Source organism: Nuphar pumila, chromosome 15, assembly GCF_984573655.1.
Source record: "Nuphar pumila chromosome 15, dmNupPumi1.hap1.1, whole genome shotgun sequence".
NCBI lineage: Eukaryota > Viridiplantae > Streptophyta > Magnoliopsida > Nymphaeales > Nymphaeaceae > Nuphar > Nuphar pumila.
The window spans coordinates 43,529,243-43,601,331 of NC_143263.1; the positions used below are offsets into that span (position 1 = coordinate 43,529,243).

The 72,089-nt window shown below is 38.1% G+C and overlaps 1 protein-coding gene across 1 annotated transcript; it reads right to left on the bottom strand.

Moving 5' to 3' along the window:
* Window positions 1-22,718: 22,718 nt before the first annotated feature.
* On the bottom strand, window positions 22,719-42,283 carry LOC149815266 (protein transport protein SEC31 homolog B-like). The gene is made up of 22 exons (XM_089988823.1): window positions 41,632-42,283; window positions 41,113-41,167; window positions 40,915-41,037; window positions 40,148-40,244; window positions 40,004-40,040; window positions 39,769-39,874; window positions 39,620-39,677; window positions 37,533-37,630; window positions 37,243-37,362; window positions 35,336-35,402; window positions 34,154-34,272; window positions 33,784-33,911; window positions 33,119-33,671; window positions 32,634-32,726; window positions 27,944-28,129; window positions 27,652-27,862; window positions 26,373-26,488; window positions 26,071-26,271; window positions 25,421-25,543; window positions 25,000-25,288; window positions 24,120-24,358; window positions 22,719-23,114 (listed from the first exon to the last, which is right to left on the bottom strand). Exons 1-22 carry the CDS (start codon window positions 41,946-41,948, stop codon window positions 23,025-23,027), a joined length of 3,426 nt encoding a protein of 1,141 aa, XP_089844949.1. The 5' UTR covers window positions 41,949-42,283; the 3' UTR covers window positions 22,719-23,024.
* Window positions 42,284-72,089: the final 29,806 nt, after the last annotated feature.

The following is a 72,089-nucleotide window of genomic DNA, read 5'->3' on the forward strand; positions in this document are numbered from 1 at the left end:
TGAGGATATCACATAAATGGAATGAATGCAAGGTAGCAACGACTAAAGGAGGATGCCACATATTACCAATATTAAGTATGACAGGGTGCAGGGGAGGTGAATAGTGCGGGTGTGTGCATAGTGGGTGATGTGATTACAGGTCTAGTGAAACACAAGAAGGGATACATGATGGGTTGAAGCTTATGCTATAAAGGAAGACAGTTGGTATGAACTGTGAAAGGTGAGAGTGAGAAACCATATACAATATGTAATATTGTGTATATACAATGGAGTGAGTGTGGCAGCAAAATAACACGAAGATGATGGTATGGGCCCAACAAACCTGAAACTGCACGTCACCGAACTACATCACTGTCCGAATTTGAGGAATTGGCTTGGACTGCATCTTCTATGTAGAATCTGAGACTGCTGTAAATTCCATTGTTGATTTGACTATTGGCATTGACAAAATGATGATATCAACAAATGATTTGGCCACGGAAATATCAACCCTACAACTGTTGATGGTAACCTTTTATTGAAGCATAAAACAGAAAATTTTTGGGTCTGTAACATGGTTTTTAAAAAAAATCATCCTTAGAATGACCCCTTCTTCCACTGTTTTTTTTTTTTTTTGGAAGGACCATCCATTATCTTCATAATATAAAGATCAGTAACAAAATACTTGGGGCTTCTTGATGTCTTCCAAGGTTAACTTCCACTGTGAAACCTCAAACAATTGTAATAACAAACTTGATTATAGCAGACTAAAAAAAAACACATAAGGCAACATCTGATTCATTGTCAAGTTGGAAAACATAATAGAAGAAAAGCAGCCAACATACTAGAGAGAGAGAAAGAGGCCCAGCACCAGTATCATCTCACAAATGGAAATGCCTTAGTTTACATCTGTCGTCAGCTTTTCCAGGTCTAGAACTGAAAGATCATGAAAATAGAGCAAATCTTACCCTGTATAATAATCAAGTGGCACATAGATGTCCTTCAGAGGGCCAAACTGGCAAAAAGATCTGTGAAGATCCTCTGGTCTTGCATTATCAGGCAACTTGCCAGCATTGAATCCCACATTGCGCGGCTTGATAAGCAAGTCAAGAGAAATTTCTCCGGCAGATATTTGATGATGTTCCAACTTTACGCAACATCCTATTGAATGTCATCCTAGACTCTCGAGTTGAATCACTTCAGGTCTAAGGTATATTTATCAATGGTCTTTACTTGGACCCCCAAACATATTGATCAAGCACCAAGGACAAATGTGCTTAACCAGTAACAACATCGCAATCTCCAATATCTTGTCACACAGCATGGAATTCCAAATAAAATGACTCAGAGATTGTCTTTACACTTGGAGAACAACAGCTAATGACCCCACCCGAATGTCCCTCTTTGTTGTGTGGTGACGTGCAATACCACAGTTACAGCAACTTTGCATAATCGTGAGATTACCGAGATTTTACCAAAATAATAAGAGAAAAAGGCAGACATTCGATTGGCATCATAAAACCAATATGGAGGTTCTAAGTGAATCGGATTAAGTGAGTATCAAGTCATACCATAGAGATCTTCAGAATAGCTGATGAGGGCATTTTGCAGCAAAACAAAGAAAGAGGGTTAATAAAAAAAAAAAAACCTCGCCTCAAAGACGATCTGGTATATATGTTATGATTAATGCTATGGTGGTCATCAGAAAAATACGGAATGAAAGACAACATCGCAAGATCTGAATGGGATGATCAGGTTGATGATGCAAAGCACCTGCTCCTGCTGCTACAATATACAGGTATTGAGAGATATATCCAGGGAACAGAAGCCATTCCCAAAATGGGGCCATTGAAATGAACAGTAAATGGAAAATCCATGAGACAATAAAGAGGACTGCTGAACGAAATGTGAAAAATTGCAAAAAGGAAAAAAAAAGGGGATACGGGATTATAATAAACGATATAGAAGAGAAAAAAAAAAGATAAATGCTAATATTAGACAATGGAGAGTGAAACAACATTAGAACAACAGGAAAAAGGTAATGAACTCAACACCAAATCCTAAAAAAAAAAATTTAATTATGCAGAGAGGAAAATTACAGGAGAAAGGGGATGGGTGTTCGGTAAATGAAATTAAAAGAAGAATAAAAATAAGAAGTAAGACATTATGACAGAAATCAAAATATATACCAGAGATCAAAATTAGGAAAAAAAATCGGATTATAGACAGAGAATTGAAAATTCGAGAGGAGATCGAAACTGAAAAGAAAGGATAAACCCAAGATCATGATCCAGATGAAATACAAAATAACCTAAGTAACAAAAATGAAAGAAAAGGAAAAAAAAATAAAAAAATGTTGGAATACATTCGTTCCATTTGCTGTAGCTATAGGGGGGGGTGAGGTGAAATACCGATAGAAGTGCGAATTTAGTAAAAACGAAATGATAAAAATAAATTTGTAATAAACACAAATAATAAACAAAAAAAAAGGACAAAGAACAACTAGTAATGACACTATCAACCACAGAAGAAAAGGGAAAAAGTAAAAATAAGGAAGAAACAATAACAAAGGGAATAAAAAATGTAAAGGGGAAATGCCGAACAAGTAGATGTTCAAATTGCCTAAGCTAAAAAAAATGTTGGAATTATGCATATTCCATGGCTGTAGCAAATAATAGATCGGTCTGCTAAGAAAGAGCAGGTCGATCCTATCATGAATGCCTCAGAAGAGAGAAAGATATAAAGATCAATACAGAGTTATGCTATAAGCAAAATTTTACAGGAAACAAAAGAAGTAAGATGATGACAAAGGGAAAATTGAAGTCCAAACACCTAGATAAATCGGCAAGGCATCGTTGGTCATTATATAAGAAAAGATCAAAATATCCACTACAGAATTTAAACAGAAATAAATACCAAAAATTACAACTCAGGTGAAGAAATACAGATACTGAAGATGAAAATGAGGGAAAATGAACTCTAAAACATGCATTAAAATTGTATGAAGATGAGGGGATGCCAAGGATAAACGGAGGATCCTTACCTTGTTTGCGATTGTGAGACTTCGAAGCTTGAAGAAGAGGATTCTAAGTTTCTTCAGTGGCTTAGAAGGGAGGCACTAGAGGAAGAGGGAAGATGCTGTATGCAGAAGGAGGCGATGGTGGGGTGAAGACGGATCCTTTGAAGAGGCATATGTGACCCCTTCTTAAAGAAGAAGAGGCTGAATCCGGAGGGGTCGAGCTGTTGGAGATCAAGGGTTGATGGGGGGTTCGGTGCAGATGGACGAAGGAGAGAGAGATGATGAGCGGATGGAAGCCATGGAGGCTTCGAGAAGGGGGAGAAGGAGAAGGAGAGGCGAGAGAAAAGCCTCAGTTCGAGAAACCCTAACTTGGTTAAAAGGGAATTTTCTCAAAATTTCCAAAAAAGATCTTTTGAAACAAATTTTTCTAAAAAACGGGTCTTTAAAGTTATTTTCTTCATTATTCTGATTTTTTTATTCTTTTCTCGGCCCTTTTCCTGATTTTTTTGTTTATTTTTTCGAGAGTAAAATTCTAACACCTGAGCAGTACGAGAGATAAAATTATTTTTTTGTATTTTTCTGAGAAAATATTTACAAAAGTATTTTTCTGAGAATTTCCGACCATTTCGGGGAAATTTCTTCAGAAGAATGGGTTTGGACCCAGGTTTTGAGAGAATGTTCGAGTTTTGACACTCGAATCGAGAAATTCAATGTGATAGATCCAAACGGATGTCGAATGGACTATCCGAGCTATTTAAAGGCTATTTTTGGTATTTTCTATAATTTTGATTTAAAATTTGAACAAGGAGATTCGGATTTGGATCTGGACAATGGATTCAGATCCAAAATCAATTTAAACATATGAAATGAATTTAATTTCAATAAAACTTGAGAAATAAACTGGAGTTTAGATTTTTTAAAAAATGACTTATTTGCTAAAAAATGAATTTAGGGGCAAGAAGGGAATATTTAAAAGATTTTGAAAAATTTGGGGTGTTCACAATATCGCACAATGAATTACAAATCGATACGGAAGAAATTGAGCATAATAGCAAATAAATCGATATTAACTAACAAAACAATATCTCACAAATCGATAGTATGTTACTAATACAGTAGTTTGAGATACAATGCATATAATGAGTGAATGTAGGATATCTGATGGGGTAGAGGTCATTCCTAGCATTTGTAAACAAGCATTCTTGTCAACAGGTCCCAGCGTCTTACAAATATCGATAAGTTTCCAACTATCGTAAGAACAAGATCTACCTGCAATAACAAAACAATGCCTTAATGGCACACATGACGACATGCGTTCTTCATCGATAGCATGATGAGATGGAAAGCTACTCACGCCGCCTTAATGACACTAGTTTGAATGTTTGTGCATCATTGCTTTCTTCCATAATGCCTAACGACAACAAAAATGAAGAGAAGACACGAGAATGTTTTGTAACACAAGGCAGGCACGAGAAGGCGACAATGTGTTGTAAAACAGGATAAAAAACAAGGCGAAAACCTCGACTGGAGACGAAGGCAAAGTTTGTGTTGACAATGGGAGCTACTGTTACAGCAGATGGCGCAAGAGTTTAATGAATAGGGAACGTCTCCACTTTAAATAGTCAACATCAAACTTTCTGGATGGAAGACTTTTTTGTCCTTTTCTCGAACCGTAGTTTCCCAACTTTTGAATGGAGGATATTTTTGTCATTTTCTCGAACCGTCATTTCAGGGCAAGAATAGCAAGAAAGGGTGATTAAGTCTTTGCAACAGCACCAGAGTCCGATGTAAAGTTATGTCAACATACACGGGAATACGAGCCCCATGTGCGTAAATACGTGGTGCTCATTCGCCCCCCCCCCCCCCCCCCCCGAACACAAACGTGGGATTCAGTGAATCGTTGGGGGAGAGCATACACCACCCTCTCCCGTACATGCTTACGTTTGCTTTTTCTGTAGTGTAAACCTATGGCGCATCCCTTGCCCCATGGACTTTCCTTGCTTAGGCATGAAAAAGGAACATAATGTCCTTGTCCCTTCATATATGCAAGGGACTGGCGCCGGTGAGAATGTAATCCTGACCACCTGTCTAGTGGCCAAGGCCCCTCCTACTACGCCAAACCCCTTGGGGCTTTCCTTGGCCTACATAATCAACCTCATCTAAGTCCCATCTGGACCAACATAAAGACCCTCGCCTGGATTAAAGCCTTCATTTTTGTGCTTAGGCTTCAGACTTTCTTCGACACTCTCTAGGAAGGTCTAAACCAATGTCACAATATCCCAGCCCAGGAACTTTCTCAGCAAGGGAAACTCTTGCAATAAATAAAAAAAAATTCCTTTTAGGAAAATATCAGCATGTATAAAATTTTAAAAGCATAGAAAAAATATAATGCATAAAACAAATGATACGGATATCAGCCCGGGGCATGGGCATTATGTCCCTAACTCATGCTGAATCAAGGCAACTTCCTGGGGGCAAGGGGTGTGCCACTGGTTTCAGAGCAGGTTATATGTTCCCCCCCCCCCCCCCCGAACAGGGCTGGTACTGAGATCTCATGTTCGGGGGTTCCAAATAGCGCCACGTATAAGATCCAGACCGGCATGGATCCTGATGTCTGTCCGCATCATACTGCATCGTAATTTGGTGCCGCAATAAAGACTTAAGTACCCTTTACCGCCATTCGCTTCATCTTCCTCGAACGGACATAAATGTCCTTCTTCTAGAAAATTGAATCGTCGGTTCGTGAAAAGGACAAAATTGCCCTCCATCGTTATCGCGCCAAAACGTTCCGTAGAGTTTGCGTATGCAGCAAGCGTTATGTTGTAGGATTCAAATAGTTCAAAACAATCCATTCTCGCTCTAAGCACTCTACCGGAGATTCTTTGCTTTCATCTGGAGTCGTCGGAGCATCCTTTCCCTTTGTTCTAAAGCATCGGTTTCTGTCTTACGCGCAACCGCAACATAATAACCACCTTCTGTTGCGTATTAGTTGTTACCACTGCTTACTCTATAGTTGCTTTCGTGTAAGGTTTCTTTCTTCAATCTGAAGATTGATTCTTATACAACGATTTGTTTTTTATGAACTCAAATATTCCGATGATTTCTAATCATGATGATCGTGTAATGTGTTGTGCAGGTTAGCAATGTTTGCGCCTCATCAGATTAGAGATACCCCGTCATTCTATGGGTTGTCTATTAGAGAAGTGATCCGCCAGTCCCATCTATCTAAGGTTTTTGAAAGATACCAAAATATACTTAAGATTGAGAACGATGAAAACAGGGAAAAAGCCTTGGAATCGTATTATGCGGAGGATTATCCATCAGATATCGAGGCTGCAGATCAAAGGAAGAACTCTGAATTACGAAAAATGCAGAACAAGAATGACGAATTGAAGGCAAAGGCAAGAAATATTGATGAGAATATAAATAGAAGGAAGAGGATTAACGCACGGAAGAGGGAAAAGAGGAAGAAGAATGTGGAGGAGTTTCAAAGTTATGTTAGCTATTTAGTGGATGAAACTGCGGCACAATGTAAGAGGAGAGACTTGGAGCGCAGTGCAATGTTTAACAAGGCATGGCTACTGAAGAAGGAGGAGGAGAGGCGAAGGCAAATGAATAAGGGGGAGGAAGAGAAGGAACAGAATATTCCTCAGTGTAAGAAAGAAAAGGAAAGGCGAATGAGGGAGAAGGAGTTTGAGGAAGCTAAGGAAATGCAAAGGCGGGAGAAGGAGAATGAGGAAAAGAAGGAAAGGCAACGGAAGGAGAAGGAGGAGGAAGAAGAAAAGGAAAGAGAAAGGAAGAAGCAGGAGGAAGAATTCCAGGAAAGAAGGAAACAAGAACTGGAAGAGAAAGAAAGGCGGCGGAAGGAGAAGGAGGAGGAAGAAAAGGAAAGGGAAAGGAAGAAGCAGGAGGAGGAAGTGCAGGAAAGGTTAAGGAAGAAGCAGGAGGAAGAGGCGAAAAGGGAGAGAGAAAGGAAGCAGAAGGATGAGGAGAAAAAGCAGAGAGAAAGGAAGGAGAAGGAGGAGGAGGCGAAAAAGGAGAGAGAAAGGATGCAGGAGGAGAAAAGGGAGAGAGAAAGGAAGCAGAGGAAGGAAGAGGAGAAAGGAAGGAGAAGAAGGAGGAGGAGAATAGGGAGAGAGAAAGGAAGCAGAAGAAGGAGGAGGAGAAAAGGGAGAGAGAAAGGAAGCAGAGGAAGGAAGAAGAGAAAAGGGATAGAGAAAGGAAGGAGAAGAAGGAGGAGGAGAATAGGGAGAGAGAAAGGAAGCAGAAGAAGGAGGATGAGAAAAGGAAGGATAGAGAAAGGATGGAGAAGGAGGGCGAGAAAAGAAAGACGAGAGAAAGGCATGCGATGGTGGAGCCGGTAAAGATGGAGATTGAAAGACAATTGGAGGCAGTGGACCCACCAGAAAGTCCCAGGTTGGATGGAGAACAGGAGAAAATAGCGACCAAGGTAAATATATATGTTCTGTCTGTGAAGATTTAATAACATGTTTAGCGATTTTGGTATAGCGATTACTGTGTTAAGTATTAATATGTATAGCGATTACTGTGATAGTCTGTCTGCAACCAATATTATTTATAGCGGTTAGTATAATAGTATTTATAAGTACAAATGGAACTAAATTACAATTGGTAGGAATAATATGTTATTTTGTGTTACAGGGAGTTCACAGGAGAAGTAGAGCACTAGGTGAAAAGCTCGGAGGTCGGTGTCAATGGCCTGTAGTTCTATCGTGGTATGATCAGCTGAGTGCATATCAGAATGACCGATTACGAAATATGCACTTCGGTGGCCTTTTGGACCAGCAATATTTTGAAACTTGCTGGAATACCATGACCCACCTGGTAAATAAATGGAATGATAAGATGAATACATTCCAGTTTATTTCTTTTGAGATCACCATGACTCTAGAAGATGTGGCGAGGATCAGTGGCCTTAAGTGCGATGGCAGTGTTGTCCTGTTACGGCATTCAAACTATAACGCAAGGGAGAAATGCACGGCCATGTTAGGAATGTCGATGGACGAATGGAGTCAATGTATTTCTGGTGGAATAAATTCCACATCAATGAAAGTCTCATTTTTTCGTAATAAATGGGAAGGCCACTCCGCTACTTGTGCATCTGAAATAGCTGAAGAGTTGCGCGGCTTCCTTCTATATTCTTTTGGTCTTACATTATTTTCCGATTGTTCTGGTTCGAGAATAAGTTCCATGTGGCTGCAGTACCTGGCCGACTTAGACGAAGTCGACAACTATGCCTGGGGTGCCGCTATGCTCGCACACTTGTACAGTCAACTCCATCGTGCGAGTAACAGTACGAAAACAGTTGGTGGATTTTGGCAATTTGTTCAGGTATTTGTTGATTACATACTTAGTAATTATAGAAAAATCTCATTGCAGGTTGTGGTGTTACTAATAATATTATTTTTGTTAGGCCTGGGCGTTGGAACATATTATCCCATTGCGTCCACGTTGTGGCCCTCCGATTTGTGGTTTCCCAAAGATCGGTCGCTGGGCTAGAATAAATGTCGCAGTTTATAATGCTAAGTCTATTTTAGATGGGCTGCAACTAAACGAGGTAAACGTTCTAAAATTGTTTACAATCGCGTCAGCATTTACCATTGAGTATTATAAATCGTTGTAATGTTCAGCATTCTTAAGTATCCATCGCTACAGGATTGTCTTCCGTAGTACATATCGTTGTTGCCATATCATGCGTAAATAAATTTTAATGTATTTGTCATTCGTTATTAAAAAGAATTACCAATGTACAGGTTTTGTGGAGACCTTATGGAGATGGGGAGGACGATGATGAAGACGTTGTTGCGTAGGCTGCTAGATTGTCTGACCGTGATTTGTGGCTATTCTGCAATTTTGAAGCCGAGTTGCAGCAAGGTAGTCGAGTTCTCCTACAATCTGGCTTGGGGCAGTCTATCCCAAATAAGCCTTTGGAAGTGAGAAGGAAGATGAATAGTGGTGGGGGCAGGAACGTGAATTGGCCCGATCGCTACAGGGACGAATTATTAAATTGGAACTCAGGTGGTTTCTCTGCCGTATCGTATGATCATGAAGGACGACAATTTGATCCCTTCTATTTCGAAAGGTATTGGGAACCAATGCGGCGAAATCTGAAGATTGAAAAAATTGTGAACCCATGCCTTCCAACTGCCCCTTCTCATGTTGCAGCCCAGCCTCTACAACCAAAACGTCGTCTCTCTCTGGTTACTACGACTAGTCCCTCAGTAACAAGGCGCAAGAAAGAGCGAACACTTGCTCCAAAAGAGAACATTGTCTCTGCCGCAAGGTTCGAAGTTCTGGAGAGGGAGAATAAGAAATTAAGGACAGAAGTAAGCACTATGGGGATTCAATTGAACTCAGTGGTAGAGATGATGACCAGTTTTCTTAATAAAGGTCTCGCAACGAAGATGCCACGCAGGATAGACAGTCCACAAATAAAAAGTGAGAGACAAGTCTATGATATTTCATCTGATTTGTCAAGTGCCTCAGAATAAATCCTAGATTTTCATTTTATCACGTTAGGTTTTTGTTGTAATTGTATAATGAATTGTAGTAATGTGACATTCTTTTATTGTTTAATTCTTTATTATTACATCTTTTCGTATGTGGATCTCGGTAATAAATGAACTTGAATCGAAAATAGATGTTTGTTCAGAAATCGTGACATTGCCTAACCTCTCGAGCATCGCTAAGATACAGCGATTTCTGTTTAGAAATCGTTGTATTTGTCTCCGCCTCGAAAAAATATCGCAAAAAGGATTGGCGATGTAAGCTGTGAACAATAATTTAACGAGTTCTGACGGCGTAAATGATAACAGTCAATAGCGATAAGAAAAGGTTGATGCTCCAAAATCTGTACGATAAGGTTCTCGGCCAGCAATTGTTCATCTGGCAGGGACTCCTTCAATTCAAACCACGATAATGAACGTTTGTTGTTAAAAAACAACTGAGGAAAGTATGTTGCATGAATATATCGATGTATCCATATACGATAATCAATAGAATAATCGTGAAAGATTATTCATACCTGAAAAACGGGTTTGTTTGGGTCGTGTCAATCTCCCACTGAAAGATTGATATAATGCGACCGACAAACGACGACTTTTTAATTATTTAAAAGTGAATCATTTAATTTGCGGGGTGTTTCCGAAAAAGTCAGGCATGTGAAACGACGTATTTTTAAATATTTAAAACGCAAAGCGCGGCTTCTGGAAAGATGTATTTTTAAATACTTCGAACGCAATCATTTAATTTGGCGGCGGTTATCGAAAAAGGACGGCATGCGAAATGACGTATTTTTCTTTATTTAAAACGCAATCATTTAATTAGCGGGCTGTTTTCGAAAAAGGGTGGCACGTTAAAGGACTTTACCTTTGTATTTGACTGAGGACGGTGTTTCCGTATCTGCGTTGCAAAGGTGCCATATCTCCGTCCAAGCATGGCGCCGAAGAAGGAGACAATCGGAGCAGTACGACTAGCCATGGCGGCCAAGAAGAGGACGATGGGAGCAATATGACCCAGCACGACGCCAAAGACGATGGGAGCACTACGACCGGGCACGGGGGCAACGGAGAGGACGATGGGAGCAAAACGACTAGGCACGGCGACAAAGGAGTGGACGATGGGAGAAAAACGACTAGGCACGGAGCAAACGAAGAGGACGATGGGAGCAAAACGACCAGGCACGACACCAACGGAGAGGACGATGAGAGCAAAACGGCCACGCACAGCGCCGAAGAAGAAGACAACCACATCCACAGAACCAGCATTAGCGCTTAAGACGTATATTTTTTGAAACGTCTGAGCGGTTTAGTCAACATTTGTCTTTTCATGTCGTATTTGGACTAGTGTTGTTTACTGTAGACAATAATTTCAATGTGAATCCTGATACCACGGTCATGGTGTACTCAGTTCAACATCCACCGGCAAGGGTGGGCGGCAACGCCCTGACGAGTTCGTAGATGACATCGAGCAGATGCAAGATGAATTTGCAGTTGGGAACACGATCAGTAATTTTGTAAGTATTTAAGCACTATCAATTTGCAGTTGGGAACACTATCAGTAATTTTGTAGTAATGTTGGGAACACTATTGTTCCGATTTATATGTTTTGAAGTTCGTAAATTTGTGCAACCAGACAATGTGTGATTTTGTCAATTACATCCAGAGCAACCCAACGAGCAATACAGTACGCATCATCAGCCCTTATTTCATGGTATGGCTGTTCCGTTGTTGTTTTGTTTGTTTTTATGACATACTCACATTTCTTGGTGGTTAAATCTTACTATTTCGTGCAACAGATGTACGTCCGGCGAAAGCCATACAGCATTGGATTCAAAGATGCACTACCTTGTTGGAACAACGATGATGAGTGCCTAGACATTTCAAAATTTGGAAAGGTAAGTGAACAAACCTCTTCTCCAAGGTTTAGTCATAACATCCCCATCACGATATGTCTTTGGAATGAGAAATTATTTTTTCGATTCGCAGATTTTACTTCCTACACTCTGGCAAAATCCTGACCATTGGGTCCTATACGAGATGAATTTTCTGGAAAAACAACTATGGTGCTACAACTCATTGGACTGCCACAGTGACGTAGAACGCGACGCTATGCATTTGGTAAGATTGTGGCCATAGGTGAATCATAGCTATTCGAGGTGGACCGGAGTGTAATATATTATCCCTTTATCACAGGCGGGATTCCTTAACGAGGTTATGGGTGTCGACATTGCCGAGTGGATGTTGCTCTGTGCTGACGATGCTCCTTTACAAAGTAATGGGGTCGATTGTGGCATATTCGTAATGAAGCATATTGAAGCAATATACAATGGAATAGAAGTTGCTTTCCACGCTGTATGAGCTTTATATTCGATGTTATTGTTTATTCCTGTTATATATTTGTTTCACATTACATGTTTTGTTGTATGATCATATGTCGGAAATACGCGACGAAATATGCGAACAATTGATTAAATTTAAAAAGAACGGCAGACAAAATATGTGAAGTGAAACCTATCAATTGCTCTGTCTGTACAACCTAACGAGCTCCGCCATCACCGTTCTCGCCCTCCTCCTCGACAGCAACCCAGTCGGTGCAGTCGCGCTGAGGATGGCCAACAGAAGCTCCACCACGTCGTCTTCCTCTCCCTAGCGAGGAGGTCTTAGCGGAGCCGCCGTTCTGGTGACGGGTGTTCATCTGGTTCCGGTGACGGGTGTTCTACAAAAAGTAAATCGTAATCAGAAATAGTTTTGTGTCGTATACGCATAACCAATGCTGGTAGAAGTTGTTCTTCAGTAATGAAAAATACTGTACGGCGAAAGATATTTCTAAAAATCGCATTCAGTAAACTTATCAATAAGAAAGGTTTGTTCTCAGAAATCGCTGTATTGTTGAACCTACGGTAATGTACGCCTAAGGCGATTTCTTGGGACGCGTGTGGACGTAATTGTGGATTTATTTGAGATCGAAAAATTCGGTCCAATCGCATTGATTAATATTGGGAATAGCCCCCGCATTGTTCAATTTCATTAATTTCGGTGACGGGTGTTCTACGAAAAGTACATCGTAATCAGAAATAGTTTTGTGTCGTATACGCATAACCAATGCTGGTAGAAGTTGTTCTTCAGTAATGAAAAATATTGTACGACGAAAGATATTTCTAAAAATCGTATTCAGTGAACTTATCAATAAGAAAGGATTGTTCTCAGAAATCGCTGTATTGTTGAACCTATGGTAATGTACGCCTAAGGTGATTTCTTGGGACACGTGTGGACGTACTTGTGGATTTATTTGAGATCGAAAAATTCGGTCCAATCGCATTGATTAATATTGAGAATAGACCCCACATTGTTCAATTTCATTAATGCGGAGTGCATTTTTACTGAAGATTTGCTTTTGGTTTAATGAAACTGACGTATATACTTGAAAACTGATGGAGGGTGATAGGATGTTTCATTAATATTTGAATGACACAACACACACTTCCACTTTGCTACGCGAATAAGGAACCGACAAATCGATAATTCCTGCATATAGGCGGCTTCGACGCAGTTGTCGTATCCATTTATACTTTTTTCATATGTCTGCAAGATCATAATTGAAGGAAATGTCATTTAAAATTCAAGAAATTTTCAAATTCTTTCACAAGTTTTCATGGTGGTATCAGTGTAGTTGACGGTAGACCACTAAGCGTATCGCTTTGTACTATTCATAAAATACGAAAGCTAGATTAATGGCTCTTATTCACCACTTGTGTCATATGTCAGCAATAAAGCGATGTTTAAGCATACAACATTTCATAGCGATGTTGAATATTATCATTTCGAACATTAGAAGTCTTTGTTCATTAAAATACATCGCAGTCTCACTCAGCGACTGTCAACCACGCGGGTTGAGGGCACATCTTTTATCAATTACAACCGTTTTAGATGCTCGCGAGGCCTCCGTCAGTTTCTCCTCCGCAATTAGATAGGACATCAATTTTTTGCAGAGTTCTTCGCGGAATCCGGGTATATCAACCTGCAAAAACAGATTGTAAAGTAGAAGCAATAAACATGCACTTAATCTCCAATAACAGAGGCGAAGAAATGGCATACAGCGTCGAAACAAGGTTTTGCACCATTGTATATTGCTTCAATGTACTTCATTACAAATACCCCGCAATCAACGCCATTATCTTGTAAAGGAGCATGGTATGCCGTGCGATAGATCCACTCGCTAGCATCGACTCCCAAAATGGCTTTAAGGAAACCGATCTGAGAATAATGCGATCGACAGTAAATTCATGACCCCAGTACACGACTTGTTCCTCACATAGATATTGAAACTTACGAGATGAGAAATGTCTAGCCGTAAACCACTGTCAACTTCCAACGAATTGTAACACCATAGTTGTTTTCGTGTAAATCCATCACGTATAAGACCCAATGCTTTTTAGATTGCCAGAGTGTAGGAATCAATATCTGCAAATACATCGAAAAAATGATGTTAGCACTTGTTTTGCTGTAATATTGCACTCTAGGTTTGTTTGCTTACCTTTTCACTTGACAAAAGGCTCTGCAGTGATTATCGTTAACCCAATAAGGTATGCCATCTTGAAATCCACTAGAGTATGACAAACGGCGTAAGATAGTCTGCAAACCGAAACATTGCTAACACAGACGATAACATATGAATCAATTGGACTAAATCAATAACGAAAAGCAACATAAAATAAAACTGATATACCATGAAATACGGGCTTACGACGCTTACAGTCTGGCTTGGTGCGCTGCTTTTAATATAACTGACGAAATCGGATATAGTCTGTTTGCAGCAAATATGTTGTTGTTAATGCACGTACACATGGCTTACGTATATAGACAACTGCTACTAGTTTCATACTAACAAAATTACTGATCATGTTGTATTGTGCGAATTCACTGTGCATTCGGTTGATGTCCTCCAGGAGTGATTGACTAAGTTTTCACCCAACTTCGACGGTAGATGTTCGACTGAAATGAATGCGGACATTGCAAGGAACGATATTGAAATTACATTATACAGTACACAAAAAACAAATCGCAAAAAACGGCATGAAACAGACGGATTTTGCTGAACATGTAGACGATGTGTAGACAATATACCCATGATTCGCCATTGTTGGTCGTGTAGCTGTCTTCGTCTGCGTCACCGACCACAACTTTGTATGTTGGAGGACGGATCTCCAGGTTTATGAAGGAACCGTCGGTTTGATTGTTGTTGTTTCACGAAGTAGAAGGCAAACACAACTTCCAGTACTCGTGCGACTATTTATTACCTAAAAGATGTACTGCTCAACCAACATGATCAATGAATATTGTACGACAAATCAAACATTTATTGTTATCCGTTGTAACTGAGTAATTTGACTTCATATTCGCTGCATAGCGAGTTGTGGTTATCGCGGGAAAGCGATTTGTGCAGCAATACTCGGCCTTTGTAAAACGTGTTAGTCAACGCCGATTTGCGGTGTTAAACGATACTAGTATAAATTGATAATGAATGTTTGTTGATAATAACCCCACAGATCTAAAAAAAACCCACGGGTTGAACTACATAGCGATTATGAGAAATTGTGGAGTACCATTCACACTTGCACTTCCACTGTTAAAGCGAACAAAGTTCCCCCTGTACCAGATGAAGAGGTTGACTTACCTCTTAAGAAATGAAGTGAGGAAGAGAAAAGACACATTCAGTAGCCTTTTATTTATAATATATGGATACAACTTTTCACATGATAACAATAATGATTTCAAAAGGCAATTGGAGGTGTCACAGGAATCTCGTGTGGGCTATTAATTTAGTTGTCATGCCTCTTTGCATGCCCCGATCTCCACAATGTCGGATTTGTTTTTGAGTTTATAGTCATTTGTCACTAACGACTTGCGGTCCGTGGTTGGATTTGCTTTAATCGATAGATAGCAATTTTTTGCTTCTGCAGGAAGTCGATTGATGACATCACTGTATGGCGATTTGTGGTTATCGTTGAATAGTGATCTGTGGCATCGCAGCATAGTGATTTGAGGGTATTGTTCGACTGTCGATCTAAGCGGGATGACAAAGGTTGTTCAAGTAACCTTTTTTGGGGCATTGAGCAAGGTTGCGCTTCATTTTATGATCTAAGTAGGCTTTCAACCGCGCAGGTGATAGCATACTTAGATCAAAAAATGAAGTGCAACCTTGCTCATTGCCCGAAAAAAGCTTACTTGAACAACCTTTGTCAAGCCGCTTTGATCGACAGTCGAACAATACCCTCAAATCACTATGTTGCGATGCCACAGATCGCTATTCAACAATAACCACAAATCGCCATACAGTGATGTCATCAATCGACTTCCTACAGAAGCAAAAAATCGCTATCTATCGATTAAAGCAAATTCAACCACGGACCGCAAGTCGTCAGTGACAAATGACTATAAACTCAAAAACAATCCGGCATTGTGGAGATCGGGGCATGCAAAGAGGCATGACAACTAAATTAATAGCCCACACGAGATTCCTGTGTCTCATACCTATCTGTCGAATGCATCAGAGTCTGTCATGAAACAAAAAATATTAGACACTGAATTAAGTTTCACAAGAAATGCATACCTCTTCGCAACATTGATTACATACCAAAAGACTTGTAAAACTGTAGCGATCGTTGCCGAAAATCTGGTCGGGAGGAATGTAGGTTTGAACGTTTGGTGATACTTCTGCATGGTATTGCTTCATGATGGATATTACGCGAGTTAGCTATTTGACAAGCTTCACGCAATGGGAAGCAATATAATGTTTTACATACCTGTTCATTCCAAGGGCCTTGTTGTTTTTTATTACAGTTAAGTTGTTTCTTAGTCCTGTTCTTGCCAACCAATTCTAGTGCACCCTTTGCCCTCCGACGACTGCGATCAGAGGCAGGTTTTCTTTTGATACCCTTCGCTTCATGAATATGTCCATCATAATCAACAACGTTCACTACGGACTTGTTGAAGATAATGTTTACGCTTCGGTACAACTTCTCAGGAGTGTCAAGCGAAACATGATTTTGACCTACGCTTTTCGATCCCATTATCTTCGTCTGGTATTCATTCGCTGCAATGGACTTAATGTGAATTAACTTCACGTTTTCAAGTAACTCCGTTGCAGCTTTTCTCACACATGCATAGCCTTCTTCACTTCTCGATGCCAAATCAGCAACATGCATGAATGACCTACACAGTTGTTGGTAACGGGAGGCTATGTGGCACTTCTCATCAACACCAGGTTTACTCGCATTGTCCATAACGAGCATTTCAATCTTCGCGCGTCTGGTCCATCTTCGCATTACGTAAGACTCAGGTATTTCTTGTATCTTCTCTTGATTGAGTGCCTTTAATGCACGACAGCATAGAATGCCTTTGAATTCATACATTTTGCACGAACATTCTACCCTTCTGTTGTCAACATTGTACGTGACATGTGCTTCTTGCCTTTCCTGATGCTTTTCGCCCTGACAAAAAATATGGTATTTGTGCATATTCTTGGTTTGCACGAGTCCTTCTATTTTGCAATTCATGACATGCAACACCTCTTTCTTGATCCATTCAAATACAGTTAGTGTATACAGAGTTGCAGGTCGCATCAATATTTTCATGCCAAAAGTTTGAGGTCGTGTATTGAAGCATTTCACGTCTTGTTCAAGCTCATTTTGTCTTAGACCGTCTACAAATAATTCATATTGTTCCATGAAATGAAACATTGTTAAACATGAATACAGAGTTTTCTTCAGGGTGGCATGCATAGATTCGGCTCTTTGTGTGCTTCTTATCATACCTGCACAAAAGTATTGTCTTTCATATGCCAATGCCCACTTCTCTTTTTCTGCATATAAATTTTGTAACCACAGATAGTCAGTAAGGTCGTATGTCTTAATCATTTTGTCCCAATCTGACTTAAAAGTGACCTTGTCTACACTATGAAGTACACACCTTGTAAACGTTTTGTCAAACCTTGTATTCTGATTAAATATGTGTCCTATGTTCTTTGCTGCATTTTGAAAGATATGCCACAAACATAGGCGATGATGTGCATCTGGCCACACATGAAGCACTGCAGCCGCAATTGCGTGATCACCATCTGTAAGTACAGTTTCAGGATGCTTCCCGTTCATTGCCTGTGTAAATACTCTGAACAACCACTCAAAGCTTTCATTGGTCTGGTCATACACAAAAGCATCGCCTAATATACAACTCTGGGAGTGATGGTTCACTCCCACAAACTGCGCAAATGGCCACTGTTCAGTATCAATCTTTATTGTAGTATCAAACACAAGCACATCATTGAAGCATTCATAATCTACTCTAGACTTTGAATCTGCCCAAAACATATTCACAGCATATCCATCTCCGTCCACTTGAATTGCACTAAAGAAACCATGTTCATTGCTTGATTTATTTTGTAGGTAGCGAACCAAACAACATATTTCTCCGTTCTTCATGTTATCTGTCATCTTCCTTCTCAAGTGGTTTCTTAGATCCAAAGGTGTGAATGGCATATTTTTGCGACCACCATCTATGCGGGTAAACAAATTATATGTCTTCCTTGGTGCAATGCCGGCGCTATCGGCTATTTCAGCCAATGCAGCATGCGCTACAGTTACTTTACGATGTGACCTTAGCATAGCAGTCATAAATGATGCAGATAAATCATGATTATTATCACTGATTAAAGTACGCACGACAAATTTCCCATTCAGATGTCTTCTCAAAACCAATCTCGCCTGACATCCACATCTTGATTCTGGCATGCTCCTTGTTGGATTTCCCATTGATTTCTTCCAACCTTGCTTGGAACAGACATATGTCTTTCTAACCAAGACACCCTGTGCATTTTTTGACTAAGAAAACCTTCTCACACTGAAGCCAACTTTTAAGGCATAATCATTGTAAAATTTATATGCATCTTCCTCGTTATTAAACTGCATTCCTTCTACAGAAACATAGTCACGTGTAATTCCATGTACATTCTCAGTTCCTACGGTTTTATTAAGTGTACTGACATCAAAATCTACCTCATTATTGAATTGCATTTCTTCTCCTGGAACATTCAAGTCAAGTGTACTTCCGTGTACATTCCCGGGGCCTACACTTTTATTATGTGCATTGTCATGGTAGTCTACCTCATTATTGAATTGCATTTCTTCTCCTGGAGCATTCAAGTCAAGTGTACTTCCGTGTACATTTTCGGGGCCTACACTTTTATTATGTGCACTGTCATGGTAGTCTACCTCATTATTGAATTTCATTTCTTCTCCTGGAACATTCAAGTCAAGTATACTTCCGTGTACATTCCCAGGGCCTACACTTTTATTATGTGCACTGTCATGGTAGTCTACCTCATCATTGAATTGCATTTCTTCCACTGGAACATTCAAGTCAAGAGTGGGTCTAATGCCTGCACCCTTCTTTTCATGTGCATTGTTAGTGCAGTTGTTCAATTCTTCAGTTGCGTCATAAGTATAGATATTCAATTCTCCAGATCTTTCGATTGATTCAGCTACATAGTCTTTATTACAACCTGATGATAAGCTCAACAATGTTTTAAGCAATATATCAATTTGTGTTTGCAGCAAAATAGCAAACAAATCGATATTAACTAACAAAACGTGAGTCTGTTACTAATACAGTGGTTTGAGATACAATGCATACGATGAATGAATGTAGGATACCTGATGGGGTAGAGGCCCTTCCTAGCATCTGCAAACAAGCATTCTTGTCAATAGGTCCCAGCATCTTACAAATATCGATAAGTTTCCAACCTTCGTAAGAACAAGATCTACCTGCAATAACCAAACAATGCCTTAATGGCACACAAGACGACATGCCTTCTTCATCGATCACATGATGAGATGAAAAGCTACTCACGCTGCCTTAATGGCACTGGTTGGAATGTTTGTGCATCATTGCTTTCTTTGATAATGCCTAACAACAACGACAAATAAAAGAAGACAGTGGAATGTTTTGTAAGCAATATATCAATTTGCGTTAGCAAGCGGCATAGGTTTACTGCGATTTAATCAGGATGCATATAACAATGGATACCACTAGGGTTAAGCAAGTCAAAGCAACGATTTAATGCATGAAAGTATCAAAGCAAGTGCAGTTTGATGTTTGCTTATACTGAGCATCGACTTATCGCTTACCATGCCAATAAAATACACATGTTGTACATGTGTGTTGACGATAACGCTCTCATAATATCCACGAGGCTCTAAAGCGAGTTCAATAGAAGTCAATGAGAGAGCAGCGATATGCATGCGAAAATCGCCCCGCCATGGGTGTAACGATGTGTTTCTGCATCCACATGTTTTCAAAGTCTGTGTACAAATATCTTACAAATACATATTACATGAAATATAATATATAACAAAACGATATGTATGTATAGCGATTTGTAAGATATTGAAAATCGATAAGGCAGTTCAGCATAATAACTTATAACTCGACGATACAAAACCATACTATCTAAAAGGTCGATAAATATATCGCACAATAAATTACAAATCGATAAGGAAGAACTTGAGCATAATAGCAAACAAATCGATATTAACTAACAAAAATGTATCTTACAAAAATGGGTGTCTGTTACTAATACAGCGGTTTGAGATACAATGCATACGATGAATGAATGTAGGATACCTGATGGGGTAGAGGCCCTTCCTAGCATCTGCAAACAAGCATTCTTGTCAATAGGTCCCAGCGTCTTACAAATATCGTATGTATAGCGATTTGTAAGATATTGAAAATCGATACGGCAGTTCAGCATAATAACTTACAACTCAACGATACAAAATCATACTATCTAAAAGGTCGATAAATATATCGCACAATAAATTACAAATCGATAAGGAAGAACTTGAGCATAATAGCAAACAAATCGATATTAACTAACAAAAATGTATCTCACAAAAATGTGAGTCTGTTACTAATACAGCGGTTTGAGATACAATGCATACGATGAATGAATGTAGGATACCTGATGGGGTAAAGGCCCTTCCTAGCATCTGCAAACAAGCATTCTTGTCAATAGGTCCCAGCGTCTTACAAATATCAATAAGTTTCTAACCTTCGTAAGAACAATTTCTACCTGCAATAACCAAACAATGCCTTAATGGCACACAAGACGACATACCTTCTTCATCGATCGCATGATGAGATGAAAAGTTACTCACGCTGCCTTAATGGCACTGAAAGGAATGTTTGTGAATCATTGCTTTCTACCATGATGCCTAACGACAGCAAAAATGAAGAGAAGACACTGGAATGTTTTGTAACGCAAGGCAGGCACGAGAAGGCGACAGTGTGTTGTACAACAGGATAAAAAACAAGGCGGAAAGCTCGACTGGAGACGAAGGCAAAGTTTTGGTTGATAATGGGAGCAACTGTTACAGCAGATGGCGCAGGAGTTTAATGAATAGGGAACGTCTCCACTTTAAATGGTTAACATCAAACTTTCTGGATAGAGGATTGTTTTGTCTTTTTATCGACCCATCGTTTCACAACTTTTGAATGGAGGATATTTTTGTCATTTCCTCGAACTGTCATTTCAGGGCAAGAAAAGCAAGGGTGATTAAGTCTTTGCAACAGCACCAGAGTCTGATGCAAAGTTATGTCAACATACACGGGAATACGAGCCCCATGTGCATGAATACGTGGCGCTCATCCGATCCCCCGAACACAGACGTGGGATTCAGTGAATCATCGGGGGCGAACATACACCACCCTCTCCACTGGTTTACACTGTTGAGAAAGCGACCGTAAGTACGGCAGGTTTAGCCAGCGTGGTTAAGTCTCTGATCCTGAGGATAGTTTCTTCGTTCCTCATGGAAAAATAAATAAATGAAAATATGAAGTGTCAATATGGCAATGAGAACATAGCGTTCTAAAAAGAGGCGAAACTTGTAAAATTATCACGATCCACTGGCAATTGTAGTTGTGAAATTTTCAACTTTATAATCTTAAGATGTTCAGATTATTACCAATATTTGGATCCATGATGGGATAGATCATGTGAGATCCAAAATTTAAGCAGTAAATCCAAATCCAAGTTTGGATCCAAATCATATCCAAATGTGCTGAATAGTAATACTCGTTCCAGTAAAAAAATTAAAAATTAAAAACAATTTCTTTACATGCAAACAATGAAATGTGTTGGTTATAATCTGAATCAAATCCAACCTAAAATACTGATACAGAGATTAAATTCAAATATGAAAAATCTAATTCAGAAAATCCATGTCCCACCAAAATGTACATGTGCACATGGATCCTTTTTAAGGATCTGAATAGAAAACAATATGTCCATAAAGGACAGAAAACCACCCTCGAGATCAGAGACCTACTCACGCTGGCTAAGCCTGATGTATTTACGGTTACTTTCTCGATGGTGTAAACCCATGGCGCATCCCTTTCTCTCAGGGAATCGCCCCTCCCAGCTTCGGCTGAGCAAGAGATAAAGCAAGGACTTGCCCCTTGACTTTTTATCCCTTGCCCTGCCCTCATTAATGCAAGGGGTTTGGCACTTACGGGGATGGAACCCTGACCACCCGGCTAGTGGCCAAGACCCCTCCAACTGCACCAAACCCCTTGGGGCTGAATAGGAAATAATATGTCAAATCCGGATCAAATACCCCTAATCTAAACTAACCATTCTAAAGGCATCTACAGCAAACAGTGAAAGGTTATTTTTTGTAAATAGGCCTGTGTGGCAGGCCATTCTTGATTGGCATTTTGATTTTGGTGGGTGAGGATCCTAGACGCCTCTGCTCTATTTGCTTCAATCAGGATTACTAACCAAATCTTACAGGTATGAACTGTGTTCTGATTAAATTGGAGTCACAAATTAGTGATAATTCATACAAATCCAAATGTATGTTTGATGAATATCGAGTTACCTAGCATGTGCGAAAAAATCTAGACATCTTTTGCAACCCACAGCAATAAATGCACATAGAAAGTTGCAATTCTGCACAGTGAAAACTCAATTTTGGACTAACCTCGCATTTGGAAATTGGAACCAACCAAACGGCAGTCATAGTCGGTACACAATTGTCATAGCCAACTTTGTGAATTTGTAAGCAACCAAACGATGGAATGTAAAAATGCCCCCACTCGTTACATAAAATCTAAAATCTACCTCTACAACGATTTACATCCCAAGCTGCCAAGAGGAAGAGTAGAATAATTGAATAAAAAAGGAAGAGACAGAATTTCAGGAACCAAAAACTGTTATGTATAACTGACAACCATGCCCTAACTTGTACAGCCACTAACTCAGAATAAGCTTCGAATGGCATTATCCTATATAATTCATCTGAACAAAAAGGGGAAAAAAAAATTTGCTAGGTAAACAAATGTTTGCATGGACAAGTTATGAAAATGGATAGAGACCACGACCACAAATGCCATCGCTATGCCACTGGCATGGGCAACACAGTAAGGCCTAGAGATGCCCAAGTTGCTGGATTTCATCTTACGTTTTGCTTCATCTTTATCATTCGCTTGAGCGAAGAAAGCCAAAAATTGCATTCGTCCCAATCACTCGTTGTCAGGAGAACCTGTAAGAAACAAAAAATAAATTGTCACTAAGAATGGGCATTCTAGCAACACTGCACATGAAAGAAGTAGATTGCCGACCAATTGTAAGTATGAAGGGTGGGGAGGGCACAGCCAATATCACAAAACGAAGAAGCAAGGATTCAGTGCGACAAATGTTGGGGTCAAATGAGATGTGTCTCAGGTTTGAATCCTATGGAGGTTATCCCCCAGCTTGCTTATCAAAAAAAAGGTAAAGACGCATTCTATATGGCAAAAAGGCTACTTTAAATCGCTTAATAACCAGCAACAGGATAAGATTCAGGCATTAACATGATAATCATACTCTTCAACAACTACTTGTCCTTTTGATACCACAGGTTCAGGAACATCTTCTTTCCTTCATAGAGAGCAAGGTCCACGGTGATGGAGCAGTTAAAAAAACAGGTGATCAAGTACACTAGTGATGAAAAAAATCTCTTAACTGCCAAGTAACTGTAATTTTCCTTCTCTCTAACAAAACAGCAAAAGTTGTGGTGAAGTTTTCAAAGGAATGAAACAGGAGCAAGGCAGCCCAAGTCTCCGAGGACAAGAATCAGATTCTTTTTCCCCCTTGGGGCCAAAACAAGAAAAGAAAATGACCACCAAAACAAACTCAAGCACTTCTTTATTTGGATAATGAAAATCCAAAGCCTACAATTTAGGTACACAAGTACTTCAAAAAACAATAACCAAAAGCTATACTATAGAAGTTAGCCTAAACATGTGAAGAAGTCCCACCATACACCTTTTGAAAGGAAGCACAAGCCTTGCAGAAGAAGAAGAAGACTCACATTGAAACTGTTAATTAGCATAGTTCAAAACCCATTTCAAAATCATGTTGGTGACTAAATAAATGAATGTTACCTCTGGAAGACAGAAAATGGAAGCAAATACCTATGTTCTTGACAATTTAGAAGGAAACAAAACACAAATTTTGCATTTGAACAATCATATAAGCTGGACTTATTTACATAGCAAAAATATACCTGAATATGTAAAGCACTAGAAAAGTCCCCCTTGTCTAGGGCTTCACACAGCTGAACAAGCTTAGAGGCAGCATTAGGTGAAATATCTGCAGAGTTCAGTTTAGCGAATAGAGATCCAATTCTCCTGGAATTATCATCAATCTCACGTTTTCTAGATCCAACAGCATTTGGAGCCCCCAGAACTCTGGATGTATCTTCATACAATTTTCTCAATGTCTCAATGACTGGTCTTAATTGAGCTGCAATGAGAAAGCAGATAAAATCATGGCAGGGAAATCTCATGCATCAAGCAAAAAAGAACACAAGATTTTGTTGAAATTATGAACATCAATCACTAATAGATTCACAAAGGTAGGTACTAGCAAGATAAGTCATACATCAAGCAGGAGAGCACAAGTTTATGATTTTGTTGGAAGTTATGGGTGTTATTACTGACAAACTTAAATTCAAAATGTAGGTATTAGCAAGATGAATTTGTCTCCAAACGGATGCACACACACACACACACACACACACACACACACACACACACACACACACACACACACACACACACACACACACACGAACATGCATGCAAACAGACATTCGCATTCAAGTGCACGCACAATGGAAAAGAAATGGAAATGTGAACTACGCGAGGCTATCTTCAGGTGACAGACTAATTTTTTTATTGGTCTAGACTTCTACAGTACCAGACGAGCTAGTCTCTTAAGTGGTTTGCAATTCTGTTATTTGCATGAGCCACTTGGGCTAAAGCAAGCACAAACACATTTGAGAAGCAAGATGGAGGTAGTGGTGCATGTGTGCTTAACACTACTACGGTGTCACTTCCATTTATATCATCATACTACATCATAAATAAAGATGATAAGATTACCGGATACTTTTGAAGTATCAACCGTCTCCACAGTAGGTGGTGTGCCTTGTCCTAAAGCTGGAGGCATAGAAGTTGATTGAGCCTCTGAGGCTTGGGTTGGGCTTGATGGCTGGGAAGGTCTTTGAACAAACCCAGGATTCGTCACCGGCATAAAACCCCTGGGTGCAGCAGCTGGCGTGATAATTTGACTAGGCATCATATTTGGCAAGAAAGCAGTTGGTAGCGATGCATTTGCAACATGGGGGATAGAAGTTGGCATCCCAGGTTGGAAGGAGGGAGTTGGATTGCCCTGGATCAAAAGAGGTGTCAATAAAAGAATGACCATCCTAACAGTCCAATGAATTCTTCTCATGAGTTGGAGAAAGATAAATAATCAAATCTTGAATGGAAATTTGTATTGGAATAAAATGGAAATACCCACAGGATAAAGATGGGAAGCCAATGTAGACTGTTGATACTGCTCTAAGTTTTTCAGTGCAGGTGGTGGAGCAGGAGAGAATGGCTTCACTGGGGGTGCCGCTGTCACAGTTGGAGTAAACTGCATCTGATCAAGGCAATGAAAAGCAAAAAGATGGAGAGATTAACAAATCACAGAGAAAGAGAGAGACATCGAAGTTTATGAAAACCATCAATTTTTCTTTCCAGTGAAAAAAAAAAACAAAATCATAGAAAACACCATGAGCTACAAATCCAGCAAAGCAAATTCCCACAAAATAAAGGTGCTTTGCATATAGAAAAACAAGGAATGCTGTTCAAAAAAGAACTGATAAACCACAAGAATCTTCATATAAATGTATTTAGCCACATAAACATTTGCCATGCTATATGTGGCTACAGCTACAGGATGTGAACTGCAGCCAGTTCATGCAGTTACCAATCAAAAATGGTATGTGCCCATCATTTAGCATGAATGAAAATGAACATCTACATGATGCAGAACATACCCACTACTAAGTGCTGAACCCCAATTCCTCCCCCACCCCTGACCCCAAAAAAAGGGAACACATAATCATTGGTAAAAGAAGAGGGGGGAAAGGACGAAAGAAATCCAAGAAATGTCATAAGACAGACCTGTGGAATTGGTTGCGGGATAAAAGCCTGGGAAGGCGTTGCTGCCGTCTGAAAGGGCTGATGATTCATGTAATCTTGTAACTGCTGCCTTGGCTGAACCTGCTGATAATTTGCTGCATATGAGGTGGCATAAGACTGCTGATAAGCTTCCCCATAAGGACTAATAGGTAATCCAAGTGGTTGCTGTGGCTGTGCATTCTCCTACATGTGAGAAAGACATCCAGCAACAAAGTGCCATGTTAAAAGTGTCTTTTCATAGGACTTCAAGATATTCTCGAAATACCACCAGATTCAAGTACTACCTGATAGTATTGCTGAGAACCATCAATCATGTTGAAGCCTGAGTTGTCAGATCCATATACTGATGTTTGCTGGGGTTGTATGTCGTCCAAATGTGTACCCTTTAAATCCACTTTCTCTGCAACATCAACAAACAGGAAAAAATACTGAACATCTCTTGAGTATGAAACTTAAAGATTGCCACAAAAAAATCAATAGATTTTCACTACAATTCAGGTGCAATGTACACAGAATTTTAAACCATAAGATTCATGCATCATCAATGAGATGCCCTCAAGACAATTGCCCGAAACCTACTTGAACTTGTGCACATGCACCGGCAATGACAGACACACAGTAGCCAAACAATCAACCAAATACAAAGCTTTACAGCAAGTCATAGAGAGATGTCGGGCAGTTATTACAGTTGGATAGTTACTATAGAAACTTAAATAGTGCAAATCTGGGTCATGATGCATGGCATGATAGTAACTTGATTAAGGCTTGAAAAGATGAAATACAAAAGGATCAGGGGTGCCTATATGAATTATTAGTGATAAACTGGTTCCATATTGGTTTCTCTCTCCCTTCTTGGAGGCTATTCACAAAATCTTGGTTGTCCCATCAACTGAATAAAAATGATGAAATCTGCATGCACCACAGAATAGAAATGGGTAGGGAGCACACACACACACAGACCACCTATCTACTTATCCTAATTTTAAGAGGAAAAAAGAAAGAGTTGAGCTCTTGTATCCATCTTTCTCATATGTTTATCCCCTTATATATCATTTTCTTATTTTCATTATAGATCAAAAAAATCTTTTTTAGGCAGCCAAAAAAAATTTTTACTGTATAGTGTATATAAGCGGGGATGGGGAAAAGCTGTCACAATGGCATCACATGCAGAAAGATATAATATGAAGTGGCAAAAAGCAGAACATGCAATACATAACATTTTCAGCTGTTACATATACAGAGAGCTAATAATGGAACATAAGTACTGCAAAACCAATTCCCCATATAAACAACATAAGATTAAGCACCATATACAAAATCAACAAATTGTGGCAGATAAAGAAGCTGAAATCATGATGATGATAGTAGACTTCTAACATCCATAAGATAAAGAAATCTGAAATCAGATGACACAATCACAATGTAAAAAAATCCCCGGCAGATCCAAAATGAATTGTAAAGAACTTTAGCAGGAAGTACTTTAAATTCAAAACAAGGATGCGGCCTCTATTTGCTCTCAATTTAAAATGACGGATATATAACAGGAGCTTGTTACTTTATCACCTTCTGCAGAGAAAGCAATGCGATCTCGGAGGATAGCTAGTTCGAGGGAGGAATCATCGGTTCCCAATAATTTTAGATACTCCATAGCTGTTGTTAGAAGTCCTTGACTAGCAAGAAGTTCGGCATAGTTCTCCATTAGTTTTGACAGAGATGCACTGAAGCGCTTATGTTCAGTTGCTAAATCAAGGACAACTGTCTTTTCCATCAAATCCTATATAAAACATAGTAGACCTTTAGTAACACAGTCTGAACAAGTATTTGAAGAAATGAAATTTCAGCAACAAATTATCACCTGAAGATGATCAACATAGCTCCTCCCATCATGATCACCTTTTAATTTGCTTGACCAAATTTCTACTGTTTTATCAATATTTCCAGCACAAATATAGCAAAGAGTAGCAGCTAACGTGTTTCCCACCACCATTAGTCTGGAAGCAAGGGTGTCACACAGGATAGTCCACTCCTCCCCCCGAGCATACTGAACAAGGTTAATTTCAGAAAGTGACAAACTAGCATTTTGTACTCCCAAGATGAATCAGTAATATGACCCCCCTATATGCAAATGGACCTGAACAAATATAGCATACACTCTAGACACTAAACAATATGAGAGATAAAAATGAAAATAATGCATCACAATTGTTCGCATGTAATATATGTGCACCAGCATATCTGCAAAAATAAGTATTATGTGTTTGCATGTACATGCTAGTTCTTACATCTTTTCAGTAAAATCCCTATTTATGCTTGCTCTCCCCAAATATATGTATTGCTAGGCTACTGAAAATTTGTAAAAAATAGAATATAACAAATCTTCCTTTAATTTCTAGAAGACCTTACCAGTCAATTAATAATTATATATTTTAATAAAATAATTACAGGAACAAAGTCATGCACATTTAACATCTTTATCAGCAAAGACCAAAACCTTTCAAAAGAGACAAGATCAAGAGGTCATCCAAGTCAAACCTAGAGCATCTCCAATGTGTTATGGCTAATAAATAAGTCCAACGGGTTCAGCTTGTGTTGATTATGTTTCTGTGTGACACGGACTCTTCTAACAGGGCACCGCACCCGCATCCATGCGGGTGTGACACTTGGGAACGGCTTCCTTTGTGTCAGATGAAGTCAACCACACTGAGGATCATTTCTGTCCAAAAGTGGATTCACTTAACCCTAACCAAGTCCAGTTTTATCTATATTATATATATAAATGCACACATACACGTAGTGTTAACTTAAAACCATTAAAAATTATATATATATATACACACACACACACACTCCCCGCACCCCCACACCCCCACACCCAAGTTTTTTTAAAGTGCCGCATCGCTGCATCCGCATCCGCACCCGCACCCGCACCTATGTGACATAGTTATGTTCGGTTGTGCTCAATCCAAGCTTGAACTCCAGCTTGTGCCGCTGCAAGAAAAAGCCGAGGCTGAGCTGGCCATCACAAGCATAAGCCAAGTCCATGCTTGTTCATATGAATAAAAGGAATGATCTAAAAAGTATTTTGAACTCTCAACTGACCAACATTTCTAAACATTGATCTGTGATACATGCAAGCACCAGCTGAACAAAGATAAACCAACCTTGTTCAGTCTCCGCTTGTTTAACATGTGAAGCTCATAAAATCAGCTCATCTACCTGAACCCGACCTTGTTTTAAAAACCTAGAAAAGGTTATTTCCAAGCCAACTTGCAAAAGAAGACTCATTTACCAGCACTCCAGAATCCATCTATAACTCCAACAAGTGGACGGTTAAAATCTGTGCCTCACTAAGCTTCCAACATCAAGCAACCAAATTTAAGACAGACAACAAACTCTCAAACCTTCAATAGTTCCCACACTCTATAATTGTGGTGGTTTCTAAAGATTGAAGTTTTAGTAGCACACTAATTTTGGTAAGTTAATATCAAAAGTACCAGTAGATGTGATACTGAAGAGTTTAGCATTACGCCACAGTACTCAGGTTGATCAAAATCACATAGTTTTAACAACAAAATATGGCTAGTTGAAGCATGTGCCAGAAATATCAAGGAGAATAATAAAGCTAGGGAAAGAATTCCCATCATATCAACATTTGTCTGTGCACACCTGCCTGTGTATCTGAGTGTCAGTAACATCCACAACCTTAATAAGTTTACTAGACTTTTTCACCTCAAAATTTCTGAAATGTCATGGCTCCACTGATTGATGTTGAGTTTTTTAGATTAAAATGGTACACCTATTAGTTTCACCTTGGGATGAAAGTGATTTTTGACATGCATTCTTTATAAATAGATTTTCTACGTGGTTGTGATTGATATAAAGTCTCACTTTGGCACTTGAAGATTAGATAACTGATGTAGGTGATGCATCTGCTACAACAGAAAAAAAACTTGTAAATAGATTTTTGTAAGTGTTTATTTCCGATCCTTAAAGTAACTACTACATGTTATGGTAAGTAAACTTTGGCATCTCAGGGCAAATAATCAAGCAGGAAATGACCTAAAAGAGAACATCCATTTAAGAATAAATTAGAGTAAATAAAAGAAACTCAAACACATATTTCTGAGATCTAGTTCTACCTGTCACTTCACAAGAAAAGAAAGAAAAAGAACCCCCACTTGTTTCACTTTAACAATGTGCTGATGACATCAAAAACAACATTACACTCTATGTCACATGGGTGCGGGTGCGGGTGCGGGTGCGACACGGGTGCGGCGCAATTTCAAAAATTTTGGACACGGGGACTCGGCTATATATATATTAAAAAAAAATAATATATATATATATAAGACTCGGTCAAAGTTGTGCCCATTAGGGGACAGGTGATGAGTTGTGAAGGCATTCTGTACACTTTCTTCATACAAGAATAATTCAATTTTGGGCACTTTCTTCATACACTGTAATAATTCACTTTCTTCGTACAGGAAAAAACCACAAAAACTTGAGTTGTGCCCATTCTGTACTTAAAACTTGAAAGTGTACAGGTTTTTTAGTTGTGATGGGTTTTTTTCCTTACATCTGTAGCCCAGAAAATTTAAAAAAAAAATTCAAAAAAAAAAAAATTCCAAAAAATGGACCAAAATGACCCTGGGTGCGTTGACCACACCCAGGGTCGGGTTGACCGAGTCCGAGCCGCACCCGTGTCGGTGCGTGTCGACGCGGGTGCGGCGACCTTGGAGCCGAGTCCGTGTGACATAGATTACACTCCTATTTGCAGCCTAGGGATGAACAAACAACAGGGCTCTTCATGCAAAAGTCAGACCTATTATGAAAATTATGAACCTTCTCTGTGAATTTATTTCCACAAGTTCATGACAGAAACAGGTAGCAGACAAACATGGTAAAGTGTTCAGGTGAAAATCGACTGCCTAGAAGGAAGTCATAAAATAAAGTTGCTTAAAACAAGGTTATTAAAAAACTCCGAAGTACAAATAAGATGAACAAGAAATGATGTTGAGTTGGAAACTCTGGTGAAGTAAGAACAATTTGTGGTTCCCTGACAAGGGTTTAAATGCTCTAACAGAGAAAACAAGATTATACTAGTAGCTAATCTTCCTCAGTACTAGTATCCTGCTAAAGATGTCCGTGCATAGAAAAGTAAAAAGAACCCAAACACCGGACTATGAGCGCCTCTTCATGGTCCATTAGGCTTATATGAGTGAAACACATTTATGTAATTTGACATGAAAAAAAATTGCAGTCTAGATTACCAAGGTACCCTTGATAGAAACATATAAAAAAGGTGATGAGAAAGAACAAGAAAAGTCAATGCTCATTCTCCATGCACAGGCATGAGCGATTCTCATCCAATCACTTTATCCACGTACACTACTTTCCAGTCCAACACTGCCCCATTATTACAATAAAGAAAAAAATTGAACAGCCAAAATTTATGTCACATAAGGATGCGAAGGGTGTGACACGGTAGTTTAAAAAATATTGGGTGTTGCAGGAAGTATATATATAGTGTATATGTGTGTTTAGTTATTCATGTATATACTATTAATAAAACTGCACTTGGTTAGGGTTAACCGAGCCCAATTTTAGATAGAAATTGACCCCGGTGCGGTTGACTATACCAAACACTGCAGAAACCATGCCCAAGTGCCGCACCCGCACGGACACGGGTGCGTTGGCCTTTTAGAAGTGTCCGTGTTACATAGGCCAAAATGTTTATAAATAACACAACAAATAAAATCGTTCTCGATGAGAAAACAACTAGATCTGCAAGAGAGCTTTCAAAAGAGTATATATGGAGATATTTTCTAGATTAAGATCTTATGGCACAAGTTTAATTTTCCATGATAAGCATACGAGAAAAGATGGATTTAGAAGCAATAAAAGCAATTAGTATAAGATCTTAAAACTAATTTGATTTACAGAAAATTGTTAACAACAATTTCATGGATATGCTTCCCAGTATATACTGTCGAAGCTTTCATTTTATGCACTTAACAATTTGTGTACAGATGAAGTTCAATGAAGATACTCCTATAAATAGCTTCAAAATGATATTCATCCACAATGCCCAGAGAATACCACAAAAAGTTAACCGAACACTAAGTGAACAACTGGAACTGAATGATCAATTGCAAAGTGGAAATTTTACATATTTTCACAAGGATAACAACAATACACAACAATGCTTCCAGAGTATTACACCACCTTTCGAGTATATGTGACATGTTTTATATTATACAAATCAAACACAGCAAATCAGTTTGCAACATAAATTCATCTGCTATAAGTAGTTCTGAATAGTTGGTAACCTTGAAAATCCATAGAAGCCTTCAGCACCTTAACCTTCTAACAGTGCAGAGACTACAGTAAAAATGAATAATAAATTCCCACCAAGTAGTTCACATAATCTAGTATGAATATGCAAAATGAATCCAAAGCTAAACTGAAGATATTATTCTCTCACCACGAAGAACAGAAAGAACAGCTAAAAGTAAAGTACCGACATTAAGTTCAAGACAACATACCGTACACAGAAGGGCAAGTGTTTCTTTCCAAGATGTCAGAGGCCTGGTATTGACAAGGCTCATGAGATCATTTCCCACAAAGGCAGAAACAACCTGTACAGAAAGATAATCTCAGCTAATGGTGTAGGCTTATTTTTTTTTCCTTTTTCTCTTTATTTTGCACCTTTCTGTACAAGTTAAAAGACCGAAAGTTGCAAATATGTAGTCAGGCGTGAAAAAACTGTAATAAGCAAACATCATCGAGTTTTTACTTTTTTTAAGAAGGTACATAAATCAAAATTTCAAGTTCATAATAAGGAAAAACAATGCATCAGTCACTTTACCAGATCTGAGATTTAGGTAATAGGCACATTAAGAACTAAAACAAACAAAAATTGCGGCAAGGTTCAATACAATAATGACATCTTCAATGAAGGGAAAACTACTTCAATTTGTTATCCTGAATAAGAATTAGAGTAATGACTAATGAGAGAATGAAAGCAGACCTTCAGATAAGAGGAATGACTTTTCTTTAGGTATTGATCCTGAGTGGTCTCCCATAAACCACCCCAATGAGCAATCACTAGAGCATCTGCCATTCTGTTGGCAGAAATGCAATGTGAAATAGCTCCCTTATAATCCCCGATGATCAAAGCATGCTGAATAACTTCATCAAAGGATGATCCTTGGCTATCACCCGATCCTTCTGGTTCATGCTGTATTTTTTCACCATTCAGAATGGATGCATCTTCAACCATCATACCTTCTGAAGGAGACAATGGTGCTGCTTTTGGGCTTTCAAGATTGTTAAAGAAATCTTCCCCATTGACAAGGAAAGAGTCGGGTATACCTTTCCCCAGAAGATGAGCATCTACCCCTACTTTATCAGTTGTTTCATCAAGAGAAAGAGATTTCTCCATTTGCTGGCTAAGATTGTCATTTGCATTTATGTTTGCTGCATCTGGAAAACCCAGATGTGTACGTAGCTCTGTCTTAGCTATGCCTTCAATGTCAAACATCACCTTAAGGAAGCCCCATGTTTCCCTGTCATCTTCCGACCTGCCCAAAGCCGACATAGAAACAAGAAAATAAACAATAGATAATTGAACACATCAGAGGTATAGGCAGTACTTATTAAGACTTTAAAGAAAAAACTGCAGACAAGACATACTGAGCCTCTTGAGACTTAGTCTCGCAAAGAGTTCTAATTGCAGCCCTATCGCCATTTCTAATTGCTGCTTCAAATTCAGTTGACCGGCTCACTAAACTGGACTCTGTCACTAAACTATGCACATAGACCTGCAAAAAGGTTTGCAGATATGAAGCAACAATGAGAACTAGAAAGGGTTTAAAATAAGCTGAAGGTAGGAAGCAAAAGAAAAACTTGAAAAAAGTGGACAGAAGTGACATTGAGGAACTTGGATTGTGCAGCAATTCAGCTTCCACCCATAAAAGAGAAAAGGGTAACCACATTCAGATAAAGAATTGATAGTTTCATGATGACAATGAAAGAGAACTGCAAAATAAATAAATCACTTTACCTCTGAATTTGCAGGGGCACCTGCTGATCCAGAACTGGGTCGGAATGAAGCCAGCTTGCCACCAAAACCAAAAGCAACTCCAACCGGACGTTTGAACCATTTTGGAGCTTTCAAATGAACTTGAAAACAAGAATATAGAATTGTCATTTTACTTCATAATTCACTTTCCTAAATAATATCAGAAAGGAAAATTTACAAGTATTAGCTAAGAGAAAAAACCAATAAGACACTCAAGTAGATAACAAATTTCATTTCAGAGCTAGAATCACCTATTTCTATGCTGAAACAAATGCCAACATATCACATGGATATTCATTTACATGGGTGTCCTCTGTCAACATGACATGGCACTCACATGGACATTGAACACCCCAAACACCTCACAGGTACAGCCAAACCAGTGTCAGACATGGTCGACATGGTCGACACTGTCTTGAATTCTGCATTTTTCCTGTTTTAGTCATTTAATTTGACTTAGCAATTTCTTTACTTGTTTCGAAATTTGCTCGTGATTATGGAGATTTTGATTTTATTAATTGTAACGGCTTAGATTTTTGTTTGTGAATTTATATTTTTAAGATAACATCACACATTATACACATACACATGCATAAAGAACAAGTATCTGTTATATCTTTTCACAAAATTTCTGTATTCTTCCAACTATACCAGTGGCATGTTCCAAATCAAGCAAAATCATGTACAAGTTCAGTACAGCAATATATGGTTACTTGAAGCTCTGCCATTAAAAATCCAGAATCTTAGTATAAGGAATAGGGATCAAATTTAGAAAAAAAGGTGAAACTTGAGATCCACTAATATGAAAAATAGGAAAGCAGTGGCAATCATAGTTAAAAAGAAACAAAGTGTGTTAAAATGCTTTACAAGGAATCACCTTTTGCTCGAAATAAACAAGAAATAGAAAATGTCCATACAGAGTTTGCTGACATTATGCTCTCAGCCACACTAATCATTTGTCATCTATGAGAATTCCACATTTGAATACACCAAAAGACTATTTAAAAATCCGAGCAAGGTGCAAATGTATCCAAGTCCTTGCACACCCTCATGCACATAAGCACAGAGAGGGAGGCACACATAGCATATATGAATGCACTCATGCACACCCACATTCAGGCATGCATGCATGACCTCACGAGTTCTCAATGGAAGACAAGTTACCTGATGCCCCTGCTGTTGATAATGCACCAGCAAAATCACTTTCTGGAGATGATACACGACTGCATGCCTGTTTCATAAAAAACAAAATATAAAAATTGGAGCCAACAAATAGGATTTAAAAGCTTTACAAAAATATAACACAAGGAAAATAGAAAACCATGAAAACATCACTTCCCACACAATTGCGAGAAACTGAACTTTTAGTTGACTCTGAAGGAAGCATTCACTAGGCAAGCTTGGCAACGTTTGGTTGCTAATTGGGACAACTCACAAGTTCCAAAGGAATACCTTCAAACCAAGAGAAATCCATTGGGCTGACATTAAAAACAGAATATTTTCTAAAACCCAATCTTTGTCTGCCAATTTTATCACCTTCTAGATGCATAAAAGCAGAATATTTTCTAAAAAATCCAATCTTTGCCAACTTTATCACTTGCTGGGCATGCCACTTCTAAAACGCATGCTCAGTATTCCAATATGCTTAACTTCATTATATGATATTCCAAAGGTGATGGAAAGAAAGTTGAATTATATTTTATAGCCTATCTTTGATGCAGCAAGTAAGACCAGATGGGCTTCATCCTTGTTCTTGGTACCCAAGGGAAGTGAGGGGCTTGGGGATATGAAGATTTAGTGAAATTAGCATACTCCTTCATAATGAAATGGTGGTGGTTACTATTTCATGAAAAATCTGCTACACTACTACAGGAGAAATGTGGCCTGACTGGACTATCCTCAGCATGGGTCAGCAGCAGTTCTTAGAATGCAGGATTAGGTATCTGGAAAGGCTGGATAAATGAAATAGAAACCTTCATAGAAAAAATTGGGATCAAGCAAGGAAATGCAACCAATATCATATATAAGTTTGACATCTGGTGAGCAGATTTCCTTGGTCATCCTCCCCTGCTGCATGTTGGCTCGCTGAACAAGGCATGAATGAACAAATGCTAGATTGGTGGACAGGTATGAGCTGCCTCCCAAAGAAGGTGGCCTACTCAGAACAAAAATTTTGGATGAAGGGACTGGCAAGTTACAGATTAGAGTTTCAAATGATGGTGTATGCTGGCTTTCTGACAAATGCAGACAGTTTTCCATCAAGTTATGTAATTACTCTCTAGTTGAACTTTTAACATCATTCATAGCAGGCAATATGGGGTCCACTACATAATCAACGTGCAGCTATGTTTATTTGGCTTGTGTCATTAGAAAGTGTTTTAACCCAAAAGTACGTCCAGCAAAGGGGCTTTGCTGCTTAAGATCATCACTGCCAGATGTGCCTCAAATTGAAGAGACATGCCACCACACGATCATTAGATGCCCCTTGTTTGAAAATTTTCCTGCCTAGAACGGACTGATTTTAGGTTGCCTTGGGAGGGTACCTTATCTTGGCTTCGACAGATATGTTCTCTATCTGGCAGTTAACTTTATAACCAACAAGATGGAATAATGGTGTAAAACGGCACCTTGTTTGGAAATCGTGGCTGGGTTTCGTATATGTGGAAAGAAAGGAACATCAGAATCTTTGAGAATAGCCTCTCAAGGGGTCATTGAAACATAAGTAAATGAATATTATATTGCATCCTAGGTCAACCAATTTTTTTTTTGAGAGAAAATCATATTATTATTAGAATCAGCAGAGAGGTGCAGTCAAAAATGATCTAGGTCAACCAAATTTATGAATATCAGAAAGGGAAGGATTTAAACTGTTTGGAGTCTTTAGGGTTTCTGTAACCATTTAGTCATATGACCTTGAGGGTGATCCACCCCTTTGGGTGATTCCCCATGACCTTACGGATTTGTAGTTTTTTCTTACCCTTCTTTCATGTCATACTAAGAATAAAAATAGTTATTATGAATCCAAGAGAACATATAGAAGAACTATGTAGAACAAACACATAATGTTTTACCTCAATATTGTAAATGCCAATTTTCCCGTCAAAAGAAGATGCTGATATGACTCCAGGTATGTTTGGGTACCAATGAATATCAAAATTCCAGTTGTTGCGTGCAGGCAATTCACAGACTATCTGCATACAGGACATTTTTTTTCAGAAAGGGAAATAGAAGAAAAATAATAATAATAATAAGTGGAAGTGTTGCATCCACACACACACACAGAGAGAGAGAGAGAGAGAAAACCATAAGCTCATAACAATTCCCTATCTTGACTAATAAATTAGACATTGAACGGATATACCTCTCCAGTAACTGTATCCCAGCACAATGTTCGATTATCTTTTGCACATGTAAGTAGGAAGGCGCTGTCATTAGGACACCATGACATTGCAATGACACCTGCAGAAACACAACAGCTTAAGGTGAAAAATTAATAAATTGCTAAAAATAAGGTGGCTCACTTTACAGAATAAAGAATAGAGAATAAAAGCACATATTTTTTTCATGGATAGTGATGAAAAAAAATCAAAAAGGATGCCCAGGAAAATCATGAGACCATCAACAGTTGGACGAAAGAGAATCAAGGAATTTGCAGAGAAGTAAAAGCAACTGAAATAACTGAGAAAACAATTACTCAAAGGCATAAAAGATATTGCCTACATTCTCATCAGCATCACACATGATATAACAAAAGAAAAGTACAACACGAAATGATTATCCTAATGTTTCTTGAGAAGTGAAGACAGAACAATCTAAAGATAAACCTATTTGACTCTAAGCTAACATATAGTCAACCCAATACCAACCCCACCCCAAACCCCAGCATGTTACACACGCTAAATCACCTTCTTAAGAGCAATGAATCTCAAAAAATCAAGGGGAGAATCTTTTTTGCTGCCAAACTGATGGATCTTAACAGCATTCCCTCCCTACATTAAGGCCTTGTCTTTCTAAAAAGAAAGTCAAGAAAGTATCAAAGAAGATCATGAACTTTGTCCTATCAGATAGAAAAGTACCCGCCTATATTAGATGACTTGGGTTCAGGAGAGAAAAAAAACTTTGAGGGACCTTTGGAAGACATGGCCAGATTCCCACAACTGCAAGCAACAAAAACCACAAAATCTCATATGCACCCTTCTGTCCCTTCAAATAGGTGCCAGACATCAGTACCAGTTCTGTCACCTCTTTCAAGTTTCAACAACCAAGATGACACCACAATCACCTTTTGAAAACCTCACGATATTATCATGAATTATTGATGAAACGTGATAATCCCGTTATTATCACGAGATTTTGAAAATCTCGCTTATTTTTGCATTTCTCATGCTTTTCTAAGCTGACCATCATCATAAGGCCTCCCCCTAAATATGAGTTGGCACAAATTTTTAACAAGATACTTGAGGGGAGACAGAACTCCTCGCAAACAAACTTTTTCAAAAGAAGGGCTTTCAGCTCTAAAGAAGTCTTTTACTTACGTGGGTTGATCTTGAGGCTGGAGAGTGGAGATGTATTCAAGAGGTTGCAATCAGCCTCAAGAGCTTTATTTGATGTGGGTTAAACCAACCAAATAACAGGAAGTCCACATGTTCCACGCCCCACCCCCTTTCCCCAGACACTCTTGTTGCATAGGGGCGATGTCACACGGACACGTCATTTAGCATGTGTATCTTGTGTTGACACAACACTACACTCGAACACTTCATGGACATGATACGGCACTTCATGGACATGGTCAAACCAGTTTCACACAGTCAACATCGTGTCATTAAATTTATCTATTTTCTTTTATGATCTTATTTCATATTCACTTGAGTTCTTTGTCTTTTACAATTTGTGACTAATTACATTACATTATAATCTCAACTTAGTTTCATGCTTTGATTTTCCTAATTATAGTGATCTAGAATTGTTGCTTTAGACATATACTCACACACATACATACATCTATATGCATATAAGGTCGTTCTCTTGTGTCCGGATTTTTGAAAATTTATCGTATCGTACCAAGTGTATCGACATCGCGTCCCACTCCCACATGTGACATAGCATAGGAGCTCCTACCTCCCTGAGTTTGTTCTCTGTTGTTTTGAAATAGACCTACCTTTTTTCTTAAAGTTTAATAAGAAAAAACATAAAAGAACAATCCCAAAATCACCAGAAAAGGATATATGTATTGGACATATAAGGTAACAAACATCTGATATCAAAGATAGACATCAAGGAGAAATATTCATTAGGGGAGTCATCAAAATCACTAATGCATATTATCAGAAGTAATTACAAGAAACTAAATCCACTAAAGTCTATAAGTCGATACATTGGATAGTTGCAGCACAAGGCACCAGAGAACTCCTAACTGAAAAAGCAAAGAAAGAGGGTGAGGCAAACCTTTAGAGTGCCCTACAAATTCCTTCATTGGCGATATCGTGTTTCTCATGTCCCAAACCTGCACAGGAGGTTCACAAGAACTTTCAAATGGCTGATACAAAAGTAGAAAGAAAAACCAATAAACAAGGAAAACAAGAAAGGTGTTGCACCCTTAAGGATGGAGATCGATCATCATCAGAAGCAACAATAAGCTGAGTAGCAATATCAGGGTTCCACTGCAAAACTGAACATCGCCTTCTACTTGAATCTGAAAAGCTGTTTCACATATTTAGAATATATTAGGAAACCATAGCTCAGTTGAAAAGGAGTATTGACTCATGATGGATGTCTAATACAGAAGGAAATCACCATCTGATCTAATATTTCAGAATGTATTCAAGTTACCTTATCACTGGTTTCTGTCTCTTCAAATCCCAAACAACTGTACAAATTATAAAGAAGATAAAGGATATAAGTCAGATTACAAGGTCAAAATGTTTAATCATTGTTTTCACCTTTCTGGGATCAACACTTAAACCATCTCTCTACCTGTTGTTCCACTATATGAAGTGGATGCCAAAATATGTTGCACCTTGTGGTTCCATGATAGAAATGAAATTTCACCTTGGGCACCAGATCCAACACCCTAAGTAAATTAGAAGAATCACATATCAACTATTTGAAGAAACATCAAAGTCCACCAAAATCTTTATCAAATACTGAAAAGCAATCAACTATCAGAGTGACAAGTCTGATATATACTGTGACAACTATCAAATTGAGATTTTGATAGCAGTATGAAATCCAAAATACCATCCCTTACTACCAAAAGCTACAATGGAACTTCTTTTGATATTAAAAAAGCATGCACAAACTTGGGAAGTTCCAACAGGCTCAGACAGTCCATTGTCATGAATGCTCTTGACAGCTATCAAATACTTTATTTAAGCTGACCACCTCCTACATAAATTTATTCATATAAATCTTATAGGTATACCATGGTTCGATTCGCAAACCACTGTTTGAAAATTTAACTTGCATCATGAACAAAACTGCAGCATGATCGACTATAATCAAACCACTTCTTACATGTACGATGTTAAATGAATGAACATGTAACTATCATAACTTGCTCTTAAAATCAAAATACCAAAATAGCAATTGCATAATATGAGCAGGGAAAAAAATTAAATGGTTAACATGCACTACTACATGAAATAACAATTAGAACATAATACCATATCAAACCAGCAAAACGCCCAAAACACATATGAAACAGACATGATGAATAGGAAAGAAGAGAAGCCAAAGTCGACCTTGAGGGACGGGAAGTGTGAAGGCTCTGCAGGATTTGAAAGATCCCAAATACAAAGTTCTCCATCCTCAGCCCCAGAAGCAAGTAAATTTGGTGAATTCACGTTGAATTCCAATCCACGGACCTGCAACAGAAGAAATATGAGCACCCGCTTGATGATCGTCCATATCAATTTCATGTTTAAATGTTCAACACCCACCGGTCCCGTGTGCTTCTGGAGGCGTCCAACCAAAGAGCCTTCAGCATCCTTCGAACTGCAAAACAGATCCAGACTTAATACGAGAATACTAGTCATGCATGAAGTAAGAAAACCAAACCAATTGCCACAAACCAAGATTTGCCAATCAAGACCAAATTGTGCAATTTTCCATCCACTAAAATCAAGTACAGTTCAACACTTGGATACTAACATGGGTATATCCCATGAAAATGGCTGACAATTTAACAATAAAAATAGCTAATATGAATTCAAAACCAGAGGCACGATAATCAAAATTCAGCAAGCACATCGTGTGCTAAACAAGAAACTAAAAATAGCATAGAATTAAGACCCAACATCCAATTGCTTCCTTCTGGAAAGAATACAATGGAGAAAAGACAAAAAAGAGAAGCAGAATCATCAGGTATGCCATGGTTCAATTCTCAAACACCAAAACTAAGAAGGAATGAACCAAATCCATGATTGGAAGTGTAAAGTAAAGAACCAGAAAATAATAACCTGATCAATTTGGTAGGGTTCCAGACGTTAATGCTCCCGTCAACATGTCCTCCGGCGATCAACCCGAGAGCGTACTCCTCGCTGCCGGATCCGGGCTTCCCCCACGACAACCGATTAAAGCGCTCGCTGCTAGGGCACTCCCCCACCAAGGGGAGCTCCCACTCGTCCGACTGGAAGTCCAATTTGAAAATCTCCAAACTGGCCGACGAGCTGAACGACAGATCGACCGCTCCGGCCATCGTCCCGGCCGCCAGGTGAGGGGAGACCGGCGAGAACGCCGCCGATGCCGACCGAGACGCCCCTTTTATGCACGCCATGGATGCGGATCCCGGAAACCCTAATTCCGGACGAAGCCCCTCCCACTCTTTTCCCCTCCCCCAGCCACAATTCTGAATCTGAAATACCAGATCTGACGCAGATCGCGATCCTCTGTGGTTGTAACCTACCGGAAATGTAACGAAAACTCGAAAGATCGGGATTCCCTGAGACTATACCCTGCCAGGAATGTAGCGAGAACTCTAAATATCACGATCTCGTGGGGACGGAGATCGTGAAGAGAATCAGGAACCGAAGAACGATGAAGAATTTTTGCTGTTTCTTCTTCTACCCTTTCCCTTTCCCCTTCCCCTTCGTCGTCTCCGTTGCATTTCTTAAAGACTTTCTCTCCGGGTGCATATATTTCTTATATGTGTGAGCAAATGGATCTGATTTCGTATAATGGTTCGGACCTTTGATCAGATCGGATAAATTATCTTCGCTTCGGATGTGAATCTTATATCAGAAATTCAGATCCTTGAATGTGCTTTAGGCTTGGGTTCGGAATTCGCTCTTTTATAAATTGCCCTATATTTTCTGTCGAATTTTTTGGATCCGGGTCAAGTTTAAAACGGTTATGCTTTCTACCTGCAAAATACATGTACTTGATTTCAGCCTATTCTTACCTGATGATATACTCCCCGTAATAGCATAGCATCTCCTTAAGGCAAGTTTGGAAGAGAGAGAAACTCTCATAAGATAAGAAAGTTTTGCTTATGAGAGATATTGATACCACAAGTTTTTCAAAAAAAAAGTTTTTAGCTTGTTTGTGTAGCATGAGAAAAACAGCGAGAAAATGTGAAAAGATGAGAGAGGAGGGTGATGGTGGTGGTGGATTGTGGAGATGAGATGCGGTGAAATGGGTGGTGGAGAGTGTAAAAATAAATTTTCTCTTGGTAGGAAACATTCCTCTACCCCCACCTTCTTTCGAAACAAAAGGAATATTTCCTATCAAAACTGTACTTTTTTTAAAAACTCTCAGTAAAAAAGTCTCTCTCGTTTGAAACGAATTTCCCATTTTGCATCATTTTTTCTTACATCTTTCTCGCTTTCAAACGTATACAACAATGATTATCGTGGTACACATGATTTACATTGACTTAAATCCCTATTAGTGTAATCTAGCATTTGAATCATGCTTTTGCGTGTTGAATTTACTATTTTCATGTGTTAAAATTGGTACGACTCCTTGGGAGCAAGGGTAAGCCTAAGGAGTTTTACGCACAGTGGTGTTGTAAGTACGGCAGGCAAAGTCAGAACGGCTAGGTCTCTCAATACGAGTGTTTTCTCCGTGTAAATATAAAAAAAAAAAAAGTGTTAAAATTTACTCTAACATGATGTTTTATACCATTTTAAACCACCCCTATCTTGGTAAATTGTGAGCTGTTATTTTTCAACCCTCTCAAATATCAAATTTTGTGGTGTATTAGATGTGATAAAAACCTCTGACTCCTAACATATTGAATAAACCATGTTAAATACATATGCATGGTCAAATCTAACATTTTGGTGGCTATGTCTAACACAAACAGGAATCGTATTACCATCTGATATCATGTCCGAAACAAGAATTGTTTCTACACACGGGCACCTATGGGTCGGTCATGTGAGCTAGGCATTCAGTAATGACCCGACCCGTACTGGATCTAGGCTTGGCTTGTTGGCCCACCATGTTGCCAGGTCGTTTCCTGACCCTAATATCATATATTAGTATGAAACACCTTTTGAACAAGAAGTAAGCCTGGCTTGTAGGTCACGTGATTCAAAATCATATTTGATTTGGAGTCATATGAATCAGAATCATGGTCCTTGTGATTCTGATTCTAATCTAAGTGAGAAAGCAACTCTCATTTATAAGGCAAATGAGACTTCATTTCTCACCACTCATTTTCTGAATTTGTTTAGCCAGTGCCAATGACATTCATTCTAATGCAAATTGGTTGCCCGATTGGCAAAACCAAATTATGATTATACTACAAAACAGGAAATTTGAGTTAATTAAAGGATAAATAACTGTAGCAATATCAAAGGATAACGGAAAGGAGAAAAAAAGAAGGGTTTATGAGAAATAAAATCACAACAAAATTGACTATGTGCTTCCCTATTGAATCTATAGGGAAACCCTAATCTCAAGATTGGATAAATTAACCCAAGATCCAATTAGATCAGATTTGGATCGCATGTTGGATGCAATCTAGAGAGACAGACTGTATGCATGTTTGATCCCTTGTTCTCCTCATTGATCTACACATGGGTGGTTCTCAATCCATTTTTGGGTCCCTTAACGAGTATGTTGGTCATACATGGCCATAGTGGTCATGTTTCAAGCATTGAGGAGAGAGGTGGGCCAACTCTCTCTCCAATGCGTGAAACCGCCCAATAAAGAGCCTTATCCAAATGAAGCACATTTGATGTACTTCATTTGGATAAGCTTTACGGTGAAACTATTTACCGATTTTCTCTCTTCAAAGAGAAAATCGGTAAGTCCCATATGAGCTAGGTAACAACTACTCAGTAGGGTGAAAACTGTCTGCCACAATCTCTTTCTTAAAAGAGGGAGAGGGCTTACTCAGAAGACACATGCAAATCTAAGAAAGCAGACCCCCTCCTGGAGAAGGCTTGTTACGACCTTACCTTACTATTGTTATTCCCTTTGTTTGCATGCATCAGGTACTTTGATCCTTCAGTGGTATCAGACTCAGGTTCTAGCTGAGTGCAAAGCCTCATCCATAGCCTTCTATAGCAACTCAAGTTTGTCAGTCACTGGGGTTGCATATCAGCGCTCAAGGTCATCGCTCATCGTTCGCAGTTCAGGCGAATACCGAAAATCAAAACATGAATCAAAAGAAAGGTCAGTAACTCTTTTTTGAAAAGGGGCATTTATGTTTATAAGACGTATTAGACAGGTCGCCGAATTCTGGTGACCTCTGTCTCTGCATCTACAAAAAAAAGAAACAGACCTTTGAATCAGGTCTACATCTAAAATAAAAAAAAGAAACAGGCTTTGAATTGGGACTGCCCGTGACAAAAAAAAATAGATTTTTTTTTAAATCCTTCATTTTTTTTATTTGGGGAAAACCTCTCATTTGTTTTTTGAGACTTTATTTTTTTATATAAATTAAAAAAATAAACCCTGAATCGAGGTCTGCGGTCATTCTCTAGTAGGTAGAGAGTGAAAAAAAAAAAAAAAAAGAACACATACCCCATATGGGGTCTACGTAAACTGACAACACCTTAAGTTAAAACCCTCTATTTTTGTTGTCCACCTAATAAAAAAACAAACAATTTTTTTTAAGAGGGTCTTCGATCATCGACAGTGATCATTTAAAAAAAAGATAGAAAAAAAGGAACAAAATAAAAAAAAATGGGGGAAAAAGGGTTTTTCTTTTTTTTTTTGGTCTCTATTAACAAGGGAAAGTTTTTACAGAGTGTCATTGGTATCTTGCGACCTCTCTTCTCAGAAAAAAAAATGAAACGGATTTTTTTTCTCTTTTCAAACAAGAAAAAGTTTTTGTTTCAGAGGGTCGCCAGTAACCGACGACCTCTCTTTACTAAAAAATCTTTTGTAGAAAGTCGTCGGCTTCCGATGACCTCGCTAAAAAAAAAAAACAAATAAAAAGGTAAAGGAGATTACATGTGTTTTTTCTGCTCATTGGCTCATCAACTACAGCCATCATCCTTGCTTTCTGGCGACCCAACCGACAAGCTGATTGGACTGGTTGATCAACATCCTCTTCGACGACTGAAGAAAAAAAATCAGAACCACCGGATCAGAAGCTTTCTCGCGAAGCTCCTGTTTTTCTCAAAAAATCACACCTTTTATATGGTTTAATAGGTTATATTACATATTTGCTCCTTGTTTTTTTCGATAATTTTGGTCAAATCTCTGCCAAGATAATATTACATAATTATCTTAATCTTTTTTTGTATTACCGGTCAAGCCCCTGCTCGGTTAATTTTATTTTTGTCCCTGTTCTTTTATGTTAATGCATGTTCTATCCTGCTTCAATAAAGTAACTATTCTGCCCCTGTTCTTTATTATTTTTATATTTGTATCCCTCAATTTACAGAATAGGTCTTTATTTTTTTGGTAATTTTCAAAAAGAGACTTGAACTCTGACATATATCCAAAACATGCTTATATTTCTGATTTTTTGCATAAAACCCCTTAGATTTTTTTTCAAGTCCTATTTTAGGGTTCTTTTTTTTATGCAGTACTCACCTCTGACTTTTCTGAAATTATAGAAAAGTGCTTAGAGTTTGTTGATTGCCTCATTGATTTTTGTTTTGACTGAAATAAGAAGAAATTGATTGTCGTACATTTTTTTTGTTATTTGCATGACAAAATAAATTTGATATCATAAATTTGCCGATTATGAACATGATATTTTATGAATTCATGGTTAATATTATTTTATTTATCTACTTGTTGAATGTTGAACATATATTTATCATGTTTTGCCATCATAAAATACTTAAATTTAAAAAAATGACAAGGTTTGTGCAACCAAACTGGCTAAAACTGATAAACTAAATAGAATCAATTTTCATATTTGAAAGAGGAGGATTCCTCTTATTTTGAGAGAGCATCGAGAATGGCCTCACTACTGAAATGAGAAACCCTGGTGATGAAGCTATCAAAGAAGGCAAAACAGTTTTTCTCAAATGTAAAAGAGATAACATGTTGGCTAGAACTATTATGCTCACCTACATGGACAACGATCTAATTAGGGTGTTCGAAGATTACTCTACAACAAAGTCTATGTTTAATGTTATTTCAAAAAAAATCTGATACTACCTCTGAAACTCACATTCAATTGCTTTTAGATCAATATAATTCATGTATGATGCAAGAAAATGATAATGTAGTTGACCACATGAAAAAAATGCTAGTAATGGCAAATGACTTGGCGATGGTTGAGAATGTGATTCTTGATCGTATGCAGATATTCACTATTCTGCATAGTGTCTCATCCTTATGAAAGATGGTGCAAATTGCTCTTAGACTGAACTCCAAAAATCTAACCTTGGAAGAGCTTCCTGCTCAACTTAAAATTGAGCAGCAACATATGCAACAAGATAAGAAAAGTGAATTACACTTCACAAAAGATGCTCCTAACTGCAACCATAGCGCTATTAGATGCCCACATTTTAAGAAAAAAAAATTAAAGGTAATGACAAATTTGATAAGAGAAAATGTCCAACATTCTGCAAGCCACAAGCAACCGCTTCTCAGGTAAAGTGCTTCAAGTGTGGAAAACCTGGACACTTTAAGAAAGATTGTTAGAATCGGATGAACAACAACAATGGCAGGAACAACAAAAATGGTCAACAAAAGGAAATGAGTGATATAATCTGTGTGATATCGAGATGCTCTTATACGAACCAGGCTCTTTATGGATGGTTGGTAAACTCTGGGACAACACGTCATATAGCAATGAGTAAGGAAAGAATGGTGGACATGATCAAGTATAAACCTGGTGAACATCAGGTGTACATGAACAACAACACCTACTATGATATTATGGGTGTTGGGACTTATCGTATTGAAACTTCTAGAAACAATGTTCTGTTATCAAATTTCTTGTTTGTACCGTTCATGAGACATAATCTTGCGTCTATTCCGGCCTTGGTTTCCAAGGGTTTTGAAGTTAATTTTTACCAGATAAGGTTATTATGGGAAAACATAGTCGAGTCATGTATGATGGGGTATTTGATAAACATCATGGTTTGTTCAAAATTTATGATTCTGATGTGAATAAAATTTCTTTGATTTTTGCTTATATTGACAATGTCTTTAATGTGTATGCAAATGACTGGCATTAAAGACTTTAACATATTAATTTAAAGAAAATAAAGAAACTTGTTGAATTAAATCTAATATTTGACTTTAATGAATCTTTGTTTCATAGATATGAGCCCTACGTTTATGAAAAAATGACAAGAAAATATTTTTTATATAATATAATTAGAGCATCTGAATTATTGAAAATCATACAGACTGACATTTGTGGTCCCTTCAGGACTCAAACTCATAAAACAATGCAATATTTTATATCTTTTATTGATGACTTTTTAAGATATAGTTATGTCTACCTTATAACTTATAAGTATGAAGCATTAGACAAATTTAAATAATATCATCAAGAAATCGAAAACCATCTTGGTAGAAATATTAAAGTTTTACGGTCTGATCGAGGAGAAGAATATACCTTAAATAAAAAAAATTTAATATTGTAAGGCTAATGAGATAAAACCTCAAACTACAACTCTAGGCACTCAACAAAATAGTGTGGTTGAAAGATTCAATAGGACCCTTCTCGATATGGTTAAATGCATGTTATTTGATGCTTCATTACCTAAGGTATTTTGGAAAGAAGCAATACATACAACAACATATGTATTAAATAGGGTTCTTTGTAAAGCTATTGTCTCTACACCTTATGAATCATAGACAGAAAGAAAACCTAACCTATGTAGCATTCGTATATGGGGTTTTATAGTTTATATAAAGGTTATAGAGCGATCAAGAGATAAACTCAACACTAGATCTATAAGGTGTATCTTTATTGGATATCCCAAAGGTTCCAAAGGTTATAGATTTTACCACCTAGATAAGGGTTTAATCGAAAGTAGAGATAGTTATATTATTGGAAGATCAAAACATAGAGGAAATTATTCTTGAAATAAATAGAAATGATCCTCTTAATTTTTATTATGATTCTAATGACTCGTAAGAACATTTAAGTAATAACGAACCCTCTATAAATTTTCCATCTTCTTCTCATCAGTCTCAGGTTGGGCACAAAAGATCTAGAGCTCATCCATCTTACTTAGATGACTATTATATCTACCTATCAGAGTTTTAAACATAGATGACATGGAAGATAACTTGTCATATGGTAAGGTAATAAAATTATGTGAGTCAAAAGACTGGGTGAAAGTCATGGACGAGGAAATTGAGTCCATTAAGAAAAACCAGGTCTAAAAATTAACTGATTTACCTGAAAAAAGGAAAGCCATTGGATGTAAATAGATTTTAAAGAAGAAATTCAAGTCCGATAATAGTATTGATAAATTTAAAGCGAGGTTGGTAGCTAAAGGATTTTCTCAGAAAGAAGGATTATATTATGTTGACATATATTCACCTGTTGCAAAATTTGCCTCAATAAGGATAATTCTCGCTATTGTATCTCACTACGACCTAGATTTATATCAAATAAATGTTAAAATCATTTTTCTTAATGGCGAGCTTAAGAAAACCATTTTTATGGAACAACCTGAAAGCTATATAATAAAAGACAAAGAAGACAAAATATATAGGTTAAAAACATCCCTATACGAATTTAAGCAATTAAGTTTCATAAGGCAATTGCGTCATTATGATTTGTGATAAATAAATTTGACCATTGTGTTTATGAATAAAAAAGTGAGAATACATTTGTTATTCTTTCACAATATGATAATGACATTTTTTTGACTGAAAATGACAACGATATGATTGTCAAAACCAAGTCATGGTTAAATTCTCAGTTCGAGATGAAAGACATAGGAGAAGCATCTTATGTTCTTGGAATTAAAATCACTTGAGATAGAAATTATAAACTTTTAAGCTTGATTCAAGAAAGATATATAAATTATATACTCAATAAATTTAAAATGAGTGCTTGCAAGTATGTTAGAACACCTGTGGTAAAAGGTATCAAATTGAGTAAGAATGATAGACCTCGTGATGGACAAGAAAGATTGAGTGTCTTTTATGTACAAGTTGTTGGACTATGCTATGCACAAAGCTTGATGATCATGCATACATCTCACATCCTATTCATATTAATTTATGCATGATTAAATAGAAAATCACATTGAATTCCCAATTTTTATCGTCAGTTTTGAGAAACCATGAGGAAAAGGAAAATATCGAAAAAACATGAATTTCAAGTCATATCCTGCGCTTTAGTGTTTTAGTAGTTTAGAAATTTTCTTTCATGTATATTTTTTTTATTAGATTAGGGTCTAGGTAGTTTAAGCTTAATCAAATTAGGAAGGAGCATTTTAGGGAAAACATTTTTCAAGCAAAACCCCTTTTTAGAAATTACCAAAAAATTATTAGATTTGCTTTGAAAAAAAATATTGACTAACCTAATGTTGGCTTTATAAACCCCACGTAAAGAGAGAGGGAGGCATCCTTCCACATTGGATTTCATGCCTCCCTCCTCTCTCTCTCCCTTCAACCGGTTCTTTGTTTCCCTCTTCTTCTTCCTCCCTTCTTCTTCTTCTTCTCTTCTTCTTCCTCCATTCTTTCTAGCCGGCGGGTTCCTCTTCTTCCTTCAGCAAAAGGGGGGTAGCGTGATGATCTGATATGAGGAGAGATCGTTCTTCCCTCAACCAGTCCAGCCGAGTCCACCATCGGTTTGTTTCCTTTCTCTTTCTTCCCTTATGTTACAGTGTGTTTCTCTTTTCTTTTCATAGTGTAGTGAGTTGCATAGCTTTGCATTAGCATATTTCATCTTAGATCTGCATAGCATATGTTGAGTATCATCTGAAAACTTCAAAAAATAAATCAAAAAATAAAAGAAAAGAAAAAAATAATAATGTGTCATTTTTGGTATTAGCGTCTGCTTGGTGCACAGTATTTTATCAACAGCGTTCTTTCTTTCTTTCTTTCATTATCGTGTCTTAGAATAACTAATTAGTATGTAAGTTGGAGCTGTCATTTGCGAGGCTTACTTCTGTAAAGTTAGTTTTGTTTTTTTTAGCCTTTTTCACATAGCACATGAATTCTTTTAGTAGGCAAGGTTTAATTTGTGTTTGCTTAACCGGTGTCCTTTGATTTAATGCATCAACAAATTTTTTATATAGCCTTAATTCTTAGTTAGTTGTCACTATAGTTATTAGATTTAGTTGTTGTATTGCAAAAGCATTTGAAGGTGCATTGACGTTAAGTTATATTTAGAGTTTTAGAAATTAATGTTACTAATTGCATAAGTTAGGTCTTGAGGCTGAGTTACTTAAGTTAGAGTAGTACAGAATTAGTACATTGTATTGCATTAGCGGTTTGGTGGTTTATGTATTTTTTTCCTTCTTTTACATAATCCGTTAGTTGCTTCTTAGTTAGATTTAGGGTTGTTTTTCTTTTTTTCTTGTTACATAGTTGAAATTTATTAGTGCAGATCGTTATTGTTTTGTATTTTTAATTGATTCACATTTTTAAGTTAGTGATTTCTTAGTGCTGAATTATTCATGGGTAGATTAGTTAGTCTAGTTTATGATATTTTTTTTAGTAATTAGTAGTTAAACAATTCATGATATTTTAAGTTGTTCAAGTTGAATTCATAAATAGTTTTTAGTGTTACACGTTGATTCTTTTCTATTCATAATTTGTTAATTTGTTATGCTAATGTGTCTTCTAGTGTAGGCAGTTAGTTAGTTTGATTCTTTTTATTGATTTCTCATTTTAGATTTAGTTTATCTTCCTTGTTGTTGCGTTTGCTTGATTTTTGTTTTGCAGGGAAGCGTTGGATGTGCGAAGATACCATTTTTGTGCCTCTGAAGAGCCCTCTGAGGTCTCTAAAAGGTACCCTCTGACCCTCAAAAGTGCCCTCAAGGGAGCCCTCAGAGGGCCCTGAATCAAACCATACAAAAGTATTCAACCTAGAAGGGACAGAAAGGGACCACCAAAGCCTCAAGCATTGAAGACTCTTGCTTTTCTTTTTAGACTAGGCTTTTATTTTATTTAATTCAATTCATTGGGGTTGTAATAAGACTGTTTTATTCTTTTATTTGTTTAAGCCCTCTGCGTAGGGCAATACTCTTGAGTTATTTATTTAATTAATTAATTAATTTTTATTTTGGCAATAAAGAGTAGTGTAGCTGTGTGTTTGAATAAAAGTATTTTTCGTTCCCTGAGATCGACCCAGATTCCACCAAACGTGCAAGTCGGTTTTTAGATTTTTGATGTTTGGTTTTCATTAGACTTTAATTGAAAATTATCGTTTTAAAAAGAGTTTTCCAAAACTCACACCAAATTTTGGCGTCGTTGCCAGGGAATGACGAGTAATATAAGTATTCACTTTATTGCCATTGTTTGTTCACGTTTAATTAGGTTGTTAGTTTACTTCTGTATTTAGGTTTAGAACCACGTGTTGCATACCATAGACACAACTTATTTTTCCTGCACAACCCACCCACTAGGATACCCTTAGAGGTGACTGCGCACAATTGGTACCGTGCTCATAGAGTTCATTTTCTATAAAATCCTTGCTGAGTGCAATTATATGGTGCTTGTTTATTTCTTGCTTTTATGTTCTTTTTCTTTTTACTCGCTTTGTGGTTTGGCCGTTTAGCGTGTTAGGTAGATAGAAAACCAGTATTTAAGACGGTTTCTGCACTGGTCTACCCTTTGGTATATGCACGGGTGATGCTCGCTTGACCTCGAGCTTGCTGAGTTTCACTATAAGAAAAATGTTAAGTAGCGACAAAAATTGGTGACGGATTATTTCTATCGCAAAGTTGCGACAGATTAGCGAGAGAAAAGTAGTCATCGCTAAAATCTAAATTTGCTGCAGAATTAGTGACAGAAATATTTCGTCTCAAACTTCATCGCTAATTAGCGATAGATTAGCGACAGAAAAGTTTCGTGTCAAACTCTGTCGCAACTTAGTGACGGATTAGCGATAGAATTTTTCTGTTGCTACTTAGCGACAAATTTTGACACAAAATTTTTTTGTTGCTAAGTCATCGCTATTTTTCGATATAAGCCCATCTAAGGCACGAAATTCTCTCTATCTCTCTCCTCTCTATCTGATTACCCCCAAATCGGGTTCTCAGTCAGAGAACCCTAACCCTCCGCCTTTGCCTCTACCGGCCCCTTAGCCTACGCCGACCCCTTTGCCTACGCCGGCCTTCCCTGCATCCGGCTACCTGTCGGCGGTAGCCCAGACTGAATCCACCCCACCGCTGCTCCCTTCCCTGTTCCCCGATCATCACCTCACCGGAGGCCAGCCGACGTCAGAACCCCTGTGCGCCATCTGCCACTGGCGACACCCTCCGCCTTTTGGCCCCTCTCTCTCTCTCTCTCGTTGTCTTCCTCTTCGTCTCCTTCTGTTTTTCGGCCGACAAGCAGAGGCTACATGTCCTCTATTTTTTTCTGGCCGACAAGTAGGGGTTTCACCCCAGCTTGTCTCCCTTTTCCGACTGACAAGCAGGGGCACCCCTGCCAGTTTTTTTGACAGGTCGGCAGAGAAGACACCCCCTCCCGCCTGTGACAAAGAACGAGACAGGGGCTTTGGGTACCTCCCTCGTTCCTTTCGGCCGGCAGGAGCTTTGCCTCTACTGTCTGGGTGTTTCCGGCATACGGGGGCAAGGCCCTTGCCCCACTCGTTCCTTTTTTTTTTGCCAGGGAGGGGTCGAGTTTCCTCCCGATCTTCTTTTTCTTGGCTTTTGAGGAAAGGGCTCAACCCTCTTCCGTTTCTCCTTCTTCGTAAGGGAGGGGCCGAGACCCCTCCCTGCTGCTTGAGTTACGAGGGAGGGGTTCGACCCCAACTGTGCCTCCCCTCTCACCGCGGCCTCATCCATCTTCGCCGTATATAAATGTGCATTACAGGTATGTAGCTGAGCTAATTGCGCGATGTTTAGTCTTAAGCATTGCATGCGGCTAAAAATGTAATGCAAAAAGAAATAAGAAAAGAATGCAAAGGCAAAAGCAATGCAAATCAGGTAAATACCCGTAGTGAGTAAGTGATGCAAGTGCATCACATGCTATTTACTTTCTTGGATGCAACACTTTTTGTTCACACACTCACTTAGTTATGGATATCTAAGACTGTTTTGATGGAGTTCGGAGATCATGCTGAGCATGATTTAAATGTATGAAAATAGAAGAACTCTTATTTTTGTAGTTCAGAGTCCATGCTAATCATGGTAGTAGTTAGCGGGATATTGGAGTGTGTTTGTTGTAGGTACATGTTTGACATTATTGTGATATGAATGATTGAATATATTGCAATGTTTGACGTGACTGTATCCATGTTTGCATGAAGTTATTTTTGAATTAATTATGCCCTTCATGTGAAATTGTATTATGAAAACATGCTTAAATTGAATGTATTGTGTTTATGAATGTGATTTCATCTTTCTAAATATCTTTGTGATATATATATATATATATGTGTGTGTGTGTGTGTGTATCATGTACCATGTATTGTGTATCTATGCTTGTATGAAGTTATTTTCAAATTAAATATGTCCTTCATGTGAAATTGTATTATAAAAACATTCTTAAATTAAATGTATCGTGTTTATGAATGTGATTTCATCTTTCTAAATATCTTGCTGAAGAGGGTGATTACTATCAATCAGATGATATGTATGACTTCTCTTATGGTCATGATGTCACATATGGTTTGCATGTCACATCTCCATTGTCCGATGACACACGTATGAAAGAATGTGATCCAAATGATATACCAAGTGAATGAGCGCCCAATGAAGAAGATGACGAAGAGGAGGAGGAAAAAGAAGAATATGAAAGTCAAACAAGTGATGAGGAAGAAGAATAATATGAAAGTCAAACAAGTAATGAGGAAGCATACTCGAGCTAGTGAAGTACATCTTGTAATACATACCACATCAATTTCTCATATGCTCTTATTTTTGTAGTTCAGAGTCCATGCTAGTCATGATTATAGTTAGCGGGATATTGGAGTGTGTTTGCTGCATGTATATGTTTGACGGGACTGTATTCATGCTTGCATGAAGTTATTTTTTATTTGATTATGTATCCATGTTCATGGAATTGCATATCATGTTACATTCAATGCATACTTAGCATGTACATGCATAGTTATAAAATTGATTTATGTAGAACCTTTAAATCTTTACATTTCATGCATATATCATGTTCATGCTAAGATCAAGAGTTATGTAACTGATCTAAATAATATTTTTATTTGTTAGAATATGGTTCATGGAGGTCACAGTGGTCGAGGACCAAGTGAAAGTTATGAGACATTATTAGGTAGATGTCTTTGTGTTATATTTAAATATAGGAATTTATTATGTTTTTTCTTATATGTTGATATAAAAATTCTTACTTGTTAATTGTCTTTATAGGATCTCAGCTCAGTGATAGCCAGTATTAGCCTTCATCTTCACGTAATCCTTCAATAGGTATATCATTTAAATAAATGTACAGTTGATTAGTTTATATGTGCATTGTGTGAATTTCTAACTCATTATTTTGTAGATGATGTTTCGCCTACACATGACCCACCTACATCAGCTGCTCATACACATCACGAGACAACGCCGGATGCAGAGTCCTCTCAGTCTGACACACGATGACTCATTCGAACAGTATATATTGATAGTCAACGATAAGTATTATATTGTCACTTATCCAATACTTATCTTATAGATAATGTATATTGATAGTCGATTGTTAATGTGTACTAATTTATATGTAATGCGAGGTTCGAGCCACAAGAAATAATACGAGAAATTAGAAAGTCACTACTTCAACATCTATCAGGACCGGTCGCTTAATGGGAAGAGTACCCGAAGGAGGTGTTGGAAAGATTATGATCCTCATTCATGGTATACAATCGTTTATCATAGCTAATGTGTTTCATATATAATTTTTTATTGTAGTCATGTGCACTAACTTTCTAAAATTATTTATAGACTTCGAATCGCTTCGCGACCGCAAAGGATGAGCAAAACGCGAGAATAGTGTGGCAGAAGGTGGCTGCCAATCGATTTGCTGACATGTTGCCCAATATGAAGACTGCAACAATAAAAGTAGCTGGTGGGATAGATGATCCACTGCAGTGTAAGAGCTATGACCCTTCTACTACCAGGATAGATTATTGGGATGCAATGTGCGACAAGTGGGCGAGCCATGAATTTTGAAACCTCTCAGCAAAGGCTGCACAGAACCGAGCGAAGATGCTCGATGCCCATCTACACACAGGTGGTTCTAGGACTTTTGGGATCCACTAGAAGAAAATGACAACTCATCAATATATATATATTATTAAATTTATAAGTATTTCTGCATACTTTCTAATTGATTTTTTTATCATTTAACCTAGTAGGTGTAAACACCCCAAATTTTCATCATCCATTCTCAAACAACCCTCTTCGGGCAGTGCCAACCCTATTAGGTCAGTATAGGAGTCAAACTCCGAGTCTGTTTCAGAAAATCACCATTTTACCCATTTTTACTAGGAAAATTACCATTTTACCCCTAGGTCATCCCGGACCCCAGTCAGTCGGAGTCAATCAAGCTTGTTGGTCAGTTCAGAATAGTTAAAATATCAGTCATTTCAAAGCTCATCTGATCTCACAATGAACAAACCATTTTCATTTCTTACCATTCCTGCCAAAATGGGAGCATTTCTTCATAAATGAGCTCATTTCTCACTCAAATCCAAGCCAATTGTTTCTGAGTCAGTCATTCACAGTCAGTCATATTCCCCAGAGTCTAACTTGAGCTCACCAAGAGTTCAAGCACTCTAGTTTTAGTTCAAAATCATTTCTAAGTGTCCAGGAGCCCATTTTAGTCCATTTCAGCTCTTTCAACTGAAATTGAGCTGAGTTCAGTCAGTTGAGCTAGTGTTTAAGCTTTGATTTTAGTTCATCTCAGTATTAGTGATCTTTGTTCTAGCTCAAAGTCAGCTCAGATCCCTAATTCACTTTACTCCAGTGACCATTTTGTATTATTTCTCTAAAAATGGTAGTATTTCTTGAAAATTTAGTCGGAAAGGTCAGTTGAGTTAGTGCATTGTCAGTTCATTTGAGTTCTGAAACTCTAAAACCCAGCTCAATCCAACTCATTTCAGTTCAATTCAGCTCAGACCCTAATTTCTAGTGTCACTCTAGCTCGGTAGGGCCTGAAAACCATTTCTTCAACCATTTTGCATTTTTATCAATTTTAATGCTTTTAAAAATGGTACAGCTGCCAATCGGGGTCTAACATCCAAAATTCTTCATTCAGGGTCTGCATTTCGCATAGCATTTCATGTCATTTCTTATCATTTCATATCATTTCTCAGCATTTCATAACATTTCATCACATTTCATTTCATTTTTGAAGTCCAGAACTCCAGTTTTATAAATTTCAATCCAGATCGAGTTTCAAAAGCTTTTATAAATCAATTTCAAACCTCGGGTTTCCAAAATTGACATTTTTACCCCCGGGAGTCTAAATTTGGAAATATTTCCTCGAGAAAAACAATCTGGTTTTCTTTCAAAATTAAATTTTCAAATTCTACACTGGATTTGCTTCGCAACGAGGTATTGAACTTCAAAATCCGAGTTTGTTTCAAAAACTGCCAAAAATAGTTTGTTTCGTCTGGAAATTTTCTGAAAAGACTATTTTACCCCTCTAATCGTCAAAATGAATTTCAAAAGTGGAATTTGGACCCTCTTTGAGATGGTCCATCCATTTGCATTTTCTATTTTAATTTATAAAAAAAGATTTTTTTTTATCTTTTTCCTTATTTTCTTCATTTTATTTTATTTTATTTTATTTTATTTTATTTTTTGTTTTTCCTAAGGTGGGACCCACAAGGGGGTCGACCACCCTAGCCCCTCTTTCCCCTCCATTTCCTCTCTTTCCTCCTTCCTTTCTTTCCTTTTTTTTTTTTTTTTTTCTTTCTTTCTTTCTTTCTCTTCTTTCTTTCCTCTCTCTCCACTCACGTATAGCCTTTCCAGCCCCCCTCTTTCTTCTTCTTTCCCTCTCATTTCTTCCCTTTTCTTTCCTTTTCCTTCCCTTCCTTCTTTCCCCTTTCTTCCTTACTCCCTTTGGATTTCCCCCAAAGCTAAGGCTGCAGCTATTCACGTATAGCCATTCACGTATGGCTCATCACCTATTATTGGAAACTTAGGTTTTGATTTTATCAAAACCTAAGTTCTCATAAAGGAAGAGAAGAACGGCTGCCCCATGGATTGAATCTCACGCCTCTCTCTCTCTCCCTTTAGCTTTCTCTTTCTCTCCCCTTTGCTGCTATAGCCCCACAACAACCTTCCATCTTCAACCATTACCACCTTCAACTTCCTTCTTCAAGCCACAGCTCCAGCCCATCAAGAAGGTGCAGATCCTCTTCAGTAGTGCAACCGTCCCAGCTGGTGCAACCTCCTTCCACTTTGCTCCAGCCATCTACAGCAAGCCTCCTCCAGCTGCAACCTTCTTCAGCCACCACAACAACTGGTACCACCTCTTCCAAGCCTCCTCCAGCTGCAACCTTCTTCGGCCACCACAACAACTGGTACCACCTCTTCCAAGCCCCCTCCAGCTGCAACCTTCTCCAGCCACCACAACAACTGGTACCACCTCTTCCAAGCCTCTGCCTTGTTGCAAGCTTCAACCACCTTCAACTGACACTACAGCCACAACCAACAGTCGATCCCAACATCCTCAAAGTTTCTCCAACATCCATTGGTACAACACCACTACCACTTACGCCAACCTCTCTTGCCGCCGACCCAAGGTAAGCCTATAGTCCTCTTCTACTATACTGATTCTCTTTGAAAAAGAAACATTATTGTTGTTCTTTTAGAATGATAGATCTGATGTAAAATCCAGTTTAGAATTGGGTTGGTATTGTTGGAAAATTCTCTATTGTTCATGTTAAAGCCATGAAGAGGAAGGGATTCGTCTAATGAATGGATCAGACTTCCCTCCTCATTTCAAAGGCTAATATCAAAATGGCTCATGACCCCCTAATCTTTTTTTTTTATGTTTTATTACTACCATCATATAGATTCCATGTCTCTCTCTTACTTATAATTATATTTTAGTTTTATAGTCATATTATTCATGTAGTTTAGTTTTATTAATGTCTAATGGTTAGTTATAGGTTTTTTTCATGTATGTGCATAATATCATTGTCATTGCATATGAGAATCTTCGTTCATAAATCTCAACATTTTTAAGTTAACTAGGTTTATTTGTTACTGACTTCTTGCCAAAAATTTAGCTCCATTTAGGTTTTGGAACCCCTCTAAACTGATCAAACTCTAAATCGGGTTTTTTGTCTCTCTGAACTTCCAATTTGTGCTTTAGCAGACAAGAACCTTCAGATTCACCCTTGTGGGGGATTTAAATCGTCCTCCAAAAATCATTGTGTATTCACAATGGAATCTACTAATGATCTGGAAATTTTGAGATTTGTACAAGTAGATTTATCCTCTGTCAAAAATCGATTTTCCCAGACCCCTGGGAAAATCTCGATTTTCCTTTGTCAGGGTATAGACAGACCCTAATGCACTGAGTCCGATCAACCCGTAGCTCGTCTGCAAAACATTTCAACACGAAAGTTGTTCTTAACATATTTTCCTGTCATTTCCCAAAATTTGGGGAATTTTGGAATTGTCTCAGTATTTTTCCCGAAATTTTCTTTTTTGTCGAACAGATTCCAATATCCAGAAATTTCAGAGATTTAGGTCTCTGATAACAGTGTTCCATTTTCCAAACCATAACCCGAATTCCAATGGTGTGAAAAGATAAAATTTCCCTTTGTATGTCAGGGACATTTTACCACAATTTAAGTCTTTTCCCCATCTATCTTTTATTTTTCCCACATTTTCTCCTGAAACCTGTCTGTTTTCCCTAAATCCTAAAGTCGCCTGATTCCGATCCGACTTGCCGGAGCTGTAAAACTCCGACCATTGGTCAAAACTAGAAAGTAAAAAAGTCACAAATCCTTGACTTACTGTCTTATGTCACCCCATAAAATTTGGGAAATTTTTATGTAAGTTTGATATCCGAAATCCCCTTTAGAATCAGCATTTTAGGCAAAATTTTGATTTTCTTAGGATTTTAGCTATTTTCCATATTAAGAAAATACAAAAAAAAATAAATTTTCGAGCTTCATTCTGTTTTTAGGGTTAGTTTAGATGTCCATGCAAAATTTGGCTCAATTCCAAGTTCATTTGCTTTATATATTAGTTTATCTTTAAATTCAGAAGCGAAAATCAGGCAAAAATCAAGTTAAATTTGATATTTTATGATATTTTTGCTATTTTAGGGTTTCATTCATGTAAATAAGCATGTCATATAATATTAGGGTTAATTTTAATCTCATTTGCATTTCAATTTTCCATTTTTGCAAAATTTATTTCAGAAAACCCTGGTTTCAAGGCCATAGTCTTGTTATCAGGGGTATTTTGGTCATTTTGACCTAAATTTCGAAATTTCAATTTCTAATTTCATAAATTTTCATTCATATCATCATATTTCATTATATTGCGTTTGATTTATTTCATTTGATTTCCAAATTTCCAAAATCTCTTTCAGAAAACCCTGATTTCAAGGTCATCAGAGGCATTTTGGTCATTTTGATCCCAATTTTGAATTTTCAAGTTTATTTTCAAAATTTATTCATTGTTTCTCATGTTTATATCAAAGGGGGTATGAATTTGGGTTTATATTTGAATAATATCCGAGTATGATTGAATCATTATGAAAGTTTTTTCACAACCTTAGAACGCATATAAGCATGATTTCATCACTATGAAAGTTTTTTGACAACCTTAGAACAAATATATGAATGATTGAATCACTATGAATTTTTTTTACTGCCTTATAACACATATATGCATGATTGAATCACTATGAAAGTTTATTTGATAACCTTAGAACACATATATGTGTGATTGAATCAATATGATTTTTTTTGACACCTTTAGAACACATATATGCTTGATTGAATCACTATGAAAGTTTATTTGACAACCTTAGAACACATATATGCATGATTGAATCACTCTAAAATGTTTTTGACTTTCTTATAACACATATATGCATGATTGAATAACTATATAATTTTTATGACAGCCTTAGAACACATATATGCATGATTGAATCACTATGGATTTTTTTTTACAACCCTTAGAACACATATATACATAATTGAATCACTTTAATTTTTTTTGACAACCTTAGAACACATATATGCATGATTGAATCACTATGAAATTTTATTTAACAACCTTAGAACACATACATGCATGATTGAATCACTATAAAAAAAATTGACACCTTTAGAACACATATATACATGATTAAATCACTATACAATTTTTATGAAAGCCTTAGAACACATATATGCATGATTGTATCACTATGGATTTTTTTTGACAACCCTTAAAACACATATATACATTATCGAATCACTATAAAAAAATTTTGACAACCTTAGAACACATGTATGTATGATTGAATCACTATGAAAGTTTTTTCACAAACTTAGAATACATATAAGCATGATTTCATCACTATAAAAGTTTTTTGACTGCCTTATAACACATATATGCATGATTGAATCACTATGAAAGTTTTTTTTACAACCTTAGAGAACATATATGCATGCTTGAATCACTATGACTTTCTTTTGTCAACCTTAGAACACATAACTGCATGATTGAATCACTATGAATTTTTTTTGTCAGCCTTCATTAGAACAATTATATAAATGATTGAATTAGTATGAAAATTTTTTGACTGCCTTATAACACATATATGCATGATTGAATCACTATGGAAGTTTTTTGACAACCTTAGAACACATAAGCATGATTTCATCACTATGAATTTTTTTTGACAACCTCTGAATTCTGTTAATGTCCTTCACTTTATTGTTAGCCTATGGTCATTCAACCATGTTACTTTGATTGCCTTAGATTAGGTGCATTGCATATAATTTATTTCATTATATTTTGTTTATCAATACTAACATTTTGGTTCTCTTGTAGGATGTTGGAGATGATCAGCGTAAAGGAGCTGATGGAGGCATGGATGGAGGGGCAGATCGAGACAATAATGATGATGATGCTCCTAATCTTGGCGAGGATTAGCTTCATCTGTTGAATTTATTTCAAACAAAACTCTTTGTTAATTTTGTTTCACTTATAACTTGTGTTAAATTTGCTTCACCTATTTTGTATTTATATTTTTTGTGTACTTTATTTTTTATACACAGGTTATATAAATTGTATGAGAATTTTTTTCTCAATATTTATATTTCAAATATTTTTTTAAAAAAAAATTATGACGGATTATCGACGGATAATATCCGCCACTAATTAATATCTGCTTATAATTTAGTGACAAATATTTATCCATCACAAAATTGAATCGGCCGATGTTTTGCGATGAAATATAATCCATCGCAAATTTGTCGCTACAATAGCGACATAATTAACGACAAATATATATCTATCACAAAACCAAATCTCTGCGGATTAACAATGAACTCACGATGGATCATGGCATTCACTAATCTGTCGCCAATTAGCGACAAATATATTTTGTCGCTAATTAGCTACTAGGAAATTGCGATGGAAGTTATCCATCGTTAGTCCGTCGCTAAACTATTTATCAATGAATTTGTGATGGATTAGTGATAAATTATGTTTGTCGCTAATCTGCAGATTTCTTGTAGTGTTTGTCGAAGACCCCAAGTCCTTCTTTAGGAGAGCTCATCGATCCAGCCCCATGGCTGAAGATCAGCAGTTGATCCGTCCCCTTAGGGAGTACTTCATGCCCAACACATACACTCCCGCCTCTTGCATCACGAGACCTGATGTGGGAGCGAACAATTTTGAAATCAAGGTCAGTGTCATCCAGATGTTAGCCTCCTTTTATGGCCTTAACAATGAAGACCCATACCGTCATCTTGATGAATTCCTTGAGATTTGTTCTACGGTGTGGATCAATAATTTTGGAGATGGCGCGTTAAGATTGACGTTATTCTCCTTCTTTCTCAAGGATAAAGCCAAGCATTAGCTGAAGGCTCTCGATATGGTTTAAATTACCACTTGAGAACATATGCAAAGGGAGTTCCTAAAGAAATACTTCCCAATTGGTATGACAAACCAGTATCAAAAAGCCATCACCAACTTTTCGCAAATAGAGGGAGAATTGTTTCATGAAACGTGGGAGAGGATGAAAGATCTTCTCCGCAAGTGTCCCCACCACCAGGTGTCTCGCTGATAACTAGTGCAATATTTTTATGACGGTCTTACTGAGAAGAACCGTCAAATGGTTGACGCTACTTGTGGAGGCACTTTTATGCTCAAAAGTGAAGATGAAGCGTGAGTCCTTTTTGAGACCCTGAGCGAGAACTCGATGCACCATGCTTCTGCCTCACAATCTGATAGGGCCACCTGCACAGGATGGCGTAAAGAAGGTTGGTATATTCAAGATAGGGATGCATCTTGAGTTACAAAACAAGGTCGACTAGCTATCCCAGAAATTAGATCAGCTGTTGTCGGGTCCCTCTCCAGCCCCGCAGGTGTGTGTTGTGTGCTAGCCCTGCACACCATGTTGTTGACTGCCCCATTACGCCACAATACCCTGAGTTTGTTCAGGAGCAAGCTCAGATAGAGCAGAGTTTTGCTAGGCCCACACCCAATCCATATTCCAGTACATATAACTCGGGCTGGCGAAACCATCTCAATTTCTCATGGCGAAACCCACAGACCCAACCCCCCAACCCTTCCCAAAACCAATCCAGGCAAGGCAGTTATGCGCCTGGATTTTAGAGAACTAGTTACCCTTCAACTCAGCCTACATATAATCAACCTCAGTCCCAGGAGCCTTCGTCCAGCCAGTCCTTTGAGGACAAGATGCTGCGAGCCTTCTCGGATATCAAGGTGAGTCTGAGCTCCCATACACATTCTATTGCAAAGTTTGAGACACAAATGAGACAACTCACTGAGGCGCTTAGCAGGCGAAGTGAGGGGGCTTTACTTAGCCAGCCGGTGGTGAATCCTAGGGGTAAGGATCTGTTGCATGGCCTGCATATGACAGATGCCCATCAAGAGATGGCTCAAGCGGTAATCACCCTTAGGAATGGAAATCAGTACCAAGTGAGGGAGACTGCAGAAGAAAGAGAGAGAATGAGTGAGAAGCAGTCTGTCTCTACCATCCCACCTTAGGAAAGTGAGAGGGCTCTACCATCTGAGCCTTCAAAGTCGTATACTCTCAAAGCCCCTTTTCTTGAGGCGCTAGAGAGACCAAAGTCATTAGGCAAGCAGGGAGTGAACATGCAAGAGATGCTTAAGATATTCAAGCACATTCAGATAAATCTCCCCTTACTTGATGCCATCCAACAAGTTTCTGTATATGCAAAGTTTTTAAAGGAACTTTATACGCAGAAAAGGAAGTTGAGGTCCCAAGTACCAAAGAAGATATACTTGATAGAGCAAGTGAGTGCGGTGTTGCTACACCAAACCCCACCAAAGCTCAAGGACCAAGGGACTTCGATTATTTCGTGTGTCATAGGAGACATCACTGTTGAGCGTGCATTGCTCGACCTTAGGGCAAGTGTCAATATCTTGTCGGGTTTCTTTTATAACAAGTTTGGATTAAAAGAGATGAATCCAACGTCTATGACTCTGCAGCTTGCAGATAGATCAATCAAGGTCCAGCGAGGGATTCTTGAAGATATTCTGGTCAAGGTGGAGGACTTTTACTTCCCTGTCGACTTCATTATTCTAGATATGGAGGGAGTGGATGATATGTGTTAGACCCCTATCATTCTTGGATGCCCCTTCCTAGCCACCGCCAATGCGTGCATTAATTACCGCACAAGCGCGATGGATGTCTCATTTGGCAACAAAAAGATGAAGCTGAACATTTTTCATGCGGCGATGGAGCCTGCCAACGATGAGGCTTCTTTCGAGGTCGATTTTATTTAAGACTTGGTAGAAGCAAAGCATGTCTGGTTGTTGAGTGATTCACCTCAGAAGAAGATTGATGAATCACTCAGAGGAGATTGCTAAGGCTCGATGGAGAGTCAGACAGGTGATCTGAGTTGGACATGGCACTTCAAACTGCTTTTAGAGTTGGCAGAGAAGTCAGCCCGACCATCCATAGAGAGCCTGTCCAAGCTGGAGTTGAAGCCCTTACCGGCCTCACTCAAGTATGCCTTTTTAGGCAAGGATAAGACTCTCCCCATCATTATTTCTGTAGACCTAACTGACACCCAAGAGTGTCAACTTTTGCAGGTCCTGCATGAGCATAAAGAGGTGATTGGATGGTCGGTGGCAGATCTAAAAGGGATAGACCGCTCCTTTTGCATTCATAGGATTATCATAGATGAGGGTGCTAAACCTTCCAGAGAGGCGCATAAGAGACTAAATCCCCATATGAAGGAGGTGGTGAAGAAGGAAGTAGTCAAATGATTGGACGCAAGGATCATTTATCCCATCTCTGATAGTCGGTGGGTGAGCTCCACCCAGGTTGTCCCCAAGAAACTGGGGCTCATCGTGAAGATGAATGAAAAAAGAGAAAGTGTCCCCATGAGAACTATCACGGGATGACGAGTGTGTATTGATTATAGGAAATTGAACAGTGCAACTAGGAAGGATCACTTCACATTGCCGTTCATCGACTAGATCTTAGAGAAACTCATGGGCCAATAGTATTTTTGTTTCCTGGATGGTTATTCAGGATACAATCAAGTGGTTGTTTAACCTGAGGACCAGGAAAAGACAACATTCACTTGCCCATATGACACTTTTGCTTATAGGAAAATGTCGTTCGAGCTCTTCAATGCCTTGACAACATTTCAGCGATGCATGATGGCGATCTTCTCGCATATGATGGATGGCGCCCTTAAGATTTTCATGGACGATTTTTTGGTCTATGGCTCTTCCTTTGCTGATTGTCTCCAGAAGCTATCCTGTGTGCTTCAATGTTGTAGGGAGACAAATCTTATGCTTAGTTGGGAGAAGAGTCATTTCATGGTTCAGCAGGGGATTAGTCTTGGGCATATTGTGTTCGAGCAAGGGATTGAGGTCGACAAGGCCAAAGTGGAGTCCATTGCTAGATTATCTCCACCAACCTCTGTGCGGCAGGTGCATTCATTCCTAGGGCATGCAGGTTTCTATCAACAGTTCATCAATGATTTCAGTAGGATTTCTAGGCTGTTATGCAACCTGCTGTCGAAAGACTAGCCGTTTGTCTTTGATGATGCCTGTCTGAAGGCATTTAGGTCTCTAAAGGAGGCCCTGACCACAACCTCTATTCTTTATTCTCCAGATTGGTTAGTGCCTTTTGAGATCATGTGTGATGCATTTGATTACGCGGTTGGGGCCATTCTTGACCAGAAGATAGAACAATGTTCTCATATCATTTATTACGCTAGTAGGACCCTTTCTGATGCACAGATGCATTATACCACCACGGAGAAAGAACTACTAGCTGTAGTCTTTGCTCTTGAGAAGTTTTGTTCTTATTTATTGGGCTCCAAGGTCATCGTTTACTCAGATCATGCAGCCCTGCGATACCTGATGAGTAAAAAGGATGCCAAACCACGTCTCATTCGGTGGATCCTTTTGCTACAAGAATTTGCTCTTGAGATTCGAGATAAGAGTGGATGTGAGAATCTTGTAGCAGATTATCTGTCCAGACTGACAGTGGAAACATCCACTGATCAGGGACAAATTGATGATTCATTTTCGGATGAGCAGCTCTTTCATGTCAAGCGTCTGCCCTGGTTCATGCATATCATCAACTTTTTGGTGATTGGAGAGTTTTCTGTGCACTGGAACCACAATGAGAGAGATCAATTTTTTGTGCAGATGAAGCACTATTTCTAGGAGGAACCAGAGCTATTTTGATTATGCATGGATCAGATGATTCAGAGGTGTGTTCTCGAGGAGGAGTACTACTCCATTCTATCCTTCTGTCATTCCTTGGCTTGTGGAGGCCATTTTTCCAGCCGAAAGACCGCCGCAAAGGTCCTCCAGTCTGGATTTTGGTGGATGACACTGCATAGAGCTACCCACGATTTGTATAGAAGGTGCTTGCGCTGTCAGTAGATAGGACGCATCGCCAAGCGTGACATGATGCCCCTTCTTCCTATTTTGATTGTTGAGATTTTTGATGTGTGGGGCATTGATTTTATGGGTCCTTTCCTACCTTCGTTCGGATTTGTGTATATTTTAGTGGCGGTTGATTATGTATCCAAGTGGGTCGAGGCCGTGGCCACCCGGACCAATGATCATAAAGAGGTACTTCAATTTATCAAGCACAATATCTTTAATTGGTTTGGAGACCCAAAAGCGATGTTTAGTGATGGTGGTACGCACTTTCGTAATGTGCAAGTAGCTTCCTTACTTAAAAAATACTCGGTATATCATCGGATTACCACACTGTACCACCCATAGACTAGTGGTCAGGTTGAGGTCTCCAACAGAGAGATCAAGCAGATTCTTAAAAAATAGTCCGGCCAGACCGCAAAGACTGGTCCCAGTGTCTCGATGATGCCCTTTGGGTTTATAGGACTACTTTCAAGACTTTGATTGGCATGTCCTCATACCAACTGGTTTTTGGGAAACCATGCCACCTCCTTGTTGAGTTAGAGCATAAAGCGTATTGGGCTATTAAAAAGTTCAATTTTGATATGGCCCAAGCTGGCGCTGAGAGAAAACTACAGTTGAGTGAGCTTGAGGAGTTGCGCAATGAGGCTTACAAGAGTGCCAAGATTTACAAGGCTCGAACCAAGTATTTTCATGATCAGCACATTGTGAGGAAACAGTTTGAGCCTGGTCAAAAGGTTTGGCTTTATCATTTGTGTCTCCATCTTTTTTCAGGGAAGCTGAAGTCCAGATGGGATAGACTGTTCATAGTCCATAGAGTTTTCTCACATGGAGCGATAGATCTTTTGGACCCTCGAATGGGCGGTATTTTCAAAGTCAATGGGCAGCAGCTGAAGCCCTACATTTCTGATAGTGTGGTGAGGCAAGACATTGAGGTTGTTGACCTCGTGGATGCGTGAGGCTACACACAGGTTTGTATGTTGTATTTTTAATAGGATCTAGTAGATGTTCATAGATGGTGTTTTCGCTATTTTGCTTTGATTTCCTGTATTTCATGAGCACATTGTTAGGTCAGGTATGCATTTTTGTGTAATCGTAGAACATGCATTCATATGTCATATCAGGTGACTTCTCCTCTTTTCTCCTAATTATCTTGTTCTCATGTGTATTCACTTAGTTTCATACAAGCATGGGGGAGTGTCACTGAGGACAATGTCATTCAAGTATGGGGGAGGGTGTAGTTGCACACCCTGATGTTTCTGTCTATGTACTTGCATTTTTTATACGTCAACTCACAAAAATTAGGCTTTTAAGGAATAAGTTTGAACTTATATGACTGCTTTACAACATCTAATGTTTTTAGAGGATTTTTAAGCCCCACGATTTTTTTTTCTGACACGGATCTAGAAAACGTGGTTATTTATGTGGATTTTAAAGAAATGACGATAGATGCATGTAGAGTTTATTTTGAATAATAAGTATGAATATGCATAATTTTATTTTTAAAAAACTAAGCAAATGAACACAATTAAAATATGAGCTCAAAAAGTGAAAAGAGCATATGTTTAGTTGTTTAATCTTTTCGTATTCTCTAGTAGCTGAGCTCAGACACAAGTTGAAGTGTTTGATTCACATGTTGAAAAGGGATAACGAAGGAAGTCACTTCTTTGTCTAAGTCGATATCTGTGGCCTATTTTATTCGAGCAAGTAGAGTTTGAGGGGTGTTTACACCTGGTGCCCTAAAGCCATCTGGTTTGGGAGCCACCAGCCCGAAAGCTCGTTACATGGACCTTATAGATAACCTAATAGATGTTGGCATTGCACATGACAGAGAAGCAGACTATACGTAAAACTATAAAAATGAAGGTTTAGTGACTCGGGCAATTAAGTCTGAGGGATACTTTGTATCTGGTGCCCTAAGGTCGTCTGGCCTGGAAGTCACTGATCCAAATCTCGTTACACAGGTCATGAAACTGAAAATTTGAAATAGTGCTCAACAAAAGAAAGAAAAAAAAAGTGTGTGAAAAATTGAAAATCAAGAAAAAGAAAAAAGAAAAATAAAAGAGCATAAAAAGAAAAAGTTCACTGCTTAGAAGCAAGATTGAAAAAACTTGTGCAGAAAACATATGAGTGAGGATTAGTAAATAATAACATGTGTTTGTTTGACTTTCCAAGAATAAAGCATTGTGATATTTAGAAAGGTGAAAGAAATGTTTTATTCTGTGATGGCATGTGAAAGACTCTAATGATGTTTTGACTATGCAATGACAAGAAATATTTGTGAAAATAAAATCTTTAATTGCCTACTACTCATGATGTGGAGTATTTTTATGCATACATGACAGAGATGTTTGTGGGTAGCATCACTGCAAACCCTCACGAGACCTAACTCGTCTGTTGGGGTAACCCAAGGGTTGAAAGGGCTTGTTGCATATGTTAAATGCAACCGTGATTCCTACGAAAGTGAGTTAGTATTTTTTTTACGTTTGCTTCAGTTTGTTTGAGGACTAACAAACAATAAGCATGGGGGTATTTGATCATGCATACATCTCACATCCTATTCATATTAATTTATGCATGATCCAGTAGAAAATTACATTGAATTCCCATTTTTTATCATCAGTTTCGAGAAACCGTGAGGAAAAGGGAAATATAAAAAAAACATGAATTTCAAGTCATATCCCGCGCTTTAGTGTTTTAGTAGTTTAGAAAATTTCTTTTATGTATATGTTTTTTTATTAGATTAGGGTCTAAGTAGTTTAAGCTTAATCAAATTAGGAAGGATCATTTTAGGGAAAACGTTTTTCAAGCAAAACCCCTTTTTAGAAATTACCAAAACATTATTGGATTTGCTTTGAAAAAAAATATTAACTAACCTAATGCTGGCTTTATAAACCCCACGTAAAGGAGAGGGAGGCATCCTTCCACGTTGGATTTCATGCCTCCCTCCCCTCTCTCTCCCTTCAGCCAGTTCTTCTTTCCCCTCTTCTTCTTCTTCTTCTTCTTCTTCTTCTTCTTCTTCTTTTCTTTTTTCTTCTTTCTAGCCGGCGGGTTCCTCTTCTTCCTTCAGCAAAAGGGGGGCAGCATGATGATCTGATATGGGGAGAGATCTTTCTTCTCTCAACCAGTCCAGGCGAGTCCACCATCGGTTTGTTTCCTTTCTCTTTCTTCCCTTATGTTACTGTGTGTTTCTCTTTTTTTTTCATAGTGTAGTGAGTTGCATTACATTGCATTAGCATACTGCATCTTAGATGCATCTTAGATCTGCATAGCATATGTTGAGCATTACTGATTTCTCATTTTAGATTTAGTTTAGCTTCCTTGTTGTTGTTGTGTTTGCTTGATTTTTGTTTTGTAGGGAAGCATTGGATATGAGAAGAGACCATTTTTGTGCCCCTGAAGAGCCCTCTAAGGTCTCTAAAAGGTACCCTCAAACCCTCAGAAGTGCCCTCAAGGGAGCCCTCAGAGGGCCCTGAATCAAACCATACAGAAGTGTTCAACCTAGAAGGGACAGAAAGGGACGACCAAAGCCTCAAGCACTGAAAACTCTTGCTTTTCTTTTTAGACTAGGCTTTTATTTTATTTAATTCAATTCATTGGGGTTGTAATGAGGTCGTTTTATTCTTTTATTCGTTTAAGCCCTCTGCATAGGGCAATACTCTTGAATGGTTTATTTATTTAATTAATTCTTTTTTTATTTTGGCAATAAAGAGTAGTGTAGCTGTGTGTTTGAATATGAGTATTTCCTGTTCTCTGAGATCGACCCAGACTCCACCACTCGTGCGAGCCAGTTTTTATATTTTTGGTGTCTGGCTTTCACTAGATTTTAATTGAAAATTATCATTTTAAGAAGGGTTTTCCAAAACTCACACCACCTGATATCAGATTTGTTGTTGGCCTCATTAGTCGGTACCAAAGTAATCGTGGTTGACCTCACTGATAAGTAGTAAAAAGAATATTTTAATATTTAAAAGAGACTATAAACTTGAAATTATGTTTTTAAGCTAATGCTTTAGGATTAACTATGTATTTTAATGCTTACTTTGCATGCAACAGAGATGATAGTAAATCCACTTCTGGATATGTTTCTCTCCTTAGAGGAAGAGCAGTTTCATGGTCTTATAAGAAACAAGTCTGCGTAGCTCAACATACTCAGGAAGTAAAATATATTGCATGCAATGCAGCTGCCACATTTGTTGTTTGGATAAGTCGCTTCAGTAATGATTTAAAGCAGAATATAACCAACATGCCAATCCAAATTTATTGTGATAACCAAGTTGTCATCTCTCTTATGAAGATTGGAGCGGACAATTCTAAAAGTAAACATATAATGGTAAAATATAATTATATTCATGATATGATTGAAATGAATGAAATCAAAGTTAGTTACTTACCTACATCTGATATGATTGTTGATCCTTTAATAAAGGGCATATCAGAAAAAATATTATCGAAGCATGTATCATGTATGGGATTAAGATATGTCTGATAAAACATATGGTTGGATGAGTAACTAAAGTATATAACTCATTTTAAGAATATTGATGCAAGTGAAATACTCCAATAGTGGAAGGTTAAATCATCAATCGTGATTAGTTTCACATGGCCAAGTGGGAGATGTTGGTCATACATGACCATAGTGGCCATGTTTCAGGCAAGGTTTCATGCGTTGAGGAGAGAGGTGGGCCCACTCTCTTTCAAATGCGTGAAATTGCCCGATAGAATGCCTTATCCAAATGAAGCACATTTGAACGTGCTTTATTTAGATAAGATTCACGGTGAAACTATTTACTGATTTTCTCTCTTAAGTCTCATATGAGCTAGGTAACTGCTACCCAGGAGGGTGAAAACCGTCAACCTCAATCTCTTTCTTAAAAGAGGGAGATGGCTTACTCAAAAGACACATGCAAATTCGAGAAAGCAGACCCCCTCCTAAAAATTGGTTCTTCTCGATCCAATTTTGGGTTTGCTAACGAGTATGCATGTGAATTTGAATCGCCATGCTGCTCTGGATCTGAAGTACAAGTTCCCTCTGGATCTAGGTTGTGGTTGTTCTAGATAGCCCTTGCATTACATTCTCTTATTTGCATAAGAATCCAAATCTCATGAGACTCAACTAATAAGAAACTGATCCCATATTTCTATTTACTTGAGAAACCTTATGCTATCTCCCATAGAAAATCATTTTGTTTCTATAAAATAATATCAAACTCGTTTCTATTGGCAACCCTCCTTATTACAAATAATGATGTCATACAGCAAATGCACTTTCTTTATTTGAACTTTTAATTAAAGTGAATTATAATGAAACA

Bases quoted from the DNA above. Each gene is read 5' to 3' on its own strand.
- LOC149815266 (XM_089988823.1), bottom strand. From the start codon at position 41,948: ATGGCGTGCATAAAAGGGGCGTCTCGGTCGGCATCGGCGGCGTTCTCG. The intron at 33,672-33,783 runs GTATGTCTTGTC...GGCTTTGGGCAG, and splicing joins ACTAAGTCTCAAGAGGCTCA to GTCGGAAGATGACAGGGAAA. The intron at 25,544-26,070 runs GTCTGTCTTATG...TGCCTTGATCAG, and splicing joins TCCCGCAACCAATTCCACAG to ATGCAGTTTACTCCAACTGT.